Source organism: Rattus norvegicus, chromosome 2 (assembly GCF_036323735.1).
Source record: "Rattus norvegicus strain BN/NHsdMcwi chromosome 2, GRCr8, whole genome shotgun sequence".
Classification (NCBI taxonomy): Eukaryota; Metazoa; Chordata; class Mammalia; order Rodentia; family Muridae; genus Rattus; species Rattus norvegicus.
Window position 1 is genome coordinate 61,045,303 of NC_086020.1, and position 72,089 is coordinate 61,117,391.

The 72,089-nt window shown below is 40.4% G+C and overlaps 2 protein-coding genes across 12 annotated transcripts in view; both read left to right on the plus strand.

Annotated features, from left to right (window-relative positions):
• Positions 1-6,581, plus strand: part of Prlr (prolactin receptor) — a 190,493-nt gene extending 183,912 nt beyond the window's left edge. For 10 of the 11 annotated variants that reach the window (XM_039101746.2, XM_063281314.1, XM_063281310.1 and 7 more), the window contains one exon: positions 5,988-6,581. In XM_039101746.2, coding sequence (XP_038957674.2) covers positions 5,988-6,073 — 86 coding nt within the window. In that variant the 3' untranslated portion in view covers positions 6,074-6,581. 11 annotated transcript variants of the gene reach the window in all.
• An 11,532-nt stretch (positions 6,582-18,113) lies between these two features.
• On the plus strand, positions 18,114-59,526 carry Agxt2 (alanine-glyoxylate aminotransferase 2). The gene is made up of 14 exons (NM_031835.2): positions 18,114-18,235; positions 24,972-25,057; positions 27,508-27,692; positions 31,478-31,601; positions 32,850-32,944; positions 34,895-34,988; positions 35,378-35,471; positions 41,918-42,018; positions 42,716-42,808; positions 45,603-45,735; positions 47,375-47,466; positions 53,315-53,464; positions 54,754-54,852; positions 59,077-59,526. Exons 1-14 carry the CDS (start codon positions 18,151-18,153, stop codon positions 59,182-59,184), a joined length of 1,539 nt encoding a protein of 512 aa, NP_114023.1. The 5' UTR covers positions 18,114-18,150; the 3' UTR covers positions 59,185-59,526.
• The last annotated feature ends 12,563 nt before the right edge of the window (positions 59,527-72,089 follow it).

Below are 72,089 nucleotides of genomic sequence, written 5' to 3' on the forward strand. Positions count from 1 at the left end.
CCAGTTCTTTCTCTGATTCCTTCAATGGGGGTCCTATTCTCAGTTCAGTGGTTTGCTGCTGGCATTCGCCTCTGTGTTTGCTGTATTCTGGCTGTGTCTCTCAGGAGCAATCTACATCCGGCTCCTGTCAGTCTGCACTTCTTTGCTTCATCCATCTTGTCTTAGATCTAATTTTCTTTTTAAAATTAAAGATTTTGCACTTATGAGATTGATCATTTTGCTCCTTAAGATAAAGAATTTTCTGAAGTGATCACAGATAAATTAAGAGCATGGTTTAAAGAATTCTTCTTCTTGAGGTTCATTAATTTTTGCTTTAATATCTGTAAGTTATATTATTAGGTGCATATTGCCTTAAATTTTCAGCCCTTATAGTGTAGTAGTTCAAACCTTCCTAATGCTGTGACCCTTTAATACAGTTCTTCATGGTGTGGTGACCCCAACCATAAAATTATTTCATTGATACTTCAGCAGTGGTTTTGTTATGGCTATGAAGTACAACATAAATACCTGATATGCAGGATATCTGATATGCAACAGATTTTTGGGTCATAATCCATAGGTTGAAAACCACTGCATTGTTAATTTTGATCCTTTCAATCTCCAATGGTTCCCTTGGTTAACTATAACACATATTTTTTTTTCTTTTTTTTTTCTTTTATTTTTATTAACTTGAGTATTTCTTATTTACATTTCGAGTGTTATTCCCTTTCCCGGTTTCCGGGCCAACATCCCCCTAACCCCTCCCCCTCCCCTACTTTATGGGTGTTCCCCTCCCCATCCTCCCCCCATTGCCGCCCTCCCCCCAACAATCACATTCACTGGGGGTTCAGTCTTAGCAGTACCCAGGGCTTCCCCTTACACTGAACACCTATTTTTTTATGATACTAACATTGTTACTTTCTTTTGGGTAGTGAGTTTCTCCCCCCTGTTTCTGTTGTTTATCTTATGAATGCATAGTTAGATTTCTGTTTACCACTTCCAATTGAGGTTGGGTTTGGTTTAGTTGGTTGGTTGGTTGGTTGGTTGGTTGGTTTTTCATTTTAAGTTTTTTGTTGTTATTCAGTGTTTGTTGTTGTTGTTGTTGTCATCGTCATTGTCATCCTCCTCCTCCTCCTCTTCCTCCTCCTTCTTGTTCTTTTTGTGTCCTGTCCTTTAGGAGATCAATTTTTTCCTCCTTTAATGTATTTCTCCTTCCTTTTCTCTTTTAAATCCTAAATTATATGGATGGGACCAATTCTGTAATAATCATTATAGGAACAGAGAGTAAGTGAAGATTCTATCAGAGATTTCACTGAATGTGAGGGCTTTAAGTTTAGGGACAGCCCCTACCCCTGCCACACAGGAACAAAAGAGTGAGTGACCACGTTCTTAGAAATCTCATTCTGCTGCGATTGGAAGAAATAATTATGCCTTGATTGGCAGGTTCACAACAAAGAGTAACTCAAAAGTTATGCCTATTAACAGAAAGGCCAATCCTCAGAAAGTTCCCTGCCATACAGCTGATCAAAGGAGAAATTTTAATGCGTCCTTGTGAGTCCAAAACCACCTTCAGTGAAATTACCTATCAGTCATTCTACCACACCCACCTCTGAATAACACTTTAGCAAGCAGTTTGTAGCTTCTCTCTCATATAGGGATGTAGATGAAAAAGCAGAAGCCGGGACCAGAAGAACTGGGAAGAAAGAGAGAGTATGGATGGCCAAATATGCACAAAGCATAGTGTGATATGGATGTCAGAATGGAGCCCGTTGTTTTGCATACCAAGTAGAACTAGTAATAAAAAGGAAGTTTATGAATGAGCATTGTGTGTCAGACACTGTGCTAGGCAGAGTAAGCAAGATGCATGCACCTGTGTGCTCTTGGGTACTGGAGTTCAATAGGAAAACCATGTACTCTCTTTGTCCCAGGCCTCTGCAGAGTGACTTTTTTAAGAAGCAGCAAGACTCAATCATTATGATAGGACTTACCCAATGTCTTTGCACTTAGTGTTACTTTTCAAGAAATCAATATTGTGTGAAACTAGGGGTTAGTGCTGCCAAGGCACACCTCCACTTAGGGACTCCTCCTCACAAGTTTTAATCATAGTCTAGTCATCCTGCACAAACCATTCTTCATGGCCCATCAGTGCAGAAACAGAAGGCATATACAGTTTTATATGACTTTCGTTTTACTAAAACTTTCCCAAAACAGTATTCTCCTGCCATTCTCATTCCACAGGCCCTGGGACCTGGAGCTGTAAAGGATTATTTAGGGAATACTGACATTTACCCTGAGTAACTTTTGCTGGGCCTTGCTCTGATATTTACACTCGGAACTTAACCAGTTGACAAGTGGTAGACCCGCGGGACAATCTTCCTGTACACTCACTGATGATCTTTGCCCTGCTTTTACTTTCAAGAAGAAATTCTCAAATTTCCCAACCTGATAAAACAGACTCTGCAGCCTCGGAGTTCACTACCTTGGAAACAGCTTCAGGTGGCAGTGAAACACAGACTGCTACGCCCACCCCACCCCCCTTACAAGTTGCCTTGCTAGAGAAGTTCTTCTCTGATCTGGGTGTATTGCCAAGGAAGTATACCTACCTCATCCGCTCCGGACGAGGAAGAGGAGAGCAATTTAAAACAGCTGTCTCTTATATCTCTCATAACTCAGAGGCAGCTCTGTTTAGCTGGCGTTCTAGAATAAACCTTGGGCAAGCTTTGGACTTGATATTCCAGGAACTAACTCTTCGGGTGAAGGAGAAGTCTTTCTAGATGGAGTCTCTCTCATCGTCCTCCCAGTTTTCAGAGTCAATGGATATTATTTAATTCTAGGGAAGTCAAATGAGAAATATCTTGAAAAATGGCTTTATAAAATATTAGCTAGACCATAGTTTGATTGTGTCTTCTCGGCATGCCTTGAAAGCGCACACACTCGTTGACCTAGGAACCTTTCTTCAAAGATTTGTTCAAAATATTAAGTACACACAATTTCTGTGTCCACAAGCAGTAGAGAAAGACATATTAAAGAAAACATGTCTCCAGCACAGGTTGTCACTCTGATCCCTGAAGTCATAAGCTGGGCAAACTGGAACTGATCGTGTGCCTTGAACCCAGCAGGGAAGTAAAAGTCTGAAAGTGAATTGTCATTCTGAAACTTAGATAAATCTTAACGGTACAACCAAGACCTTTACCGGAGCAGAAGCCACTGGTCCATAACTAGCAGGAACATTGAGAAAGTGCTGACAGACTACTGGAGGCTGGGTAAGGACCAACATTAAAGGAGAAAGTCTCTGTCAGCCACCACTAGGATGATTCCTAAACGTTCATGTGTCTTGTCTGAAAGAACATCCCTGGATCTCCAGGGTTAAGATCGCCATATTTGCTGTGACTTTTAAAAAAATGCAGAAATATAGAGTCTTCAGTTTAGCAGGGATCTGTTGAGTTGTCAAAGCCTTAGTGTGTGTGTGTGTGTGTGTGTGTGTGTGTGTGTGTTTTATAATTAGAAATTATGCATTCTCCAGCCTTCCCTATTCTTCTGTATCAGTTAAGGAAGAAAACAACAACAACAACAACAACAACAACAACAACAACAAAGAATAGGTAACAAGAACAAAAAAAATGATCTTCGAATAATAGACTGAAGCTGGAAAAGGGAACAGGCAGGAGTGTCTTGTTGTTGTTGTTGTTGTTGTTGTTGTTGTTGTTGTTGTTTCTTAAGTTATTCTATCAGAAAAGTAACTGTGAAGTCAGCCCAGAGCCATGCAGCTACTGAAAGGCAGAAGTACGATCATAAGAGTCTAGGACTACCATGCGCACCTACACCTTTAGAGTCCAAAGAGCTGCCAGGCTGTAGACTTGGCTCAATGAGTGGCAATTGTCTAATGACCTGAATTTGATGCCCTGAAGGGAAGAACGCTGACTCCTGAGAGTTGACCTCTGGCCTCCTCATGAGTAATCTACATGTGCCCACCAAGCCTCTCACACTCACACTAAGATAGTAAATAATTTTTTAAAAGACCTGCTAACTCAGATTCTTGTCAAAGGAAGATTCTGAGGGCAAGTCAATGGCAGCAGAGATCACGGATGCAAAGATATTAATTATCACTGGGAGGTTGAGGCAAAGGGATCATGAATTAAAGGCCAGAGTGCATAGTGGTAACACTTTCAAAGTCAAATCAAAACAAAACACGCTAAAGAAAATTTAATGTTGTAGTTCTCAAACTGCAGTAAACATCCCATAGAGCCCCATTTCTAACTAGGCCACCACAAAATCTCACACTAAACGTTTCTTTGCCTCAGATTCTAGCACCCATCCTGCAAGCTTTCATGAAAAAAGTCTCAAAGGATGCTAAAATGCTAAGATGAAAACTAATATCCAAGGAGACAAAACAAATATAAGTACCAGACTCTGATATTATGTAACTATCAACCGGGCTTAATATGCTAAGGACTCTCATATATATATTTAAAGTAGATTTTGTTAAAGATGAGTGGGTATAGATTCTCCTGCATTTTTTTTTTGCACTTTCTATTGATTGGTGAGATCTTTTCTATACTTTTACTTTTAAGCTTTTTTTTTCTTTGACAATTAAGTACACATCTACCGAGTAGCAGACAATTTAATCATTTTTGCTATATTATTTGGAGAGGAATTGTTTTGGTTATTTAAAAAAAAACAAATACACTAGCCTGGATCTTTTAATTGCAAACTTGATGCCATTAACATCAGTGTTACCACTAGAAGATGAATACTAATTCCTGCCATTTGTTGATTGTTTAGTGATATTTGACTCCTTCCTCTCTTCATTATCTACTCTTCTAATGAGATTCAGTCTTTCTTATATTCTCATGGCTGTGAAAGATTTTGAGAACCACAAATAAAAATGAACAGAAAAAGAAAGAACCACCATGCTGAGTTATAGTTAAAGCACTAAACACACAAGCTGAGGAAAGACTATGGAAGGCCGCAAGAGAAAGCAGTGTTACATATAAACCCATGCATCTAGGGTTCTCGGAGCCTCTCCTACCTAGATGCCCATGTCCTTCCCAATATTTGAGGAACTCTTTTCTATCATTTTATTTATGTTTTCTGCTTCTTTAGTTAGTACCTGCTTGTCTCTTCTCCTTCTTCTCTCTCTATGACCCACACATTTGGACTTTGAATGGTGGCCTGGAACTCTTACAGTCTCTATTTTTGCTTTCTTAATTTTCTTTATCATTATTTGAATGTTCATATTTGTCTGTCTTCAAGCTCTGGTATTCTATTCTCCAGTTGACCCACTCCCCTGGTGAAGATTCAACTAAGTTTTTATTTACTTTATGAATCTTTTCACTGCTGAAATTTCGATTTGTCCTTCCTACTTTTTAGCTCCTCGTTGAATTCTTCCATGTGTATGCTCGCCCTCCTCGTTTTGCTTGGCAGTTTATGCCTATTTAATAACTCATCTGGGTGCTGATTTCTGTCTCCTTTGGATTTGTTGATGATTCTCATCATTCTTTTCCGTTTGGGACTTTGCTAGCCTTAAAATCAGTTACTGTGGAATTTTTTTCCTCTTTCAAGGAGTCATGCTGCCTTGTTTTTTGTTTTGTTTTGTTACTTTAATCTCTTGTGTTTCTGCATTGGCATTTGTAGATCTGGGTGTGGTTTGTGGGCAGAACCAGCTGCAGTTACTCTCAGATATAGTTTCTCAGACACAAGGCTGAGGTGAACCACAAGTCATTGGCCAGTTATTCCTAGATTTCAATTGTCTCCTCTTGGGACATGAAAGCCACACAGATGTGATAACCAGTGCCTACAGAACACTTCCATATCCTGCCCTTTGAGTCTCTGACTTTCAGCTAACTACATTCCCATAGACAATCACTTATTACCCTTTGTGGAGCCCTGATGGTTAGCATCATTGATTAGTGGACTCCAATGAGAAACAGTCTACCCACTGACTCCTACTGACTTCCCACCGAAAGGAGCCCCCCATGGTTCTGACTCAGTCTCTCTCCTATAATTAGACTGGTTCTCCAAGCAAATACAAGGTGGATCTGTACCTGGCCCTTCCTGGAGGATTCCAGAAACTGGACAATGCAGGGGAACTTGACTACTGAAGCTGCAGACTCAAATAGGAGCCTCTCAAAATGGGTTCTACCACCATCGCAACAAATGCTGAGAACAAGACAGAAATTTCCCAGTGCCAATAATCTAGTATCCAGGACGCCTGCCTGGTTAGACTTTAAATTTGCTCAATGACAAACGAGATCAGTGTTAATTGTGTTTCTTGAGCAGCTCTCGTTTGTTTTTCTCTTTTGTCAGCCTCAGCCATCTGCCATCTTGATCCCTCAGTCTCACGTGGTGATATCTATCTTTCTGTGTGTGTGTGTATCTCTGTGTGTCTCTCTGTGTCATCTCTCTGTCTCTATGTGTCTCTGTTCCTCTGTGTCTTCCTTTGTCCTTTGTGTTCTCTCTCTCTCTCTCTCTCTCTCTCTCTCTCTCTCTCTCTCTCTCTCTCCAACTTGCTTCATGCTTTTCTGGGCTTGAGTGTGCTTAAGAAAACACATTTTACGATCATCAGAATAACCCCCCCTTTAAATAAAAAACTGTCATAATCACTTTTGCACAAATTATTCAAAATGTACTATTTTGCTCCCCACTCTGGAAAGCTTCTCATATCAGGTGCTTCACCAAAAGCTCAAATCTTAACAAACCCCCAAAAATCCCAATTGTGAAGACTGTAGCTTCTAGTATGTCAAAGGTAAAACTAATAATGCAGATGAGGATCATAAGCTTGACTTTGTGAAAGTTAAGACCTGATGCCTCCACAGGCCAACAGCATGGCGAGCGCTCTGCTGAAGAGAAAGGCGCATGTCCACTGCCCTCACTGACGTATCATGCTGAAGCACTTGATCATCATCACCTCACATAGGTGCTCCCTACAGCCCAGGAAGCATAATGGGCTGGGGGCTGGGATCCCTGCAAGAGATCACAATTTATATTGAATTTACAGCAATTCAGTCCTTAACTTGTACCATTTCTTCCTTGAGGCATTTTGGGGTAAAAAGCAATTACAAGCATATTATTGAAAGACATACCAGAGCCAATGCCTTTTTTGTTAGGAGCAGTTGGACATGAGAAATGGAGCCTGAGGAAAAAGTGTGGAGGCAGATGGGAGAGGATAGGGAGAGATATATGAGACAGTTTTCACAAATGGTAGCCTGCCTCTTCAACTTGGTAAGAAACTCTGGCAAAGACTCTCATGATAAGATACCCTTCAAAGCTGGAAATATGTCGTGGATTAAGAATGTTTGCTGTTCTTCCAGAGAACCAGAGTTCAATGGCCAGCACCTATACAGGGCAGTTTACAATTGTCTAAAATTCCAGCTTCAAATGATCCAGCACCCTCTTCTGACTTCTATGGGCATCTGCACATACTTGGTACTCTCTCACACATATATACACGAATAAAAGTCATCAACTTTTTAAAAATAAAAATAAAGATACCCTTCAAAATAGTAAACTATCTTAATCGTGGGGCTGTAGGATGATATAACTAACAAACAAAATCCTGAGGAAAGCTCAAGACGGGATCAATAGTGTCTAGTTCAAACCAATGCTGAGAAAACATTTGGGGAAGAGAAAATATTCTTTTTTTTTTTCGGAGCTGGGGACTGAACCCAGGGCCTTGCGCTTGCTAGGCAAGCGCTCTACCACTGAGCTAAATCTCCAACCCCAAGAGAAAACATTCTAATCCTGCAAATGACAGGAGATGGCATAAAGTGGAAAGGATACACAGATAAAGCATTCAGAGCAGTCCCTTCTGTCTTCCATGTTGAAGCTCCCAGACCTTGGTGAAGACATCTCTTTAAATAAAGATTTTCTTGCTGACTACAGTGTTCTTTCTCTGTGTACATATTCCTCACTGAATACTCAACAAGAGCACAAGCACCGAAGAAACTTAGCACAGCACCTTCTTTAAGACTGAGTCTATCCACCCCACTTCTTCATCCTCTCTAACTTTAATTGTGTTTGTCATTGTTTCTCCTGATGGTACTGCTATTAAAAAAAACACATTAATGCCTGATTTTAGATGGCAGAAACCTGAAAGACATGATCTCATAGCCAGCTGGTTGGATTATTATACAATGGTTCTGGATGGGAATAAAATAAAGACAAATATTTCACATCCCATACATGTATATAAATAAAAAAACGCACTTGAGTTGAAGGTGTAGTTAAGTCATATATCTTTTGTCTAGGCTGCTCCAAGGCCCTGGAACTGACTCTGAGCACAAGAAACAATAATAATAAAAATGCTGTTGCTATTATGTGAAACTACATTCATTCCAAACATTATACATACCCACAAAAAGATCTATAAATGTATAAAAGTTGTCTGTAGACTTTAGTGATGGGACTGATAAACAAAAATTTATGAAATTAAGGATATTATAAAATAAATCACACTAGCCCCACAACTGTCAACTCCTTGCTCCATTCGAGTAACTAAAAGGATCTAAGCATCCTTAGGGCTTTCTGTGGCTATTCAGCACCCTCCTCTTCACAATGAATGTCTCTTACCCTTTTGTTTGCATCTTTTTTCTATCACCCCATTTTCTATTTGTCGTAATACTGAGGTTGAACTCAGGTCCACAAATATGCTAGAAAAGCACTCTACCACCTAGCTACACCCCCCAGCCCCTTTTTATTTATATTAGGAGACAAAGTCTCATCAAGTTACATAAACTAGCTTAACTCACCATGTATCCTTACAACTGCTTTTTTTTTTCTTTTCTTTCGGAGCTGGGGACTGAACCCAGGGCCTTGCGCTTGCTAGGCAAGTGCTCTACCACTGAGCTAAATCCCCAACCCTCACCATGTATCCTAGACTTGTATTCTTCCAAACTTAGCCTCCCAGGTAGGTAGGGATGAGCGTTACTTCCAGTTAAATTAATTTTATTGTTTATTTATGCTGATTGTCCTACTATCTTTCTTATTGGCATCCTTAATTTCTCAATCCTTGACCCTTTAACTACATCCTGGTCTTCCTACTTTATTACCTTTCTCAATATTGTGACAGAAAGAATAACTGACGGAACAGTTTAAGAGGGGAAGGGTTTGTTTGGGCACATAGTTTATGAGAGTACAGTCCTTTGTTGTGGGGAAGGCATGCATGAAGTCTGGATTAGCTTGGTTTGTACCAGTAAAAGTATAGAACAAGTGCTACAAACCAGGAAATAAGAGAGCTAGGATGGAAAGTAGAATCAGCCTTTTCTTTCTTGGTCCTAAGTCTGCAAGATAGGTACCATGGATGAAGATTCCATAATCTCCCAAAACAGTGCCAACAGCTAGGGACCGAGCATCCAAATACATGAGCCTGTTAGGGATGGACTTCGTATTGAAATCACAACTTAACATCTTTCGCTGCCAGCTGTGTCACAGAGCAAAAAATCAATCTGGTTTGCACTGTTTAAAAGTTAGCAACTTCTGTAATTCAGACAATCTCATCACGATGTGAGCTGTTGATTAAAAAGAAAAAAAGTTAAAGATGTCTAATATGCAGTGGCATATATTAAGCATTCTTGTTCCCAAAGGGAAGGGTGGAGATAATGGAAAAACACTGGAAAGAAAAGCAGCAAGGAAAGTTCTATGTCTAGCATCTGGATTACAACTGTCTTGGCTAGATCCATGCCACCTGAAGCAACTGGGCTAGCTTCCCTCACATGCCTGCAGATTTCCTTGGTGTCCATGTGTCTCTGAACAACCTGAGGTCTCCACTGCAACCAATGTTTCACCTTTACAACTTCATAAAATGGCATACCATGGCCTTGTTGCAGTGAATATGACAGGCTGTACATCTCTACAGCACATTAGCTTTTCTTCTGGAACATTCTCACAAGCTTCCACCATTCTGTCACTCATTTTGCATGCCTGCATAACAGAATGATATAAATGGCAGCAAATTCTGCTGCCAGTTGTAGATTTAATCTATTCCCCCTTGAAGCTTGACTGCTGAAGTCTCATGGTGCTCACACCCCTATATCAGGAAGAACTTAGTTATTCATGCTGAAGCAGGATACCCCAAGAGCAGCAGTTCTCAACTTATGGCTCACAATTACCACAGGGGTCTCATGTCAAGATATCCTACAGATTGGATATTTATATTACAATTCATAACAGTAGCAAAATCACAGTTAGGAAGTAGCCATGAAATAATTTTATACTTGGGGATCACCACAACATGAGGAATTATATTAAAGGGTTGCAGCATTAGGAATGTTACAAACCACTACCCTGAAGAGAATTCTCACCTTCAAGGCACCGACTCTGTTATCTCAGGCAGATTTCAAAGTATCTCCCTAATTTCATGAAGGTCTATAACAATGAAGACAGCATTGTTCACAGCCATTTTCTCTACAACTATCAAGTCCCAGGTCTTTTATCCCCAAGTTACACATTTTTCACCCCGGTCAGTTCCATTTTCTTCTCAAATTTCTCACTGTAAATTTGGCTAAAACAGTGGGCAGTAACCATGTCACAGCCTGAATATTCAGCTGTATTGAAATTCTCTCTCTCCAAAAATATACCCCATCAACTATTCACTCAGCTTCACTCAGATCTCGACACATGAGTAGAACAAAGGCAGTCTTATTGCTAGAACATAGTGTGAATGGAAATGTTCCAATTTCCAGTTTTTTCCTTGTTTTCTTCCAAGATTTCATGAGTACAGTCTTTGCTCTTCACATCCCTCTCCCAGTCTGAACTTTCACCATAACAACCCATTAGGTTTCATTGACAACATTCTATGGCAGCTATAGACCCCAACTCCAAATTATTCCATATTCTTCCCACAAAGCTATTATAAGGATACTACAAGGTCAAGTTTATTACAACAATGTCCTCCATTTCTCAACCAGTTTGCTATGTCCCTCACGCTTCTTGTTACTCAGACTGAAAACCTGACAAAGAAAGTCAATGGAGAAAAAGCTTACTTTGATGCATTGTTTAAAAGAATATAGTCTGATCCTTCCATTTTCCATCTGAGCCCAGAGCTGACCCTTTGCCAGAACTCTCTGTATGCAAATCCTGCTTGGAAAGAGCTGGTCATCGAGGAGTGTTGACACACAGACTTATAGGAGAGTCAAGCCACTGTCAGAGATAGCAAGAACAGATAACACCAGAGATAACCAGATAGTGAAAGGCAAGTGCAAGAATGTAAGCAACAGAAGCCAAGGCCACGTGGCATCATCAGAACCCAGTTCTCCCACCACAACAAATCCTGGATAACCCGACACACTGGAAAAGCAAGATTCAGATTTAAAGTCACATTTCATGATGATGAAAGAGGACTTTAAGAAGGACATAAATAACTCCCTTAAGGGAATACAGGAGATGGGGTTGGGGATTTAGCTCAGTGGTAGAGCGCTTGCCTAGCAAGCACAAGGCCCTGGGTTCGGTTCCCAGCTCCTAAAAAAAAGAAAAGAAAAAAAAAAAGAAATACAGGAGAACACAGGTAAACAAGTAAAAGTCCTTAAAGAAGAAACACAAAAATCCCTTACAGAGTTAGAGGAAAACAAAACCAAGCAGGTGAAGGAATGGAACAAAACCACCCAGGTTCTAAAAATGGAAATACAAACAATAAAGAAATCACAAGAGGAGACAACCCTGGAGATAGAAAACCTAGGAAAGAGATCAGGAGTCGTAGAAGCAAGCATCACAAACAGAACACAAAGAGATAGAAAAGAGAATCTCAGGGGCAGAAGATACCATAGAAAACATTTGCACAATAGTCAAAGAAAGTGCAAAGTGCAAAAAGATCCTAACCCAAAATATCCAGGAAATCCAGGACACAATAAGAAGATCAAACCTAAGGATAATAAGTATAGAAAAGAGCAAAGGTTCCCAACTTAAAGGGTTAGTAAATATCTTCAACAAAATTATAGAAGAAATCTTACCTAATCTAAAGAAAGAGATGCCCATAAACATGCAAGAAACCTACAGAACTTCAAATAGATTGGACCAGAAAAGAAATTCCTCCTATCATGTAATAGTCAAAACAGCAAACACACAAAACAAAGAAAGAATATTAAAAGTGATAAGGGAAAAGTGTCAAATAACATATAAAGGCAGACTTATCAGAATTATACCAGACATCTCAACAGAGACTATGAAAGCTAGAAGATCCTGGGCAGATGTCATACAGTCCCTAAGAGAACATAAATGTTAGCCCAGAATACTATACTTAGCAAAACTCTTCATTAACATAGATGGAGAAACCAAGATATTCCATGACAAAACCAAATTTACACAATATCTTTCCAAAAATCCAGCCCTACAAAGGATAATAGATAGAAAACTCCAATATGAGGGAAACTACACCCTAGAAAAAGCAAAAAAGGAATCTTCTTTCAACTAACTCAGAAAAAGATGGCCACAAAAACATAATTCCACCTCTAACAACAAAAATAATAGGAATCAACAATCATTAGTCAGAAATGTCTCTTAATATCAATGGACTCAATTTCCCAATAAAAACTGGATCTATAAACAGGACGCAGCATTTTGCTGCATACAGGAAACACACCTCAGTGACAAAGACAGACACTTCCTCAGAGTAAAAGGCTGAGAAAAAAATTTCCAAGCAAATGGTCTCAAGAAACAAGCTGAAGTAGCCATTCTAATATCAAATAAAATAGACTTTTAATCAAAAGTTATCAAAAAAGATAAGAAAGGACATTTCATATTCATCAAAGAAAAAATCCACCAAGATAAGCTCATAATTCTGAATATCTATACTCCAAATGCAAGAGCACCTATATTCATAAAAAACAAACAAACAAACAAACAAACAAAAAACACGTTACTAAAGCTTAAAACACATATTGCACCTCACAAAATAATAGTAGGAGAATTCAACACCCAGCTCTTATCAAGGGACAGATCATGGAAACAGAAACTAAAAAAAAAAAAAAAAAAAAAAAAAAAAAAAAAAAACCCACAGTGAAACTCACCTATTAAACATATCCCAAACATCAAAAGAAAACGTATTGGAATTGCATTGAAAATAGAATTGTATAAAGGGATATGCTCACATGTTGAATACTGAAAGTCCTAATCCATGAATATAGCAGGCTTCATTTTAAAATTTTAAGGCCCATAGGTACAAATGTATGGCTTTCTTGTGTTCATCTAATTAATTGATATAATTTATATTGTATTCGATTTTAGTTTCATTTCAGCTACCATGAATAAGGTTTATTTTTGAACATGATGTAAATATTATTTATGTAAATAAAGCTGAACTTTTCAAGTGTGAAAAAAAAGCACAATGAAACTAACAAGTTATGAACCAAATGGATTTAACAGATATCTATAGAAAATTTCATCCTAAAACAAAAGTATATAGTTCTCAGCACCTCATTGTACCTTCTTTTAAATGTACCATATAATTGATCACAAAACAGGCCTCAACAGATACAAGAAGATTAAAATAATCCCTTGCATCCTATCAGATCACCATAGACTAAGGCTGGTCTTCAATAACAACAAAAATTACAGAAAGCCCACATACACATGGAAGCTTAACAACGCTCTACCCAACGATAATTTGGTCAAGGAGGAAATAAAGAAAGACATTAAAAACTTTTTAGAATTTAATGAAAATGAAGCACAACATACCCAAACTTGCTGGACAAAATGAAGCAATGCTAAGACGAAAACACATAGCTCTGAGAACCTCCAAAAAGAAACTGGAGAGAGCATACACTAGCAGCTTGACAGCACACCTGAAAGCTCTAGAACAAAAAGAAGCAAATATACCCAAGAGGAGTAGAAGGCAGGAAATAATCAAACTCAGGGCTGATATCAGCCTACTAGAAACAAAAAGAACTATGCAAAGAATCAATAGAACTAGGAGCTGGTTCTTTGAGAAAATCAACAAGAGAGATAAACCATTAGCCAGACTAACCAGAGGGCACAGAGAGTGTATCCAAATTAACAAAATCAGAAATGAAAAGGGAGTCATAATAACAGAAACTGGGGAAATTCAAAAAATGATCAGATCCTACTGCCAAAGCCTATACTCAACAAAACTGGAAAGTCTGGATAAAATGGACTTAACAAAGTTAAGTCAGGATCAGATAAACCATCTAAACAGCCCCATAACCCCTAAAGAAATAGAAGCAGTTATTAAAAGTCTCCCAACCAATAAAAGCCCAAGACCAGATGGGTTTAGGGTAGAATTCTATCAGACATTCATAGAAAGCCTAATACCAATACACTCCAAACTATTCTACAAAGTAGAAACAGAAGGAACATTACCCAATGCCTTCTATGAAGCCACAATTACGCTTATGCCTAAAAGACACAAAGACCCAACAAAGAAAGAGAACTTCTGAACAATTTCCCTCATAAATATTGATGCCAAAATACTCAATAAAATTCTCTTGAACAGAATCCAAAACATCAAAATAATCATCCATCATGATCAAGTAGGCTTCACCCATGAGTACAGGGATGGTTAAATATAGATAAATCCATTGATGTACTTCACTATACAAACAAACTCAAGGGAAAAACCACATAATCATCTCCTTAGATGCTGAGAAAGCATTTGACAAAATTCAACACTCCTTGATGGTAAGAGTCTTGGAAAGATCAGAAAGTCAAGGCCCCTACCTAAACACAGTAAAAGCAATATACAGTAAGCTGGTAGCCAACATCAAACTAAATGGAGAGAAACTTGAAGCAAACCCACTAAAATCAGGGGCTAGACAAGGCTGCCCACTCTCTCCCTACTTATTCAATATAGTTCTCAAAGTCCTAGCCAGAGCAATCAGACAGCAAAAGGAGGTAAGAGGGATCCAAATATAAAAAGAAGTCAAAATATCACTATTTGCAGATGATATGATAGTATACTTAAGTGACCCCAAAAATTCCACCAAAGAACTCTTACAGCTGATAAATAACTTCAGCAAATTGGCTGGATATAAAATGAACTCAAACAAACCAGAGTAGCCTTCCTCTACTCAAATGATAAACAGTCTGAGAAAGAAATTTAGGAAATAACACCCTTCACAATAGTCACTAATAATATAAAATACCTTGGTGTGACTCTAACCAAGCTAGTGAAAGATCTGTATGATAAGAACTTCAAGTCTCTGAAGAGAGAAATTGAAGAAGTTCTCAACATGGAAAGATCTCCCATGCATATAGATTAGCAGGATGAATATAGTAAAAATGGCTATCTTGCTGAATGCAATCTATAGATTCAGTGTAATCCCCCATCAAAATTCCAAGTCAATTCTTCATAGAATTAGAAAGAACAATTTGCAAATTCATTTGGAATAACAAGAACCCCAGGGGAGGAAAAACTATTCTCAACAATAAAAGAACTTCTGGGGGTAATCACCATCTCTGACTTTAAGCACTATTACAGAGCAATAGTGATAAAAACTGTATGGTATTGGTACAGCGACAGGTAGATAGACCAGGGGAATAGAATTGAAGACCCAGATATGAACCTACTCACCTTTGGCCACCTGATCTTTGACAAAGGAGATAAAACCATCCAATGGAAAAAAGATAGCATTTTCAACAAATGGTGCTGGTTCACTTGGAGGTCAGCATATTGAAGAATGCAAATTGATCCATTGTACAAAGCTCAAGTCCAAGTGGGTCAAGGGCCCACACAAAAAACCACATACAGTGAAACTAATAGAAGAGAATGTGGGTAAGAGCCTAGAACACATTGGCACAGGGGATAATTTCCTGAACAGAATGCCAATGGCTTGTGCTGTAAAAACAAGAATAAACATATGGGACCTCATAAAATTGCAAAGCTTCTGTAAGGCAAAGAACAATGTCATTAGGACAAAATGGCAGCAAACAGATTAGGAAAAGATCCTACATCTGATAGAGAGCTAATATCCAATATATACAAAGAACTCAAGAAGTTAGACTCTAGAGAATCAAATGACCCTATTAAAATATCGGGTATAGAGCTAAACAAAGAATTCTCAACTGAGGCATATCAAATGGCCCAAGAAGTACCTAAAGAAATGTTTGACATCCTTAATCATCAGGGAAATACAAATCAAAACAACCCTGAGATTCCACCTCACACCAGTCAGAATGGATAAAATCAAAAACTCAGGTAACTGCAGGTGCTGGTAAGAATGTGGAGAAAGAACACTCCTCCATTGTTGGTGGGATTGAAAGCTGGTACAACCACTCTGGAAGTCAATCTGGTGGTTCCTCATAAAATTGGGCATAGTACTACCTGAGGATCCAGCTATACCATTCCTGGGCATATAACCAAAAGATGGCCCAACATACAACAAAGACACATGCTCTACTATGTTCATAGTAGCCTTATTTATAATAGCCAGAAGCTGGAAAGAACCCAGATGTCCTTCAGCAGAGGAATGGATACAGAAAATGTGATGCATTTACACAATGGAATATTACTCAGCTATCAAAAACAATGACTTTATAAAATTCATAGACAAATGGTTGGAACTGGAAAATATCATCCTGAGTGAGGTAACACAGTCACAAAAGAACACACATGGTATGCACTCACTGATAAGTGGATATTAGCCCAAACACTCTGAATACTCAAGATACAATCAACAGACCATATGAAGTTCAAGAAGAAGGATGGCCAAAATCTGAATGCTTCAGTCCTTTTTAAAAGAGGGAACAAAAGTACAAAAATACAGGAGGAATTATGGAGACAAAGTTTGGAGCAGAGACTGAAAGGCCATCCAGAAACTGCCCAACCAGGGGGTCCAGCCCATATACAGCCACAAAACCCAGACCCTATTTCAGATGCCAAGAAGTGCATGCTGAGAGAAGCCTGATGTAGCTGTCTCCTGAGAAGCCCTACCAGAACCTGACAAATACAGAGGTGGATGCTCACAGCCAACAATTGAACTGAGAACAGGGTCCCCCAATGGAGGAGTTAGAGAAAGGAGCTGAAGTGGTTTGTAACCCCATAAGAAGAACAACAATATCAACCAACCACACCCCCTGCCCCAAGCTCCCAGGGACTAAACCAACCACCAAAGACACATGGAGGGACCCATGGCTCTAGCTGCATATGTAGCAGAAGATGGCCTTGTTGGGGATCAATGGGAGGAGAGGCCCTTGGTCCTGTCAAGGCTTGATGCCCCCGTGTAGTGGAGTGTCAGGGCAGGGCGGTGGAAAGTTGTGGGTGTGTGGGTTGGGGAGCACCCTAATAGAAGCAGTGGGGGATAGTGGGTTTCTGGAGGAGAAACCAGGAAACAGGATAACATTTGAAATGTAAATAAAAAATATCCCAAAAATGGGGAAAATGTCAAAAAAAAAGAAGAGAGAAAGAAAGAAGAAAGAAAGAAAAAAGAAAGAAGAAAGAAAGAAAGAAGAAAGGAAGGAAGGAAGGAAGGAAGGAAGGAAGAAAGAAAGAAAGAAAGAAAGAAAGAAAGAAAGAAAGAAAGGAAGAAAGAAAGAGTATAGTCCATCATGTAGGGATACAGATGATGTGGAGGCCGAATCACCTTGGTCCATGGCAGTGCCAACACAGGGGAAGGGTAATTGTCATGTGACACTAACTAAGAAGAACATAGCTGAGGGTGGGAGTATGGTTAGCCAAAAACTCAGAAGGTCTTTTCCAACTGGCTTCCATAGCCAAGAAGTCCCATAACCTCCCATAGTAGTCCCACCAACGAGGAGCCAAGTATACAAACACATGAACATAGGAAGATCATTTTACATCCCACTCAATTTTGTACACAAACATTTATGTCCAAAGTAACTCTGCCCTTCTACAGAAAGACTCATACTGGCGAGCCACAGGTTGGAATAGAATAGGAGGCTCAGCTGAACTCTGTTTTGTCTTTCAGTTTTCAATCCCCTCGTGTCTCTCCCCCTTGCCCTCTCTTCTCTTCCCTCCCAACATCCCTTTGCTGCCCTTCCTTTCTCTGCTTGTCTCCTTTTTCCTTTCTCTGTTTCTTACCTCAATTATTCCTAACAGTGCCAGGCTCTGGGGTTTACCCAAGTCCATTTATAATCACCAGTCTGCAGTTTTCTTTCTAAAGTCAGACCGCCTCCTCTAATATCAAAGTCCAGCTCAGTCAGGGATCATTTGGAGCCCCTCCTCCCACTGACCTGCTTCCACTGGATTTTCTTCCTGCCTGGGAAAAGATGTCTCTAGCCTGGAGAACATTGCAGAAAGCTTTCTACCTGGAGACCTCTCTGAGAATCCTCCAGATGCGTCCATCCCTGAGCTGTGAGTGTAAACTGTTGGATAAGGGTTGGCAGAGGGTTGAGAGAAGGGGAAAGCCTGAACTTTGGAGCCGATTGCCTGGGGTGTGAGACAATCCACGTTGAGTAAGGGCTTGGGGATTTTAAAGACACATTTGTAACAGTCAATGGTCTGAGCCTTCCTAACCCAGAGGTTTCATTTCTGTCAGTATTTAATGGTGGCCCTCATTGGTTCTAAAGTGAAATCAATGGGTAATAAAACCTGATAATAGACAACCTAGAAATTAGAACCAGCTATTTCTACTTTGACATGGAGAAGAAATCCAACGAAAATAAGCCAAAATGAGATATTATGTTCAATAAATAAATCCCTGGGATTCTTATTTTAAAAGACATAGGTTCTCATGTAGGAGGTAACATTCCCAAATACAGAGAGGGAGAGAGAGAGAGAGAGAGAGAGAGAGAGAGAGAGAGAGAGAGAGAGAGAGAGAGAGGTGAGTTGTTTTCCTAAGCTCATCCAAGCCAGGTTGAAACTAGTTAGACTCTCACCTCTCTGCAGCAGGAATAAGAAATTTAAGGAGATGTGGAGTAGCCAGACAGGAATCTTTACAAATTATTTCCATGTTCCAATGATCTTCATGTGGGTTTGTTCTTTCTAACCTCACTCACAACATAAGTATTAATTTCCTTTCTAAACACATACGCTTAAACAGACATATTTACGGGCCATTAGGAAACCCATGCCCATATACCATAAATGGTATATAGGACCCTTTTCCATCCCTCTTCATGATCATTTTTGTCTTATCCATATCTTCCCATTTTCACTCCTTTGGTCTCAGGTCTCCTCTCCATTCTCATCTGGCAATTTTGTAAAAATACATGGCTACCCACAACCATCCTTAAGTCCATTTCCAGGAGATCCAATCACTTCTCCTGATCTTTGTGAGCACCGTGCATGCAAAGGGGGCATGTAAATACACGCAGGAAATACATACACATAAAATAAGCAGGCTTAATAATTAAAATAAAATAAAAATGAATACAATCAAAAGCAGAAACATGTAAATTCCAACAAGATTGAAAGCCAGATGTGTCTGGCTCCAAACTCTGAGGTTATACCACTGTTTCACTGCCCTTTCCAATCCTGTTAACTCCAGTTTCCCAGACAGATGGATTATGCATGAACCCAGGAGGTGGGAGACCACACTGAAATTACTCTATGCTGACAGAGTGAGAGAAAATGCCTTGGAGTCCCTTTCTCTTCAACCAACAACTCCAAGATGGTAGAGCTGTCTTCATGGTGATAGTACAGAAGGCATGGTGCCCAGAGAGGTGTTGTCCTGTTTATTTTCTTTTTTAACTTTTAAACTTTTCATTTTGACACGATAGTTGCACATGTGTATATAGTACAGTGCAGAATGTGGTATATGTGGGTACTGTGCCATCATCACGTCAGGATGATTAGCATCCCCAGCTCCTCAGTTTTCATGTTTGGAGCATGTGACTTCCTATGGTGGTTTAGATGACAATGGCCCCCATTGACTCATAAATTTGAATGCTTGGTCACCAGAGAGTGGAACTGTTTGAGAAGGCCTGGGGGGTGTGACCTCATTGGAGGAGAAGTATCACTGGGAATAAGTTTTAGGGTTTCAAAAAGTCATGCCAGGCCCAGTGTCACTCTCTGCCTGCTGCCTACAGTTCAGAATAGAAAACTACGCCCCTCTGGTTCTTTCCATGATTCATCATGAACTAACTCTCTTAAACAGATTAAGTGCTTTAAAAAAAAGAGTTTCCTTGGTCATGGTGTCTCTTCACACTGATAGAGTAGTAACTAAGACACCTCTTCTTTTTTAGTTCTTTGTAATATATGAATTCCAATAACCCTACTGTGCCACAGAACACTAACATTCTTGTTATGTGACTAGTTCAATTATCTTTTTTTTTTTGGTATCTTTCCAGACTCTAATAATAATCCTTCTACACTCTTCTCCTTTCATACAGTCCATTTTAGTTTTCAGTATATGAAGTTTTTCTTTTTCTTTGATTAATTCATGTTGCTTAGTATAATATTCCCAAGTTCCAATCATCATCTTTCTACAAACGACAGGATTTGATTCTTTTCATGGCTGGATAATAACGATGTTATTGTGCACATTCACTACATTATCTTATTTAATTTTTCTACCTTTCTTCATCCATATAGGGGCCTCTGTTGATTCCACGTCTTGTCTAAAGTGAATAGTGCCACGTTAAACATAAGCATAGAAGTTTCTTTTTAACATGCTGGTTTCTTTTCCTTTGGATATACTACAAAAAATGGGACAGCTGAGTCGTGTGGTAGATACTTTAAGATTTTGAAAATTTGACATGCTGTTTGCCATAACAGCTATACTAATTTATATTCCAAATAACAGCACATAAGAATGATCTTTTCTCAACATTCTCAAGAATATTTTTGTTGTTGTATTTAGCTTGGATTTTTTTATACTAACCATTCTGACTGAAAGGTGATACCTTAAAGTCATCTGCAGTTGTTGCTTGGAATCGTTATATATAGAGTTCTATCAATAAACCTAGGGAAAAGTAATCTTACAGATGTGTGCCATGTAGCCTTTAATTCCTAGTCTTCCAAACACTCTTCAAGTCCCTATATGTATTTGTTTACCGTTACTGTGTACATTTGTACTCACCAGACCCCAAATTACGTCAAAGTTTCACAGCTGAACAAGCAACAACCACCACTTCTGATTTACTTCAGAAAAAAGCTGTAGTAAAAAGTATTGGAAAAAAAAACGCAGCCTGGGATTTCTACCCCACTTTTGGTTATTGAATTCCAGGATAAAAAACATGCACAGTCTTTATATTTTTAATATGCTTAATGTGCCTAATAAGAAACACAGTAGCTAGGCAACGGCCTACCTTCCATGTTATTGGAATCCACCTACCTGTTGATAACCCTGAGTAACTATGTTTTATCTGGGTTGCTTCTAGCTCTAATTGGCCAGCCCTCAGGGCCACGCTTTTGTGGCTCAGCTAAGCCATGGTAGCTTCTCCTTTCCTGCACATTCTTCCTTTATTCTACGGCAGCTTCTTTCTTCTCCTTCCCTCCTCATGGTCTTATCTCTCCAAGTCTTAGAAACATCAACCCCACCTATATCTCTTCTTCCCAGCTATTGGCTGTTGGCATCTTTATTTACCAATCACAATTAACTGGGGGCAGAGCCACTCAGTCTCTTATGTGTAGATTTTCTCATCTTTGGTGTAACCAGTTTTGGGGGCCCCAAATTAGCATTAGAATACAAGTAGTATTAAGCTGACCCACTACAAAAGGCTAGGTTGGAAAGCCATGGAGGAAGGAAGGGAGTCTGAAATGATCCCCAAAACATAATAAATAGATTTGGACATACAGAGAGGGCACAGAAAGTGGGCCAGCAGGAACCATAAATTCTAGAAGGAATCTTCTCATCATGGCCTTGCTGGTGAGGGGTACACATCCAGCATTAGCTACCCTTTCACCCAGCACATATAATAAGGCAGAGAAACAGAGTGTGGTAGTCTCGTGGGGGACTGGGTAGTACAGAACAAGCAACAGACAGATCTTCCCATGTAAAACAGTGGAAGAAGAACAAGGGAACCCCCCAGACAATTAGAAACTCCAATAGAGGGATAGATGGAGGGAGGGAGGGAAGGAGGGAGAGAGGGAAGGAGGGAAGGAGGGGAGGAGGGAGAGAGGGAGGGAGGGAGAGAGGGAGAGAGGGAGAGAGGGAGAGAGGGAGAGAGGGAGAGAGAGAGAGAGAGAGAGAGAGAGAGAGAGAGAGAGAGAGAGAGAGACTAAAACACTTGCTCCTCAAACCAGTCTGTCCTTGCCCCTCCAGATCCCAATGTGGCTTCAGTAGGCTTCCTTGGCAGATGTCATTCTGTCACTACCTCAGTGCCAAGGTAGATGGATGATAAAAAAGACTCCCTTTGCTAATGGTCTGTTCTAAATATCAGATAAGATAGAAAATAGGATGCATATATTTATAGTTACCTAAAAGATGCTCTGCAAAAATAAGATACAACTCGCATTTGAATAAGTCACAACACACCGACTTGTGTACTATGTCTTGTTGTTCTTTTAATATCTAGGATAAGGACTCCTGACACATACCTTCTTAGTTGAAAACTGATTGTTGTGGTTAGAAAACCCTTTACACAAATCCATTACCAAAAACAAACAAGGATTTCATGATGACTCCCAAACTCCCACAAAAGATTATTTCTCTTCCTATTTTGTCCTCTAGGTTTTTTTTTTCATTTTAATATTTTGATTTTGAGGAAAGAAAACAAAAGCAAGAAAGCAATTTGTCTGCTGTGGAATTCTGAAAATTGGATAGCTGGAAAGTTAAATGTAATTGCCCACTTGGTATTTATTATAGGAGTCATATTGTTCTCCACATTTAATTCTATTTTAATGTTTTGAGTTGTCTCTGTGAGATGAGGTAGGTGAGAATTAGAGCTGCCACCTCTGTTTAGTCTAAGAAGATAATTTCAGATCAGTAAAAACAACAGATACAGAGTAATATATATTCATAAAAATGCCAATTCACAGAAGACTTGGACTTTGGTGCCTTTAGCACATCCTCCTCTACCTAATCCTTATATACCCACAATTCATACACACAATCCTTCTATACATGTTCATATATGCATACAGATATACTAGATCCAAAGAAAAACTTTATCGATGCCCCACTCACAAAGAACCCTCAAAGCACAGGCTGTTTAATACAAAGAACACAGGCGATTAATTCTGGAGACATTTTGATTTTCATTTTCCTGTCCTGTAAAAATTTATTTTTATCCATTGACTTTTACTATGATTTGTGAAGTTTGTTTATTGTGAGGGATAGTATGACAAGAAAAATCGTCCAAGTATTGAATAGCTGTATTTCATTTATGGAATAATTCTTTTTCTGCTATTGTTGCTGTTTATCTTCATTTCCTACCTTCCTTTTGTCTGTTTTTCCCTTTCTCTTCAATGTATTTATAAATTTTGTTTAGAATCTTTGCCTCACCATTTTTATGCATATGTATTTGTTGAATGAATGAATGAATGAATGAGTGAGTGAATGAGTGAATGAGTGAATGAGTGAGTGAGTGAGTGAGTGAGTGAATGAGTGAATGAGTGAGTGAGTGAATGAATGAATGAATGAGTGAGTGAGTGAATGAGTGAGTGAATGAATGAATGAGTGAATGAGTGAATGAGTGAGTGAAGGAATGAGTGAGTCTGCCTTGATTATGTAAAATCTCACTTTTCCTTTGTCGAGTCTTTTCATCAGTTCTCTTTCCTTGCCAGCACATTCCCATTAATTCTTAGAGCTTCATAGTGAATGAGCTTATAGCCTACTCATTGAGCAAATCCAATTTTACAGATAGGAACACATGAATGGGGGAATAAAAGGGTTTTGAATTCTCAGAAACATTCCTTTTTTTCCATTTCAGGAGAGGGACTAGCACAGAGCCCCACCATAAAAAGCTTTCAGAAGGTTAAATTCTCAGAAAACTTAAGCTATCTTTTTCCTGTCATTCTTTTTCATGGATAACCAAAAGCCACTTACCTTGACAGTAAGAGCATATTCATGACATCCATGGTTATTTGGATAAAATGGATGGGATTTTTGAAAAACAATATGTCTGCAGTTATTACATCCCTGCTTCACTTAAAAACACATTGTTCATCAATTTTCTCAAGACAGTGACTTCACAGTCACACAGCACAGCATTTCCTCCACACACTCGAAGTGTTCAGGTGGTATCTATGTCTTGCTCAGTTCTTTCCACCTGTAAAATTACCACAAACCTGACCTCAGATCTTCTAAATTGGGATCATTCTCTCCCAAAACTACTTATAAGGACTCTAGATATCTCCTCTGATAGTTTCTAACTGCATTGTACCTGCCCACTTATATGAGAGGTCAGAGTCTGTGCTGTCAGGAAAAGGTGAGCAGAAAAGGAATCCTAGACTTGGAGTACATGACTCAAGTTTTCATTCTTGGTCTTTCTAACAAGCATGATGAACTTGAACAAATTAATATAACATCTTCAGCTTAAGCATACATAAAAATTTCAATACCTCTCCCCAGCCTAAATGTTTCTCCCAGCTCTAGACATATAATGACTCTTCTTTCTCAACTTCTCTCCCTTTCCCACAGTCCTAAGTAGGTGGCCCTTTCCTAAGGATGGGGTGGTGTCTTCTAGACCTGTTTTCAGATATTAATACAGCCTGATACCTAAACCCATTTGTGTGTACTCCCTACTAGAATAACCAACATCAATGAATTTCATGTATAGAGAGCCAGCCAGGTATCACGCACTGGACCACACAACAGAGTTCAGGCACTGAGTAACTCATAGCTTAGAAACCATATTGATTTAACAAAGAGACTAGGCATCCCCTGGGTACTGCATTGCAACCTGACTATAAATAGTCAACAGAAAGTAAGGCCTGCTTGAACTGAGTTCTCTAAGCTGTGAGAGGGGTCTGTATGGGAAAAACCCTGCTACTTCCTTATCATCCTTATCTTTTTGCACTAGATTCAGTCATTTTTCCTCCAGAAGATCCACTATTAAGATAACTCAATATTAAAATCAAAACTAACGTGATTTTATTAAAGTAAGAAAGAAGATAGCCAAGTTGGTTCAGGTAACCACATGCGTGACACAAGTGCATGTCTATCACGTTCCGCTGAAGGTCCTAATTCACTTTGTTTCGGCAGGTGCTTCTCGGATATATGTACCCAAGCTCACTCTTCATACAAAGCACAACATGCCACCATGTGACTTCTCACCTGAGAAATACCAGGTAAGATGTGATTCTGGCTTGAGAAAGGAAAAAAAGGCCACCCTTGGGAGATCTCAGACTTCCAAAACTGTTCCCCAGGAAGAACCTACAAATAACCCTGCTATGTCAGTCAACAGTCTTATGATATCCTATCCTTCACATGTTAGGGGATCTGAAGCCTCCATACACTCTTTACTAGCTATATATGAACTGATAAGCATATGTGAGACTAACAGAAAACACAAGAAAGGACGATTATAAGATCATAAACACACATATACTCATACATATGTACATACACACATGCACACACATACTCAGACACATACAGACATATACACATTCTCATATACACACAGACACACACATGCACACACATACTCATACACACACATACACATACAGACCATACATACATACTCATACACACAGAGATACACATACATGTTCATACACACACAGAGACATATGCATAGTCATATACATACAGACACATATACACATACAACAGGGGCACACTTAAGTCAGTGTTAAATCCCTTATTTCTTTGTACAATGTTGTTATCTTAATTTACACATGGCAATACATCACATCACATGATCATTCTCCCTCTAGAAAGAATATTTTCCTGTTATCAAATTGATAATGATTTCTTACTCTTTCTCTGTCTCCTCCCTGCCTCTCTCCCTCTCTTCTTCTTCTTCTTCCTCTTCTCCTCCTCCTCTCCCTCCTCCTCCTCCTCTTCCTCCCCCTCTCCTCTTCTGTCAGTCTCACATATTCTCTCTCTCTCTCTCTCTTTCACACACACACACACACACACATACACACACACATACACACACACATAAAAACACACATACACACATACAGACATGAGAGAGAGAGAGAGAGAGAGAGAACAATTTTTATTCTATATCATGTTCATTGAACCTAATTTTGAAAATCAGTATAATCCAAAGCTCTATAAAAAGAAACCATGGGTGTGGTGTCAGCTTGAAAGAATCAAAACTCGACTGAGAAATGATCCCTTTGTATGCCTGTGGGGAAATATTTTGATAGCATGAATTGATGTTGAAAAACCCTTCTTAATCGTGAGTGAGAGCACTCCCTAAGCTTAGAGTCCTGGACTGAATAAACAGGAGGCAGCTTCCTGGGCACATGTGTTTGTTCTTCTGTCTCTTGGCTGTGGATATGATTTGACCAGTTCTGTCAATTTGGCTCTGACTTTCCCACATGGTAGACCGTGAGCCATGAATAAACTCTGCCTTTCCGTTGCTCTTGTTTGTGTTTTTTGTTTTTGTTTTTCTGGGATTTGTGTTTGAGACAATGTCTCTCTATGTAGCCCTGGCTGTCCAGGAACTTCCTGTGTAGACTGGGTTAGCCTTAAACCCACAGATATCCACTTGCCTCTGCCTTCTGAGTGATGGGATTAAAGCAACTTTAGGATGTTGGGAGGGTTTGTTATTTAAAACAAGTCAGGGTAGGGAGATTAGCTCCGTGTCTTGAGTGTTGGCTAGGAAGCATGAGTTGACATTCTGGGGCACACATGAAATGCTCGGCATGGCAACACATGCCTGTGATCCTCATGACCCAGGGAAACCAGAGACTAGGGCTTTCTGTCTAGTCCTCTTAACAGAATCAGTGAGCTCCAGGTTCTGTGGGAGATCCGGCTCCAAAAAAATAAAGAAGAGAACAATTGAAGAAGATACTCAATATTGACCATTGGTCTATACACACACACACACACACACACACACACACACACACACACACAGAGTCACAGAAGCACACTATCATGCACACACACGTACACATGTACACATACATACAAATATGCTCAGAGAAAGAAAGAAAAGTAGGGTGTGAAGCTCGCTGATAAAGCACAGGCCTAGCACGCACATGACCCTGGATTCAATGGCCAACATCGCCTTGATTATTTTTTGTTTGCTTCTTGGCTTGATTGGTTTTGTTTGAGGCAAGGTCTCTCTCTCTCTCTCTGTAGCCCAGGCTGTCCTGGAACTCAGAGATTCACCTGCCTCTGCCCCTCAAGTGTGAGAATTAAAGGTGAGTGCCACTATGGCCAGCCATTGATTTAGTTTAGGGTGTTTGTTTGTTTGTTCGTTTGTTTGTTTAATTTTCAAAATCCCATAGCAGCAAACATGACATTAATTTGAGCACTCATTTCCAAGCTGTTTTATTTTCCTGGTAAAGCCAACTTGAAAGGAAGGCTTTCGGTCGAGAGGTGAGAATTCCAACCCTCTTCACAAGTACTCTAACAAGGAATCCTAAATGAGAAGAAACACTGAATAAACAGGAGCTAAATACAGAGGACCTCACTTTTCCCAGAGCACACTGGGTAATGTACCCATCTGAGAGCCCACACTAAGGCGATTAGGTCCTGGTAAACTGACTTGCTCTTGATCTTATAGAACGCAGGATTAAGAAAACAAATTTTAATTTGTCTATCCTAGTCTCTGGCCTACAACCATGTCCTGGAGATTCATAAGCAGCACCTTTCTCCTGTGAATACAGCCTATTTCCAGAAGCCTTTGCTGCTCCACCAGGGACACATGGAATGGCTCTTTGATTCGGAAGGAAACAGATACCTGGACTTCTTCTCTGGGATTGTAACTGTTGGTGTTGGTCACTGCCACCCGTGAGTATCCTTAAAAGAAAAGAAGAGTATCCTTAAATGCATAAAACATGGAAAACAACCATTTGTGTAACTCAGAACCCTTGATTTCTATATCCTGGCCTTAAATTCTATCTGTTGTACTGACATGCACCTACTTGCTTTCCTCTGTAAAGAAACAGACAGACTTGATTCTGTACTTTTTTCTTTGTCATGGAAGCTTTGATCATTCCTGGTACACATGCAACATGTGAGTCAACGTCTCTGTGTGTTTCTTGATGAAGGAAGCTTTCCAAAGGCAGGGATGCACCAAGAGAAAAGACAAGTGGTAATCCTATAAGGCAAACACAAAGACAAGAGAATTCCGTGAAGGATGGCCCGTGAGAACTGCTAGATCCATGAGGGAGTATCTCTGCCAGCACTGAGAGATTGTTGAGGAATGAAATTATAATACAGAAATGCATCTGTGGCTGAAAATTTACTTAGAAATGTATGAATTAAAGTTGAGATTGTCTGAAGCTATGACCAGCTCCCCCACTCACAGACTCTCAGGACACTCCTCCCTGACCCTCTGGGTTTCTAGGTGGCCTTTTCATTCTTTTAGAATTTTATATATAGGGGGCTAGAGAGATGGCTCAGTGGTTAAGAGCACTGACTGCTCTTCCATAGGTCCTGAGTTCAATTCCCACTGATAGCTCACAATCCTCTGTAATAGCATCCAATGCACAGCTACAGTGTCCTCATATACATAAAATAAATAATTCTTTTAAAATGTTTCTATATAATGTGCTATTTTATCAGAGTTATGATGAAGCTCTTTTAAAGTGTTCTTAACCAAATGAGGACTATACCACTTCCCCCTCCCTTGTCACTTCCAGCCCCTCCCAACTACTCTCCCTTAAACCCTTCTCACATTTCACTCACTCTCAAGTTGATAGATTCTTTTTCTTGATTATATTTGTTATGTAGATATGTATACCCACAAATATGTATTGTGTGTATATATATGTATATATTATATATATGTAATACATATATATGAATACAACCTGCTGGGTTTGTTTTTGTTTATGTGCATGCATTATCAGAGATAACCACTCCCCATTGGACAATCGGTAAGTAGGCTCCTCCCTGGAATAGGGTAACTCTCCTTCTCTCAGGAGTCAATGGCTGCCTATAGGTTTTTTTGTTTTGTTTTGTTTTCTTTTCTTTTCTTTTCTTTTTTCTAGGAGGAGAATCCTGTGAAATTTTCCCCCTTCCATGTGAACATATTATTGCCACTGTTCTGGTCTTGTGTTTGCAGCTATTTCTAGGAGAGGTCCTTTTACAGCTAACTGCTGTTTTTCTTCCTCTGTCCCCATCCCCCACACCCACAACCCCACACCCTTCTGCACTGCGCACTGAGCTGTGAAATGCTCTGTTCTCTCTTGCCCTAACAAATTTGGTGAGTGAAGTTAATGTTTGATGGATACTGGAAAAACAGCATAGACAAAGTAAATTATATTTCCCATCAATACAAGGGGCAAGGGATCTCTCCTGCAACTGCTAACAGAAGAGAAATAACTTGGTCCTCCACACACAGACAACTTTGACATTTTTGCCTAGAATGCTTCTCCTTCTCTACTTCCTATGCACTCTTCTGTTTTCAGAATGTACAAGTCCCAGTGAGCATGCAAACTATTCAGAAGTGCTTTAAGGCAAAGTACACACATTCAACGAAAGCAGAACAGTATCGGCTGAGTCCTCCCAGCACTGACAATGTCCCAGGCAGTGGGACTCACTTTCATGACTTCATAAAACTTCTAATCTCCACCTGATCCTGACTCCAGGGATCCTGGTCTGTATTCTTTCTTTTTTTTTTTTCCTCTCACCATCTCACCACATTCTCTACCACCCTTCCTGCCCTGTTTATTTAGCTACATTTTCAACTGCTTTATGCAATGTGCTATCTTCAGCCATGGGTCCTCACCAAAAGACAAGAACAGGTTGAATACCCTCAGTGAGGGCACCAGGATGGCCCGCACACTCCCCAATGCCACACAGGATATCTCTCACCCCAATATATTCTAAGACTAAACCCATGATTTCCACAAAACTGATTTTATTCACTCAGCCACTTATTCAAGAGACACATGTGAAACATCTGCCTGAGAGACAGCTGTACCCCTGAGTTACTTCTGGAATTTGTCCAGCGTCCTAGGCGAGAATGTCAAAGTCGTCTTTGAGTTTTCTTCCTTCTCAGTTCCTACAGCCAACCTGATGCCATCTGAGGTATGAGACCTCTGCTGACAACTCCCTAGTCTCAGAGTTCCTCTTCCCACTTATCTCATCAACACAAGTATTTTCAGAGTGTTTCTGCTCTCCAAAGGAAGACCACCTTAGCCACCTAGCTGGCCACCACATTCCCAGTAGTAACCCATGTCCCCTCCATTCAACATGTGGCTCACAGATTTACTTCTGTCATCCGGGATGTTGTCAAGGATCTTATCTCTTTAAAGATCTACTGACACTTTATAATTTTCTTAAGTGAGGTCTGTGTATTAATAATTGCAGGAGGCATTCCTTGGGAAAGAGTTCCAGGAAAGGATAAGAAGAGAAATAATAATAAAAAAGTAACCATAAAAGCATACTAAAAATAAAAATAATAAAAATAAGTAATAAAAAATAATGCATAAAATATATAATATAATATAATATAATATAATATAATATAATATAATATGTAATTATATATTACCCAACCAGAGCTTCCAGGGACTGAACCACCATCCAAAGAGTACACATGGACAGACTTATGGCTCCAGCTGCATATATAGCAGAGGATGGCCTTGTTGGGCACCAATGGGAGGAGAAGCCCTTGGTCTTGCCAAGGCTCGAACAGGCCCCCAAGTGTAGGGGAATGTCGGGTCCAGGAGATGGGAAGGGGTAGGTGAATGGGTAGGGGAACACCCTCAGAGAAGAGGGAGGAGAGATGGGATAGGGAGTTTATGGACAGGAAACCGGGAAAGGGGATAACATTTGAAATGTAAATAAAAAATCCAATAAAAAATAAAATAAATTTAAAAATAATATATTGCATAATTATAATTATGTTATATTATATATAATGTATTGTATATTTTATATGTTTATATTATATATTATATATCATGTGTTAGATATTATGTTATATATTGTGTATTATGTTGTATGTTATAATAAGGTAATTATATAATAAATAAAATATAGTATATGTGAATGAAATATAATAAAAATAATAATAATGAAAAATAGTAAAAGTAATATAAAAAATAAACAAGAGAACTAATAATAAAAGAACTATGAACTCTCCCTCTCTCCTTCTTAGAAGTATACCAAGCAAAGGTACCAGCAAGTCCCACAGCCAAGGAATTTGTTTAGCCTGGCATTTCCCAAAATCATTCAGTAGTCGAACTAATTTTTAGATGTGTCAGATATTAATAGCAAAGATTAGGGTGTGGATCAAACACCGACCACTGCTCCCCTTTCCCCACCTTCCCAAGACCTTTCTATTTGGACCCACATGTTTATCTGCCTTCAGTTGCTACTTGCTCTCGTGTGAGCTTTCTAATCAGTAAGGTTAAACTGATTCTCTAAAGAATGAGACTTCAACATTTTTATTTGAACATAAAATATTTGTTACCACTGATCACTGTTCCAACAAGAGTAGTAGAGTGTACATTTGAAACCTGAAGCTCTTGAAGAAGCAGCCAAGGGCCCGGATTCGGTGGCCCTGGAGAGAGGCCATGGCTGCTGGTGGTATGTGCTTAACTGGTTCTTTGTTTCTCCAGGAAGGTAACTGCTGTGGCAAAAAAGCAGATGGACCGCCTGTGGCATACAAGTTCTGTCTTCTTCCACTCTCCGATGCATGAATATGCAGAGAGGCTGTCAGCACTCCTTCCTGAGCCTCTTAAGGTACAGTGCTCCCAGCTCACAAGGATGGTGATCTGTGAGTCCAAAGAATTTAGTCTGGGCACTGAATGTCTGCCATGGTGAGGAGAGAGCCACACCTAAGAGCACTTCAGCTGAAGAAAGTGGTGTAGGAATCCGGGTGAAAAGAGTCAACATATACCTGTCCCCTCTGAGTTCCCTCTCTCTCCTTGGTCACTTCCTCACATCATTCCAGAAACCTCTCTTTGAGAATCCCAGTCCATCAGATGCCTCCCAGTGAAGAGATTTTCTTCTTTTTGCCCCACATTACTTCTGCAAAGTCATCTTTCGTTTCCTTTCATAAAAACGGCAGTCATTTCTTATAAATAACATTTGTCTAAAATGCACTTAGAGGTTTTAACTGAATGAGATATTTTCTACATCTGAAATGAATTATAGTTGACTCTGAACTGACATCTAAAGATGTCTGCCAACGTTTAAATGCAGGTGTTAAACGAGTACATAAGTGTGTGTGTGTGTGTGTGTGTGTGTGTGTGTGTGTGTGTGTGTGTGTGTGTAAAAGAGAGACAGACAGACAGACATAAATTAGTGCTCAATACATGCTTTAATTATTACTTTATTATCTCATCTTGAGATTCCATTTACTATGTTATCCAAAATAGAAAAAGGAGTTTGGAATGGCCACCACCTGTGTTCAGATCCAGATTTCATGAAGAGTAGAAGGGTAGTTGGAAAGGCCACAAATGTGTGTCTCCTTGTACCTGTCTGGAGGAGCTGGACCTCTTCAGTTCTTCCCACTGTTTTGTTCAGACTGAGCTGCACTTCTTTGCTGTAGTCACACAGCAACATCATACCTCCTTAGGGTGTCTAGGTTGGGGTCCTGCCTCCTTCCATGCCTTCATAAGTGAAGATGGATTAGATTCAGGAACCAAAAGACCTCGTCCGTGCATATTCTCTGCTGCTGACCTCCGTGAGCCTCTCATAAAGTCATCCCATCTTCCCATTTTGCAGCTCATCCGTTAAAGCTAATAAAAGAGCAGGATTTCACAAATGAGTCAACCTCTCAGCCATTTTTGTAGCACTTAACAGATGTTCAAGGGAGGGCTGTTGCATTTATGTAGTAGTTAAAAGGAAGGGGGTGATTGGGAACAGAAGCTGACCTAAGGGAACTCTCTTTAATGGAAGCCAGAATGTCTGGTCTTCAGCAATGTTGCGTGAACTGAGCAACAGGGAACTAAAAGTCCTATGTCATGCGTCTTGCCTTTCTACCAGGTCATTTTCTTGGTAAACAGTGGATCAGAAGCCAATGACCTGGCCATGGTGATGGCCAGGGCATACTCGAACCACACAGACATCATTTCTTTCAGGTAACCATACTTTATGACATTCAGCTTGGCAACAGACAGTGAATTAGCCCAACACTAAATCTAGCAATTCCCCAGCATCCTTCCAACGTCCAGTTGAGAGCAGGATCAATCTGGTGAATTTGATGAGATAATTCCATCCAAATTGGCTTTATAAACTCTTTTCTTGTTTTGTTTTGTTTTCCCTTTTTTGCAATTTTATACTTATTGAGATTTCTTATAAAATACAGATCTGTATTTTACAGGACATACTCTAGATTTATATTTTTAATTTACATTTATTTATTGATTTATTTATTTATTTATTTACATCCTAAACACTGAGGAAAGGATGTGCCTAATCTGGCAGACACTTGATATACCAAGGTAGAAGAATATCTAAGGAGGTGCCACCCTCTCAGAAAAGAGGGGAAAGAGGGAATGGGGGAGAGTTTCTTTTTTTTTTTGGTTATTGTTGGGGGAAGGGGGCTTTGGAGGGGAGGGCTAGTTTTTGTTAGTTTTTTGTTTGGTTGGTTTGGTTTCTGTTTTCTTTTCTATTTTTGAAACAAAGTTTCTCTGTGTAACAGTTCCGGCTGTCCTGGAACTCTCCTTGTAGACCAGGCTGACCTTGAAATCTCGGAGATCCACCTGCCTCTGCTGGGACTAAAGGCAAGAGGCACTACACCCAGCTGGCCTTATACACTCTTGATAAATATATTAGCATTTAAAATAACAGAAAAATGTGATCCTACTTTGCAGCCTTGGCACATTTACAGAGTTTACAAGATTTATATAAAAGACATGAATAACAGTAATCAACAAAAACAAAATTATGAAATGAAGAAGTTAGCCCTTGGAGGGCAAAGGCAGTCCAGTGTCTGTGAGTTCAAGGCCAACCTGGTGTACAGAGTTCCAGGATAGCCAAGACTACACAGTAAAACTCTATCTCAAAAACAAACAAATGATCAAACAAACAAACAAAAAAAGGAGATGAGGAGGAGGAAGAGGGGGAGGAAGTTAGTCCTATGTAAAATTCATCTCAGGGTGATTTCTGTCTACTTTCGAAAATTTGTGTCATAGAACAACACAACAGATTCCATATACAGTCTGTGTGCGTTTTTTCACAAGCCTAAAGAAACATTTGCTATCAAGTAAATATGGTAATAATTCATTGTGACTGTGTTTTACCAAAATAACCTCCCAGAACACAAGCCTCCAGATACGGATTGATCTATTTGAAGCAGTCACGGTATTGCTGACCAGAATTCGCTGTATGCTCTGGCCCCTTTTTCTTTTTTTTGGGGGGGGGTTCTTTTTTTTTCGGAGCTGGGGACCGAACCCAGGGCCTTGAGCTTCCTAGGCAAGCGCTCTACCACTGAGCTAAATCCCCAACCCCTGGCCCCTTTTTCATGATCATTCTTTCAATTAAAATTTGGAGCCCATTGAAGGATGAGATTAATTTGGAAAGTTCATGAATTGATGATGATGACTTATATACTAAGAATGACTGCTTAGGGTTAGAAACTGTCTCTTCTATGCTAAATTGGGTCACATGAGTCACACAAAAAGGACAGCACTCCCCAGTGACATTGAGCAGCAATTTCATCACAGGAGCAAATATTTGTCTTCCTAAGGTGACCACTTTGAAGATTAGCACTTGTTGAGCACGTACTCTCTGGGATGCTGCTTTAAAAAAAAATAAATCAGTCTCCTTATTTTAGAGTGAAAGATTCAAAATTAAGAGAAGTCAGTCAACTGATCTCCAAAATTCAATATATTCACAATTTCAAGTCTATGAGACCAGTGGAAAATATAAATGAATATGCTCATATGCTATAAGCTTAGAGGAACTCTTCACAAAGATGTCAGTCAGATTTAAATGTCCGTGTTGTTCTAGTTCATCTGTGTCTTTCATACTTTTTTTCTGGGGGGGGGGGAAGCAAGTGAGCCTCATCCTCTCATTTTTTCCCCCAGAGGAGCCTATCATGGATGTAGTCCCTACACACTTGGTCTGACGAATGTAGGAATTTACAAGATGAAAGTCCCCAGTACGATAGCCTGCCAATCGGTGAGTTCTGAGAAACTCGGATGCACAAGGTTTCTATCAAGTGCCGCCGGCTGCTGCTTCCTGTCCTTGCATGCCATATCTATCTTTTCAACATCAGATCCAGATACCTATCTTTATTCTTTATGAAGCCCTCCCTCATCCACTAAACCTTGAGAATGGTGCTTCTGGGCAAACATCAAAATTAGTGTTCTTTAAAGAGTGGTCACAGAAGTAATTTCTAAGAAAAAAAATCTCTTTAAAAAAAGATTGCATTTTTATCATTAAGGAGGAATGAAGGAGTTTCAGTATAAATGAAGAAGCCCACTTGTCTTAATTGTCACCACATGCGTCCCCAAATTGGCTTTCTCGTGTTATTGTTTTGCTGCAATCCTTCTTTTTGTCATTTGCAGACAATGTGCCCAGATGTTTTCCGTGGGCCTTGGGGAGGAAGCCACTGTCGGGATTCTCCGGTGCAAACAGTCAGGAAATGCAGCTGTGCTCCAGGTCCAACTGGGCAGAGAGGAATGGGAGAGTTGAAGGTTGGGTAGGGTGAGGAATTCTAAGATGGGAAAAACTATCAAATTGGGGAAATTGGGGAAGGGAAAGGTCAAAGGAAACAGAGCTAGAAGTTACTAAGTGACCCCCTCGTTGACTCAACATTTTCCATACATGATCTTGTTTAACTGACTCAACTGCCATCTGGCCCTGTAAGGAAAGCTTCTCATTCTGTCAGATGTATGCCTATAAGCAGTGTGTCTCCTGACAAGTAAGTAAGTCTGTGAAATGAGTGTGATTGGTCTCCAGTTCCCAAGGGGACAGGGGATGGGGGCAGGGAAAGGATGCATCTGAAAATCTCAAAACACCAGCCAAGGAATTCTCCAGGGATCTCAAAAGCCAGCCAAACAACATCTGTAGGATATGGGGCTGTTTGTGGATGCCACTGCCACTGATGTCTCTTGCACAAGTTTTAGTCACTCTTTCCCGTAGGAGTTCTAGTTATCAATCCCTTATTTTATTTGAATTCATCACACGGCAGTGGAGGGGAATGGAAATACCATCAGCTCTCTTCTACTCGGATTTGTCATCAGAGTACAGAACCTTTTGAACAGTTGTTCCTCAGTAGTTCTAGAGGAAAGAACGAGTGCTCCAGCCAAAAGATACTTAATAGAATAGCGTGAGTCACTAGGTGAATGAAAGACGGGAACCTTAAAAACTCAGCTTTGAACAGAAAAAAAAAATCACAATCGCCTTAAAATTCATACAAGATAATAACAAAATGGAGAATGAAAGATTGAACTTTGGAACAAAACAAAATGTCATGGTCACAAAACTTAAAAGCACACCGGAGGCTTTAGCTACGACTAAAACTCTCTGGTTTAACAAAGACAAGCCACATTCAGGAAGCAGAAAAACTAGGATTTGACTTCAAGTCTTCAGGCCCCAAACTTAGTGATTCCAACCCCCGTTGCTACCCTCAGTCACACTAGTGAGCCAGGAGGTGAATCCAAGATGGAGATAATCCCTTCCTTCTGCTCCATGTCTGAGGACATGAGTAGAATCAAGAGATCTAGACTGCACTCCATCTTGGCCTTCAGCTTTTCTCATTTGTAAAAACAATATTAATGATATGATTATAGCATCAAGAAGGGGGAGCAAGGCCTGTGCTTCATTCCCATCATGCCACTTCATGAGATCAGACATGGGCAAACCAGTGTAGAGGAAAGCGTTTAGTAACAGCTTCAAAGCCTTGGGCATATGTTTGTATATCACATATATGTGACATCAAGGACCAAAGTCAGCCAGGCGCATCTCGCAGTTCTCAGGCCATCTGCACAGTCACTGGCAAAGTCTAGGAGATGAAAGAACTTCAGAGCTGGTCAATCCCTTCTTTATCATGCATCCTTCCTGTCCATCTTCTCGTATTCTCCCTCTTGGAGGTCTTCCCCTAGACCATCTCAAGAACATAAGAACACCATGATAACCATAAGATCACCACGTCTGTGATCTGAAGGATACGACAGAGTGGAAGATAAATGTTCTCCTTCGTGTATCTCTAGGCCCCTGTTTTCTTAACTCTTACCTTATAGACGCGAGAATCATACCACGTTATTATTTATTTTTCCCCTTTTATTGAAAATAACTTCTTTTCTCTTATGTCCTCATTACACTTTCCCCTCCCTCTGGTCGTCCCAGGTCTTCCCCACATCTCCTCCCGTCTAGGTCCACTCCCCTTCTGTCTCTCATTAGAAAAGAACAGGCTTCTAAAAGATAATAAAACACAGCAAAATAAAATAGAAGATAAAATAAAAACCATCATGTTGGACAAGGAAAATAGATCAAGAGAAAGCACAATAATCACAGACCCACTCATTCCCACACTCAGGAGTCCCATAAAAAGCATTAAACTGGGGGCTGGGGATTTAGCTCAGTGGTAGAGCGCTTGCCTAGCAAGCACAAGGCCCTGGGTTCAGTCCCCAGCTCCGGGAAAAACAAAAACCATTAAACTGAAAGCTGTATAATATACATACAGAGACCTGGTGAAGACAAGCGCAGGCCCTGTGCTTGCTGATTCAGTCTCTGTGAGTTCATATGAGCTTTGCTCATGGTGACTTAAAGGGCCGTGTTTTCCCAGTGTCCTCTATCCTCTCTGGCTACTACATCCTTTATGCCTCCTCTTACTTGGGGTTCCCTGAACTGTGAAGAGAGGAATTTGATGGAGATTTCCCACTTAGAGCTAGGACACCACATTTATAAATAAGATACAAAAGTGGACTGCAGACTCCACTTTCTTATTTTATCTTGTTCATATATTTTATTTTGTTATGTTTTGTTGTTACCTCTTAGGAGCCTCATATTATACAAGAAAAGGACCTATTTGGGTGTCTTCATATTCAGACTTCATATTCCCTCCAACATGTCAAGTAATTTTAATGCAGATGGTTCAAATTTGCAGTTGCTCATAAAGATTTTTTCCCTGGATGTGTACAAGCACCAACCATAATAGGGATATTTTCATTTTAGAATTACATCATCAAATCTTAGCTTAAACAGGAGCCAGATTGATATTTTTGTGCACTAGATTTCATTACCTTCTTCTATCTACTTTCCAGAGTATTTATTCTCCGAGATGCATTCTAAGCCCCAATTTCCAGGCATACCTGATAGAATTTATCTATTATCACCCTCTGCCCTTATACTCTCCCAAAGCTGGTATTGATTGTGCCATTCTCTCCTCTTTGAAAGAACTCTTCCTTTTCCTTAATAATATTCATCTTCCATAGTTTCTCACTCTGCTTACCTCTTCATGTAGCACCAACATAGTCCCTAGAGTAAATACTCTGCTATGATATCCAACAGAGCATGCTCCTGATGTTGCCATAGAGACATCAATGCATCCTATCTCTGTTCATGGGAGGCCTGACCTGGTTACAGGAATAAGCCAATGCAACACATATGGAGTGGAGAAAACACAATACATGGTCCTTCTTCCCAGCAAACACATGGATAAATGAGTGTGGAAAAATATGAAGTGTGTAGGATAAATGTGAGCAAAATCTTTCTATGATATGATTTTACCCTAACTTAAGCAGTTCAAGCTGACTTTGCTCTGTAATCATTTCCATAGTTACAGAAGAGCTTGCTAAACCCATAAATCAGGCCTTTTCTTCATGCTTGATAAATCTTTTAGAGACATCCAATGCTCTTGTCTCTTCCTTTCCTAATTAAAATAGAGAATTTGGCTCCAAGGATATCAGGTATCTATGTCAACAAAGCTTTTCTAAATGTCACGTACATCTTTACAACTTGATGCTTTCCTAGCTCTTTAGTGAAGCTGGAGTAGAAATGCACTTGTGACTCATTTTCTGCTATAATTGCTGAGGATTCGTCTTCCCTAGTTTTTTTAAGATATAGGCTGCATGTATGTGTCTAAGGAAATGGTAGGATGGCAGTTGTCTCCACAGACCCCTGAGGCACTTCCCATGAGATGGCCTAGGGCCTCCCACCCCATCCACAATTTCCTCTCCATCCCCTCTTTAAGCATAGATTCGAGTTGAAGTTTAGAGGTGCTGTGGCACTCTTGAGAGCTAAACTATGAGTGTTAATAAACATTCTTAAAGTTTGCTTAAATCTCACTTTTGTTCTTCCTGGATAGTTTCTCTGTTCAAAGATGGCACACCTAGATGGTGGCTCGTGGAGCTTTAGTAAACTCCCTGAGCAATGTTGTACCTCTTTGTGTTCTCTCCCACTCAGAGGAGCTTATGCTTCCTCCTCTGTGGATTAAGGCTTACGGCTTGAATGCATCCATCACCTCCATCACGGATTTTTCCAGCATTTTGAAGCAGGGAGGGGACACAAGCGTGAACTTCCGAGACATTTAGAAGGGATGAGCAGCTGCTGCCGAGCTTAACATGACAAACAGATACTCTGGGTTATTCCCATCTGAGAACGACTAAAAATCATGCATAAAATGTTAAACACATCCTCTCTGAGACAAACAGTGCTACAAGAGAATTAATAAGAAACCCCGAAAATCTTGTAATAGTTGATTGATGCTGGTAAAAAGTTTTCAAGTGTTCTTTCAAACTTTACCACAATAGTCTAAGTTCATGTCTGAAATTAAATTTCATAGGGCTAAACTCAAGTTTGTCACTTTTAAATGTTGCCAAACATAAACCAAGAATTCTTCTACTATCCAAAGTATACCTAGAATTAAACTAACAGTGTGACTGGAAAAACAGAGCAAATTTGGATTATTCTTTCCTATATTGCACAAAGAAAGAAACTCAGAACACATAGACAACAAGTTGAAATCACTATGTGGAGAAAGAAAACCCATGTGCTCAGAAGACTGGTTTTCTCCGCAATGGAAATTTTCACTGTGAAAACTAGTGACGCATGAAATGGTTCACTGCAAAGAATAAATGTTGCCACTCGAATAACACTGGTCATAGACACTATTAGGCAAAAGTATATACTGCAAGTCACAATTTTGGAAAGGGAGTTGTAGGGGGCTGAAGAGATGGCTTGTTAGTTAAGTGCACTGGCTGCTCTTCCAGGAGACTTGGGTTCAATTGTTCACACATGGTGCCTCAGAGCCCTCAGGAACTCCCACCTGATGCCCACTTCTAACCTTTTGACCTCTGTGGGAAACAGTTGTCAATGTGGTATACAAACACGCAGACAAAGTACTGAGAGAGAGAGAGAGAGAGAGAGAGAGAGATTTTAAGCCAGGCGCTGGTAGTGCAGGCCTTTAATTCCCAGTGAATCTATGTGAGTTCGAGGCTAGCCTGCTCTGAGCCAGGAACCCTGTTCTAAACAGAGAAACCCACATTGAATTACTGAGTTAAAAATGACAGATGTCAATTTTTCTTACCAATACTACAACTTCTAAAATCTTACAGATGTTTTAAATGTTCACATTATGGCTTCCTTTAACAAAATTTAAAAAAATAGGGGAGGCTTTCTTAGAAATACAAGTAGGTCATGAGCCACTATAATCAGTTTTGCCCTGAGGGTACCTGGCAAACCGGGAGACCTTTAGCTTAAGGTTCTACAGAAAAGGAGGGTGACAAGTTCTGGGGCACATCCATAAAACAGGATATAATGTGGAAGCCTCTCTGGAGTCCCAAGAGGTCATACTCCATCCATGCGTCGATGAGACATAAAGACAATGGAAGTTTGTGGAGGTGAGAAGCAGAGTGAGGTCCTCCCACTGAAAGGAGACTCAGTGTAGGAATCATATCTGAAGCTCTGAGGTCTGAACTCTACTACCCATGGCTGAATTTGAGGCAAAAATGCCCCGTGCTCCCGAAAGCTGCAAATAGAGATGTACTCCAATGAACTTACGTCATTCCAGGCTTCACAGAACACTCACAAATGCCAAGGACAATAAGCCATCCATAGTCAAAACTAATACACAAAGAAACAAAACTCTACGTTCTAGGAAAGGACCACAAAATGTTCATGAAATAGTATGGTCAGGCAATGAAATGTGGATGTTCCATGATCTTGAACAAAATTAAAAAGTAAATACAAATTTGAAAATATGTGCAGTACTTAAGAAACTCTACAAAATGACAAAGCAGTTTTTTTAAAAAAAAATCAGTATGTTTTCTAGTAGTAATAAATAGTCATTGACATTTCAAACTCTAAGTTTATCACCAGTTAACCCAGCCAAAGAGGGGGTTAGCCTATTAAAGACATTCCCTGAACAGCAGTTGGTTCCCTATCCAGAAAAGAATGTCAAATAAAATTGCTCAGTATATCACAGACCTGTCACAGAACCTACCATTTATTTCCCTCTAACTCTTCAGGAACTTGTTGAGCACCTACATTATACTGGACACTTGGCATAGTCATATATTCCAAAAATGAATGTGCCTTCAGTTAAGGTCTATAAAGAAGAGACACAGAACCAAGAGTCGATAGCTACCATGCAGAAACTTATCTGCTTCTAACACATCTTCTTTAGACTGAAATCTGAATCTGAATCTTATATAATGATCAGAATCTGAATTCTGATCATTATATAACCATATTTACTTCCTGATGCAAAAGCACTTTACAGCTTCAAAGCTTATATCAGACTAAGTGGCAGTAAACAGTAGAGTTCTATTTGAATACCTTCAGTCACCCAATAACATTTGAGTCTGATCTATCCATTTAAAAGGATAGTCCTTAGATGAAATGACTGTCTATACTAGACTTGATGATACTTCAATGTGTTCCTTCCACAAATGGAATTACTGAAGTAGTTTGTTTATGCTTTTATGGCTGTCCTCATAAAGTCATTCTTGCGTAATGACTTTCAGAGGCTTCCAGCTCATTGTAGTCTGAAGACCACCAGATAGTTGACTGTTTTCAGTTCTCTGTGCTTTCCCCCCCTTCTCCCGATGCCATTCTCTAATCAAATGCTGTGACTTGTGTATGTGTGTATGTGTTTGCTGCAGATGGCTGCCAAGCTAAAGAACGGTACATTGAACAGTTCAAAGACACACTGAACACTTCTGTGGCCACGTCAATTGCTGGATTTTTTGCAGAGCCAATTCAAGTGGGTACACCAACTTAGCATCTCTCTGAATTTTCCATGATCACAGTTTTGACTCCAAATTAATTAAGTGCCCATTTCTACGTTCTCTCCAAGTTCAGTGCATTCCCTTGGTTCCTTTTTTTTTTAAATTGGTTTTCAGTTGACCTTCAAAAACACACCCCCTTCACCCCTTCATTCCCACATGGAACAGATGAACAGGTAAGTGAAGCCATTGGATTCCTAAAATACTCAAGAAAAGAAACCATTTGATTTATTTTTTAGATTTATTTATTTATGTACACTGTAGCTGTCTTCAGACACACCAGAAGAGTGTATCAGATCCTATTACAGATGTTGTGAGCCACAATGTGGTTAGTGGGAATTGAACTCAGGATCTCTGGAAGAGCAATCAGTGCTCTTAACCGCTGAGCCATCTTTCCAGCCCAAAACCATTTGATTTTTTAACTGTTTAACACACACTGTCAAGCCTTTAACTTGTCAAGCTTCCTTGTTTCTAACCTCAGAGAAGAATAGTCACATCCCCCACCACCACCCCTGCCCAGGTCTGGTACAAAAGTCCTGGTGGGAAGAGTTCTTCATGCTATTTATTCAGTTGATAACATTGATGTCATAGCGATAAGGATAACAATCTATTCTCGTTAGTGCTAAGCTGGGGCTCCTGCCAACTCTGAAGTCTTCCTGATTTGGTCTTTTGCAGGGTGTGAATGGTGTTGTCCAGTACCCAAAGGAGTTTCTGAAGGAAGCCTTTGCACTGGTTCGAGAGAGGGGAGGTGTATGCATTGCAGATGAAGTGAGTGTTGACATCCGTGAGCGACTTAGTGCGGTAGGAGCAGGCCAGATACAGAAAACGACATTGTCAAGCCCTCTTCGGTATTTCAAGCAGAAAGCAAGTGCTTGAACTCTGCTGTGTGGCTATAAGCTAAAGAAGCCTCTGCTCCTTTGTTACAAAGTTAGTTAGGTTAACAAACATAAGAGAATTTAAGTATCCAAGATGTTTTTATTTTAAAAGTTGCTAGAAAGTATAGGTGATGCCTCTCTTACACAGCATTCTTTCATTCTTGTCGTTATTATTATTCCTCATTCTGAGAATTGTTGCCAGACCCCTGACAATCAATAGAAGAAATTTAATATAATAGTCGAGTGTTCAATCCAATTTTTGCCAAAATGCCAGACAGATTGTTTTTAATGAACAAGTAAATATTCAGCCTCTGAATTAAAAGATTGCTGGCACTGCAGACATTCTGACTTAGCTTGCGTAAACTAATAAAGCATCAGAGTGGAGGCAGCCCAGATGTAGTAAGCCCTCAGTAGCCCAAGGGGAACTACTTTGGAGGAAGTACCGCTCACCAGCCTTTGTGGGCTCCAGCTGGTATATTCAGAATTATCAAATATTAGGCTAGTTCTAGAGATGTTGTCTAAAGACCAGAGGATGGTACCCAAGCCACAAAGTTCTCCCACCTCACCTCAGCCCATCACAATCGCACAGACTGGTGGTTTAACCCACCAATGACAAGTGGGAAACCTGTGTGTCTCTTATTTTGCCGTCTCACTTGCCTTTATTGACTGTTCTCCTCGACTAAAATTCCCTCACAGTTCATGCTGGGCTACCCTATTGGCCAAAATCGGGAAGACCAGCACTATGTGGCCAGGTCTCTGTCAGGCTCAGAGTATGCCAATACCAGGGCTGTACAGTAGCATCTTGAACGAGTTCTTCCTGTTCTGTTCCTCCCTCCTACCTCATACTGGTGAACTCAACTCAAGGTCCCAGTGGAAGGGAGGGAACCTGCTATTAGGGGGGAAAAAGGAAAAGGGAAAAGCACATTCAATCAGTGTGAAATTAGCTACCTCACAAAAGAAGATAAACTTTGGCCTTGGAATCCACACACAGCAAAGCTTGCACAATCAGACTAATTAGAAGGAAAGTAGGCTGAATTCAAAGAAAATCAGAACTTTAGAGTTTTTCAAGAGTGTGGTCTCAAAACCTTCTCTTGTTTTTCCTTCACTGCCCCCAATTTCATGGCTCTCAAGAACTTAACATGGTGCAAGTTTAAGAGAGACTGCTGTTAGCCAGTAACAGGAGAATAATGGGCCAAGCAGGAACCCACTGCCCCACTGCCCCAGCCTTTCAGTGCAACAGCCCCAGCTGTTGCACTCCCTATTGTGAGCTCCACATCCCTGTTGGCACTAGGATGGATGGACTACAGAGTGATCCATCTGTCCTACTATGCACCCGCCCATATGAAACTCATGGTTCTCTAGCAACTGATCATGTTTTTTCCTGCACGGTTCTGTGTAGTGTCCAGGAAATGTTTGTTGTCCCAGTTGTATGCTACTTAGATGAAGAGGAGATAGAACACAGGATGAAAGACAAACTATATGAAATCCATACATTATTTCATTTGGGCCAGTTAATCAGCTCGTCTACTGGCCTATTGCTAGGAAGTAAAGACATGGGCATTCAGGCCAGGTCTGTCAGACTCGCACATCTCAGATCTTATGCTATATTGGTCTCCGTCACCTAAGAATAACTCCTGGAATCAGCCCCTCTCCTATACCCGTCATAATCACCTAATAACAACCAAAGAACCTGGTTGCAGCAACCTGGAATAAGGGTAAAAGAGAAGAAAGTCTTTCAAAGGAACTTGGTCTGATGTCCATCTAAGGCTGGGCTTCAGGTCGCCACCGCACCCTTCCGTGTGGGTATGTGTAGAGAGAGACAGGCAGGCACAGAGACAGAGATCAGGAAAGGCTCTTGTCTGGAAACGCCCGTGACATCTTTCTGTCACGGTTTCTTTCTTCACCGCTAAGAATCTAACTCAGGTAAGGGTGTAATAAAATGGGCTCCTGCCTGTAGACTTGTGCATTGGTAATAAGGGTCTATTGAGACAGTCTGGCGGCCATATGCATAGAATGCTTTGAACAGAGGTAGATTTGAAATGTACGTAAGTCCGTGAGAGTAGAGATGGTGTCAACAAAACTATGGTCAGCTTTCAATGTATGGCCGGTTCTAGATTAAAGCACTTATAACCTGAACTCACTGGCTCAGCTAGGCCCTTATAATGCAGGAAGATAGGAAGACACTGTTCTCTTATTAGAAGGTAAGCATTCAGCCCTACTGGATAGAGAGTTACTTTTGCTTCCTCCAGGGTGAGCCTGAGCCAGTTTCTCCACTTTTCTCTCTGGCTGTCCTCTGCACAGGAGAGACTTAGTAAGGAGAGTTAATCATCCAGATGTCTTTTGCATCTGTTGTTTATGTGCCTCTCACGCAACCCTGTGCTGTACTATGATGGTAGGATTATTTCTCTGTGATAGGTTAGTTAACAGAGATTCCAAAGACATAAAGAATATTTCCAGAGTCCCACAAAGCTAGGAAATGGCTTTTGGTACCTCCAACCTCAGACACAGATCTAGGTTTTTGTCCATGAGAATGCAAAAATACAGAAGGAGCAAGGAGAGGCAAGAGGAAAATAAAAGAAAGAGAATAGAGCAAAGGCTGGAAGGTTTCTTGGTTTTGTTTTTGGAGGTTGTTTGTTGTTTGTTTGTTTGTTTGTTTGTTTGTTTGTTTGTTTTCCATCTCTTTCCAGGTGCAGACAGGCTTTGGAAGGCTGGGCTCTCACTTCTGGGGTTTCCAAACACATGATACAATGCCTGACATTGTCACCATGGCTAAAGGGATTGGAAATGGCTTCCCCATGGCAGCAGTTGTGACCACTCCAGGTAGAACATCCAGCATGCTCATGCTCCGGACCCTTTGCACCATGCAGTGGTATAAAGAATGGGTTTCAGTGTGTGGAGGATAGAAGCAGTGGTAGGGACCACATGATATATTGTGTAAGTGAATGAAAAAATGTTATCTGCCGGGCCATGGGGCAGAGGGAAGAGAGGCAGCCATTCCTATCTTGCTAGAGAGAAGACAGCATCCTCAATTATTGTAATCATAGTCAGAGTTCTACTATACAGAAGGTTAGAGAAATGTGTTACAAAACAAATCCCTGAAACTTCCAAAAGAATCATTTCTTGAAAGAGATTCTTCTGTGGTTATTTGGTCTTTCCATTAACTACACATTCAAGGTCCAGATTTCTGTCACCCAATCAACTACAATAAAATCTCATTTATCCAAAACACTCTATGTGAGTGATTTTCAACCTGTGGGTTTGATCCCACTGGGGGATACATATCAGATATTTCGCATATCTAATATTTACATTACAATTTATAACAGTAGAAAAATTACAGTTATGAAGTAGTGAAGAAATATTTCTATGGTTGGTGGTCACCATGAGGAACTGTATTAAAGGGTCACAGCATTAGGAAGGTTGAAAACAACTGATCTATGAAATAAAGGCTAAATTAATTTTTTTTATTGTAGTGAGCCTTTGATGGGTATTATTTCTTTTAAACCATTGATTGTGGACATTTATATTTCCCCCAATAATCAGCACATTTCCAAGCCATTAAATAATTAAAATCTTTGTGATATCTGTTATCATTGAACAAGCAAAGGTACAAAAAACAGCTAATTATGGACATGTAACTATGGAATCCATTACATTGTATAATCATTACATTTATTTAAAAGCAAAGCTGTGTGATTATAGAAAGTGAAATGTAATGAAGCATCCTTGACAGAATCCAGAACTGTTCTGCTGAAGAGGTCTTATGAGGTCTTTCCTCCATGTTTCCCTCTTAATCTCAAGAGTAGAAATAAAAGATGTGGTTAATTGAATAGATTATATAAAGCCCTTCGTGTCAAGTTTAAGGTGCTTTCTAATTCACATAAAACATTAAAGATTGTATTGTCACCTTCTCATTAAGTAAGTAAGCTCTCTTCCTTATCTGCTGTAGTAGTCAGCTCAGACTGACAAGCACTGTTCCATGAACCAATGGCTGGAACAATAGAAATTTCTCTCCCTACCTGTGAGGAGGCTGTCGATTTCAAAGCGCCAGCAGGGCAGAGTTCTGCCTGGGATTCCCTTCTGCCTCTGCAGATGGCCATCTTCTCATTGCATTTCCAGATGGCCTTCCCTATGTGTGCCCACCAAAGAGAGATGGAGAACACGCTAGGATCTCTCACTGTGGCAGACATTGACCTGTGGGATACAGGCCTCAGTTTTGTAGTCCATTTCATTTTAATGACCCACTTAAAGACTCGGTCTCTAAATATAGTCGTTCTTGGCTCTAGCATTTAAACATACAGATTTTAAGGGGACACAATTCAGGCCATCACTGTTAGATGAATGAAGAAGGAAAATAATGGATGTCACTATAAGATGACAGTGATTTAACCCCAATGTAATGGTGAGATACACTGGGTAAGAACGTGTCACTTAAACCAGCTTTATTTTTCAACCTTAGAAATTGCGAGCTCTTTGGCTAAACACTTACATCACTTCAGCACATTTGGAGGAAGTCCCCTGGCCTGCGCCATTGGATCTGCTGTGCTTGAGGTCTGTCCTATTCCTCACATGGACGTCATTGATTGTAGTATTTCTAAGCCACACACTTTATCAGAGCTCTATCACATTGCAATGGTAAAGAGGACATTTAATTGGTAATTCGCCAGTTTAAATTTTGTCTCCAGTTAATATCTTTTTAAAGGCCACTTTGGGTTCTTGAAGTTCCGAGTGAGAGGTAATATATAATCAACCTCACATGCAGGGAAATGTCAGAATCGCCCTATGCAGATGATAACACTGCATTTTTCTTGTTTTCTGGGTAGTATTTGATGTATTGGCTTAACAGTTATTCACCATTTTACTTCTTGTCACATGCTGTTTTTCTTCCTTCTGTTGTCATAAATGAAAGAACTGTAGATAAACTAGGTTTTAGCAGATTATCTCTGGAAAATTCAGCTATTCTGAGAAAACAACTTTATCTATCATGTTCCTTTAGCTTAATATTAGCCAAGATTATAATAATTTTTATTGTTTGAAAATTTTATATATGCATATAATGTGTTTTAACCAAACCCACCCCCATTTTTCTCCATTTTAATTACTTCCCTATAACCTCCCACCACTTTTTCTTCCCCACCCGAGGGGCTACTGCTCTGAGTCTACTTAGTGGTGCCTATATGTACATGGCTGTGGGACCATGCATTGGATCGTGCGTAGTCTCTCATGGCCCACTGTTCTGAAGAAAACTGGTTCTCCCTCCTCAGACAGCCAGCAGTTGTCTCTAGCTCCTCACATAGGAGTGGTACTTACTTGTTGAGCGTCTCCTCCATCCATTCAAGGATGTTTACTGCCTCTGTCACGTGCTTGTCTTGTGCATACAGTCTCAGCCAGTGTGAGTCCGCATGTGTAATGGCATTGTTGTGACCAGCAAGTTGTGACTGCTTCATTGCAAACACATGTTCCTTCCGGTCTTACAGTCTTCTCATTCCCTGTTCCATGATGATCCCTGAATCTTCAAGGGAAGGGATGTGATACAGGCATCCCATTTAGAACTGAATATTTCCAGAGAGAAGACACCCACTTCTATTACTGTTATCAAAGTCAGAGTTCTACTATACAGAGGAAGGTTAGAGAAATGTGTTACAAAACTAATCCCTGAGACTTCCAAAAGAATCATTTCTTGAAAGAGATTCTTCTGTGGTAATTTGGTCTTCCTCCATCTGCCCTCTTAATCTCAAGAGCAGAAATAAAAGATGTGGTTAATTGAATAGCCCTTCAAGTCAAGTTTAAGGTGCCTTCTAATTCACATAATACATTAAAGATTGTATTGTCACCTTCTCATTAAATAAGTAAGCTCTCTTCCTTACCCGCTGTAGTTGTCAGCTCAGACTGACGAAGCACTGTTCCATGAACCAATGGCTGGAACAATAGAACTTTCTCTCCCTACCTACGAGGAGGCTGTCAATTTCAAAGACTCCATAGTCTTATTCTCAAAGTGTGAACCAATTATGGAAAGCAAAAAAGAAGCTTCTTTGATGAGGGTTAAGAGCTGCGCTTCACAGTGCCCAGGGGAGAACCAATTACCATTATTGCAATGAGTCATCCTAGTAATAAAGGATCCCACATCCTTATCTTTAGTTGATTGAAAACGGGAATTTTTTTAAATGTCCTTACCAAAATATATAGTGCCTTTTGCTTAAATAAGTACAGCATGTTTCCAAAAGAGAATCCAAAGAGTTTTTTAAGGTTCAGTTTCTGGGCAGAGAAACTTGGCTAAGGTCAGGTGTCAGTACAAATCAATCAACTGTTTACACCTTTGTGCTTCTTATTTTGAACTATGAGTATGACTCGCCTACTAAGAAATGTAAAAGCATTTTAGATATAAAGAACTTAAAGCCACTATTGCTGATTAAATACTTATTTTAAAGTATGATTAACTCAGTATGCAAAAAAGTGGGAAGAAATGCAACTTTATTTTTTGTTGTTGATAATGACAGCTTTTCCCCCTTTTACTGAAAATAGATTTTCCCCTCAGGGAATAACACTCTGATTATGTTTTCCCCTCCTTCCACTCCTCTCAGTTTCTCCCCTTTCCTGTCTCTCATTAGAAAACACAAAGACTTCTAAGGAATAATAATAAAATAAAATGTAATAAGATAAAATGAAAGTTAACATATTGGTATAAGACAAAACATAAGGAAAAGAGCCTGTGAAAAGGCACAAGGAATAAATGTAGACACAGAGACCCATTCACTTGTATTTATGGTGAAAATATATATTTGGGGGGAGAGAGAGAGAGAGAGAGAGAGAGAGAGAGAGAGAGAGAGAGAGAGAGATCATCTTCACTTCTGCAGGGTTCCCTGAGCCTTGAGAGGAGGAATATCTCACTTTTTGCATAATGACTGGCTATATGTCCCTGTATTTGATCCCCTCTGCTGCAGGAGGAAGCTGCTTCTGGGATGATGGCTGAGCAAAGCCCTGATCTATGAGTATAGAAAGTGGCATTCCATTTCACAGAGTGGGCCTTAAGTCAAATCAAACTGGTTGATTATTCCCAAGTGTTGTACCACCATTGCATAGCTTGCAGGCAGGACACCACTGTATATCAAAGGGTTTGTGATTTGGTATTTCCATTACTCCATTGGTAGCATACAGAGTATCTTTCTGTATCAAAGACACTAGAATATAGGGGTGAAGGTTCTAAGTAGGCATCAGCTCAACTTCTCCATGTTTAATGAGTTGTGTGGGTGTTGTCTTCAGTAATGAGGCCTTGCTGTCAGGTTGTCGAGAGCAACCCATAGTCTTAGAATCAGCCTGGGTGTTGGGAGGATTTCTGTCTGTTTTTATGCCACTACCACATGGTTTTTAATACTGTTGTTCTGTATTACAATGTGAAATCAGGAATGGTGATACTCCTGCAGTTCTTTTATTGTTCAAGATTTCAAGATTGTTTTAGCTATGCTAGGTGTATGTATATACATACATACATACATACATACATACATACATACACATACATACATATACATACATATACCCATACATATATATGATATATATCAAATATATGTATTTGAGAATTGCCAACAACTCAATTACATGTAAGCCAATCCTGGTACTGGAAGCACCATTTGGTGACAAGAGGTAACCACTTGGGACTATTTCCCCATTATTTTGGCAATTTCACTAAGATTGCCTAAAATTTGTATATATTTTAGGAAGCTTCAAATGTTTTAGGTTCCATATTGCCCAACGCATGGCCCTTAATTTTAGCTGTCTGTCCTGTATTCCCTCCCTCATCCTCCTCTTCCCGGTCCTCGCCACTTCATTCTCCCATTCCAGTCCATCACCACCACCACCATCTACAGTTATCTAATTTTCTCCATTTCCTAGGAAGATCTCTGTTCCCTTTCTCCTGGTCCCTTACTATAAACCTACCTTCCATGCTTTATGGATTATAGTTGGGTTATCATTGACTTAATAGCTATTATCCACACATAAATGAATACATATCATATTTGTCTTTCTGGGTCTGGGCTACCCCACTCAGGGTCATTTTTATCAAGATCCACTCATTTGCCTGCAATTTTTATGATATCATTATTTTAACCACTAATAGTCAGTTAAGTAAATGTACCACATTTTCTTAATCCATTCATCTCTTGAGGAACATCTAGATTGTTTCCAAATTTCTGGATGTTGTGAATAGAGTAACACATGAACATGTTTGAGCAAGTGTCTCTGTGGTAGATTGAAACCTTCTTTGGGTATATGCCTAAGAGGGCTATGGCTAGTTCTTCAGGAAGATTGGTTCCCATCTTCCCAAGGAACCACTGCGTTGATTGACATGGTGGCTGTACAAGTTTGCACTCCCACCAGCAGTGGAGGAGTGTACCCCTTGCTCCATGTCCAACATAAGCTATCACTTGTGTTTTTCTCTTAGTCGTTCTGACAGGTGTAAGAATCTCAAAGTCGTTTTTATTTGCATTCCCCTGATGTCTCAGGATGTTGAACATTTCTTTAAATGTTTCTCAGCTTTTTGAGTTTTCTCTATTGATAATTCTGTTTAGGTCTGTGCCCCATCTTTAATTGGATTGTTTGGGTTTTTTGATATTTAGTTCTTGAGTTCTTTATGTATTTTAGATATTAGTTCTCTATGAGATGTAGAGGCAGTAAAATTCTTTTCCCATTCTATAGGCTGCTGCTTTATCTGGTTGACATATCCTTTGCCTTATAGAAGCTTTTCCGTTTCATGAGGTTCCATTTATTAATTGTCGATCTTAGAGCCTCCACTAGTGATGTTCTGTTCAGAAAGTTGTCTCCTGTGCCAATGCATTCAAAGAGATCCCCCACTTCCTCTTTTGTCAAACACAGTGTATCTAGTTTGAGGTCTTTGATCCACTTGGAATTGAGTCGTTTGCAGTATGAAAGGTTTGTATCTGTTTGTATTCTTCTGCATGAAGTCGTCTGATTAGACCAACAGCATTTGTTGAAGGTATTTTCTTTTTTTCACTGTGTATTTCCAGCTTCTTTATCAAAAACTAGGTGTCCATATGTGTGTGGACTAGGTCTTCAATTTGATTCCATGGATCAATCTGCCTGTTTTTATGCCACTAAACCATGGTTTTTATTACAATAGTTCTGTATTACAATGTGAAATCAGGAATGGTGATACCTCCAGCAGTTCTGTTATTGTTCAAGATTGTTTATGCTATGACACACACACACACACACACACACACACACACGCACACACGCGCACACACGCGCACACACACACAGTTGAGAATCATCCTTTCAACCTTCAGTTGTCTTGCTGCTCTAGCTAAGACAAATAGCACATTAAATGGGTAAGAAGAGAGATGACAGCCTTGTCTTGGAATTGCTTTGAATTTTCTCCATTGAACGCTAACTATATAGGCTTGCTGTAACCCTGCTTATTATGTTGAGATATGGTCCCTGTATCCCTAATCTCTCCAGGACTTTCACCATAAAGGATTATTAGATTTTGTCAAATACCTTTTCTGCATAAAAGTAGATGATCATGTTTAGTCCATTGATGTTGAGAAATATCAATGAGCATTATTATGTTGATTCTATTGTGTTTGTGGTGTGAGGTGTGTGTGTGTGTGTCTGTGTGTGTGTGTGTGTGTGTGTGTGCGCGCGCGCGCGCGCGCGTGCCTCTCTTTTGATTTCTTGGACAGGAATTATTTGTTCCTTATATTTTCATGAGTGTGGTTAACCTCTTTAGGAATGAGAAAGGGCTAGGAGAGGCAGTGGGGTCTACAGGGGCTGAGAAAGCAGAGTGTCCTATTAGGATCTTCTTAGACCACTGGAAATGGGGCCAAAGAGTGGGAAGACAGTCTGCTACAGACGTGGAGATGAGACTGGAGGATTGGATTTGAAGGCGAGGAGGGAGAGTAAAGATCTGCAGTTAGCTTACTTGCTTTGCTGAAGGGTGCAGGCCCCCCACACTGAAGTGTTTGGACTATGAAAACCTATGTGTTGTCTAGAGAGGTCACTGTATCCCATGGGGAAAGCACCTGAAGGATTCCTTTCCACCGTTCATTCACTGTATTCCTCACTGTATGCCAACACTCGGCGAAACCTGGAAAAAATGAACTTCCACATTATAGAGTACATGTTCCTGACAGTTCTTAAATTCTTGCTTGCCTCTACAGAAAGCAAGTTCAGGGAAACTCCCCTTTACCAAGATCGTTTCATTCCTTGCAGTAGATTTTTATTCGGTACAGGATATGCCCACCCCAGACTGTGTTTTAGGTCCTGTTTGTGGAGTTAAGTTACTGTAAAGAGGACCATAAGCATTTATCTCTCTGGGCTTCTCTGTCAAACCTCCAATTTTTGCCTTGTAAGATTATTTAGGGCTGTCTCTCAACAGGTGATTGAAGAAGAAAATCTCCAGAGAAACAGTCAAGAAGTTGGCACCTACATGCTGCTAAAGTTTGCTAAGCTTCGGGATGAATTTGACATCGTTGGGGATGTGCGAGGCAAAGGCCTTATGGTGGGGATAGAGATGGTTCAAGACAAGGTAAAGATCCGCTGTTGGTTGGGTGGCTGCCTGGGGCCAATAGCAGCTAATGTAGAAAGCTAACAGGGTCTAGCTTATTCAAACTACGAATAGCTGTTAGTTACTATACATAATAGATTACTGAGGTCCACAGAGAAGGTAGAAAGCCCTGAGGGAAAGCAAGCTGAATACACCGAAAAGAGCTCTCATGAGCAGGATTGAGGTTTATTCATCTACATCAAGGAAGCCAGACCTAGTGATGATGTTCCCTATCTGAAGGGTAATGGGGGAGCAAAGGCATCTAAGACTAAAGAAGATTGGCAGGGTTCCTAAGACAGCTACCTAGGGATCATTTTAGAAATATACATTTAAAGCCTTTTCCAAATATTCGAGTTTGTCCTACTATCGTAGGCCCATATTTTTGTGGTATGAAAGGCCCCAGGGTATGCAGGCTTGCACTACACTCAGGCTTGAAATGAATAAACTAGGAGGAAACTTTTGTGTTCATAGACTGGGAAAGAAGTGGCCCACAGAAAGGATGCAAGCTCCAGCCCAATGTCACCAGAGTCAAAATAGCAATGTCTGAGCCTTGAGGAAAGGACCAACCTCAGGTCCCAGCAATCTGACATGGCCTCTTGGCTCCCAAGCCTTGGACAACTTCTGAGCCACTGTCTTGACTTTGGAATGGACTCATTAGTCTCTGCAGAGTTGAAGAGGATTTCAACACAAACAAAACAGATCTCAAACTAGCTATTAAAAGATCAAGCCCGGGGGCTGGAGAGATGGCCCAGTGGTTAAGAGCACTAACTGCTCTTCCAGAGGTCTTGTGTTCAAATCCCAGCAAACACATGGTGGCTCACAACCATCTGTAATGGGATCTGATGCCCTCTTCTGGTGTGTCTGAAGACAGCTACAGTGTACTTGTATAAAATAAATAAATAAATAAATAAATCTTTAAAAAAAAAAAAAAAGATCAAACCCACCCCCACCCAGAGTAGCCATTGGGAGAGCCAAGATTCACTTGCCAGTGCATGCAGAATGCATAGAATTTTACTGTCTTTGGGGAATTTTAGATGAGGTAGAATAAAATGAAATAAGCAAATGCTTTCAATGCTCGCCCCATCCCCACCCCCACCCCCCAAAACCCTCTGGTTCAGCAATTAACAGTTTTGTTTCATTAGGGAGATATTGGTTGATTGAATTTTGTTGTGGTTTTCCTTGGCTCCTCTGGCTTGGTAAATAATTCTTCTCACCATTCAAACACAAAATAGAAAACATTCTTCTTCTTCTATTTTTTAATGTATTCACAGATAAGCCGCCAGCCTCTTCCTAAAACAGAAGTCAATCAAATCCATGAGGACTGCAAAGACATGGGGCTCCTAGTGGGTAGAGGTGGTAATTTTTCTCAGGTAAGAGAGTGGCCGCCTGGGAGGTAGAGTCTCCCTGACAGGGCACCTAGTTGAGCTTCTTCCTCTGCGTTATGATAATGCTTGCATGTAGTAAAAAGAGACAGAAAGGGACAAAAGACAGCTTGTAGCCACTAGAGGGGGGTGTGGTAAAGTGATTTCATTATCCATGTTTTTGTAGGCAAAAGAGAGGCATAGAAAGGCCACACAAACTAATCAGACAATTCACAGCATGGGTGATAACAGAACCATGACACTGATGTAACATACACATATTACACATATATGTATTGCATTGTGCATGAATTAGTTCTAACCCCTGAAAAAACAATGATAGTCATTCTTCACTCAGCCCTGAAGTCTGACTTTATAAGCCTGCTGTTTTAGTGGCCATTACAGCACACAGCAATCTAAGATCCATAGCTACCCTGTATGATCCCAGAAAAGAGATCAAGGACAATCCTTAAACATAGTCCCTGATGCAGAACTCAAGATCAGCCCTTCAGTGTCCTTCACCCTCCCCTGGAATAATCCAGGACAGGGCTCACCCTACCCCTTCCTGGAAGTTATACTCACTCTATCAGGAGCCTGGCTTGACCCTGTGCTACAACAATAGGATGCTGTCCCTTGCTGGTGTTGCTGCTACTGCTACTGCTGCTGTCACTGTTGTCACTGCTGTGGATGCTGCTATTGTTGTTGCTGCTGCTGCTGCTGATGACGATGTTGCCACTGCTGCTACACAACATGATCTTCCTCTAAATCTCACATCATCAAGTCTTTCACCAGGGTGGGCTCCACAATAGAGATTCAAGTGCGGGAGTGACTTCTGCTCCCTGCAAATACTTTTTTCCCCCTCTTAATTTTTTCCACTTCAAAACCTTTTCTTTTACGAAACATGGTCACTGCACATATTTAGGGAGTGCTCTGTGATGCTTTGATGTGTGTACGTTAGAATGTTCAAGAGATGATGCGTATCTGTCGGTCTCCTCACATACCATGTGGTTTGTGATGAAAACGTTCCAAATGCTTTCTTCTGGACTTTTAAAATAGGTGGTGCATTGCTGCTATGTTTAGTCACTCCAGTGTTGACTAGAACACCAGGCTCCTTCTTATGAAATGTGATTTGATATTTCTACCTCATTCAAACACTCCTTGTTCTGCCCATGGTCCTGCACCCTTCCTGACTGACACATGGATACTGAAAGAACCATTTCCTGTCTTATGCTTGTCAGAGGAAACTGAAGCAAGTCAGACAAGATCCCTAAGGAAACACTAGGAAAGGTTGTCTGTTCATATCAGATAGTGTGGCTTAATTATTAAAATCTTCAATTATAGAGAGCTGAAATAATTGTTTACTTGTTCAACTTTTCCTTCAAATTCGTATTAAGCAGCCAATGGTATGCCAGGAATGATAACTTGTTTTGATCCCATTCTTCACTGTACTTATGGGAGAAAGAAACAAAACACAAAACTACAATACAACACATTAATCTCTTCTGCGTATATAAAATGTGATGCTGTGGGAGGAAGGAGAACAGGTGCCTAGGCCAGTCATTCTGGCTAGCACAGCCTTAATTCACTATGCAAATAGCCCAAGCTTGAAGGAAAACTCTGTAGAGCTGTCATACATTAGTGTGGCTGGAGCATCAGCTTGAAGTGATGGGTAAGGACAGGTAGACAGCCTATCACCTTGTCAGCCACTCTTCTTAATATGTTGTACGTCTCCAACATGCCAAAGTACTATTATCACCCTAACTTTATGAATAAATAAAAGGAGGTACCTAGATGTTAAATAAGTTGCCCAGGTCATATAACTAGTGAGTGCACTGCTGAGTCTGTTCTCTGAGATGGGACTGGAGTTAGGGAGTCTGGCAGGGACTGAGGGTGCTCTCTGTGCTTCAGCAGCAGCTGTAGGGATAGGGGGTCCATTCTGGTGATATTTTGGAAGTGAATGCATACGATTTGGGTCCAAACAATGAGCAGGAGTCAAGGATGAACTCCTCATGTCTGGTTGGGCTTAATGTGGGCAAGAAAGCATTCGTCTTTGAATGTGCTCCATTTAAGGCATTTTGGGGCACCAGGTTTGGTATTTGAGTATGTGGTTAACTTGGAAAGACTGGAGTAAAGATTATAGTTTAGGGTCATCAGCATGCAAATGATAAAAGGAGAAAACTGGGAAAGTGTAGTGTCCCAGTGAAATGTTCAGAACAGAAGATTAAGGAAGAACTCCCTCCAGTAGACATAAGGGAAGTGTGGAAGGTGGAGACACAAAGGGGTCCATGCTATGCCAAGAGTTCAGAAGAGTATGGGATTAAGGAAGCAGAAGCAAGGTGGGTTGAGAAAGAGGATGCCCAAATGTGAAGTATAACAGAGATAATCAGGAAGAATATGGCCTGAGAAATTCCCAGTGGGTCTCATGCCTTGCAGATAACTTTCGTATAGTGATATCTGCAAGTTAATAGGACAGAAACCATGCTGTAGATGGAAGGAATGTGAATAGAGAATGATGGAGTGAAGACCCAAAGCCGGTGAGTACCAGCAAGTCTTATAAATAAGGCTGAGTAAGAGCAGGGAAGAAAGCATATGTATTACACCTACGAGACACTGAGAGTCAACTCAGGTTTTGCTTGGTGTATCTGAATCAGGATTACATAAGATTCAAGCATCTTACAGATACTGCCTGATTGGAAGTTGAAGGAAGGTCAAATATTTGAGAGAACATGGGGACGTTTCCTGGCACGGAAATGACGAGCCAGGGTCAAGAGCAGAGGTGAACCATTTAGAACCGAAGAGTAAAGACATCGTTCTCTGAGCCTTTGGGAAAGAGATAAGAGCGTATGGGGGAACAAACTGGTTTAAAGAAAGACTATGTCAGAGAGGCTCGATTTTCTTCAAGGAAATAGGAACCACGATTGCCTGCGAAATAGAATGGGAAGCATAGAAGTTGGTTTAAAGAAAAACTAAGAAGAAAACTCACGGTTTAGAAGGGAAGCTAAAGGATGATCAGAGAGGAAGAGAATGGTCTCGGGAACCAGCAGAAGTTGAAGGCTGTGACTGTGGTAATGCCACTCAGGTCTCCTGCGCGGTTTTCATATATTCCTCAGCCCCTGCACATAGGAACAAAGCAGTTTATTTACTTCAGTCAGCACTGAGATTCGGCATGAGACTGGCTGGAAGTGTGTGCTGTGTGATGGGTAAGAGAGAAGGCAGTCCAGTTAGCTTTGTTTGCCAAGCTTTGAGGCAACAGAAGGGAGAGATCAAAATAGAGTGACGGACATATCAGAAGACAATAAAGGAACGGGGGGCCTAAAATATTTATAAAAAATAGTGGGCACAACGGGAAACAGCAATGGGAAACAGGCATTGACCCTGGACGTGAGTAGATACAGAAGAGTGGAGATGAAGGCGGTAATTAGGAAAGTTGATGTTTTGTGTTGGCAGAAACTGAGTGTGAGGGAGGTGGTGAAGTAAGATCTCAGGGACGGTGGTGGAAGGACGAGCAGGTAAACAGATGGAAAAAACAGATGCAGAGACTCACACCCAAACGGTAGATGGAGGTGGAGGAGTCTTGCGGAAGAGTTAGGAGAAAGATTGAGGGACCCAAAGAGGACAGGGACTCCACAGGAAGGCCAACAGAATCAACTAACCTGAACCCTTGGGAAGGTCCCAGAGATTGAACGACCAACCAAAGAGCAAGCTCAAGCTGGCACTAGGTCCCCTGCACATGTGTAGGAGATGAGCAGTTTGGTCTTCATGCAGGTCTCCCAAACAACTGGTGCAGGGGCTGTCCCTGAGCCTGCCTGCCTGCCGGTGGAGCCCCTACCCATAAAGTGTTAGCCTTGTCTGGTTTCAGTGGGAGAGGGTGTGCCTAGTCCTGCAGCAACTTGATGGGGAGGGGGGCTGAGGGGTGGGGCTTGACACCCAGAGGGGGGCTTCCCATTCTAAGGAGAATGGGGGAGGACTTACGTGAAGAAGTACTGGGAAGAGAAGAAGGGCTGATACTGGGTTGTAAAGGGAATAAAAAATTCAAAGCAAGATGATGGGAGGATTTTTGTAGAGAAGGTGGAAGATTCCAGGAGGGACGAACAACCCTAGTTGCCCAACCTAGTGAGAGACATGTCAGCAATGTGGTGAAAATAAGGTTTGGGATTCGTGGTTTAGCCCATTTCCCGGAAGTCACATCTGATTCTCTGATGATTCGAGCTCTGTTTTCCTCTGTCCCCTTAGACTTTCCGCATTGCGCCCCCGATGCGTGTCACAAAGCTGGAAGTGGATTTTGCATTTGAAGTATTTCGTTCTGCCTTAACTCAACACATGGAGAGAAGAGCTAAGTAAGAAGAGCCCCAAGCCTCAAGAACTTCTCAACTATGCTCAGAGTTGGATTGGAGAGATGCTGAAACCACAAGTATTAGATAGAAAAAAACCCTGCAGCCCTCTGAAGTAATTGTAAAAGACTCGATGGACTATCTACTGGCTACATTTGTCAACTGAGTCCCCATTCTCCTGATAATTCCATCCTTCAGGAGAAGTATCTGTCACTGGCTCACAGAATAAGTCTTAGTTTGTGTAGATTAGTCTGGGCTAATGTTATTTCCCGTTGCATTAACTGGTTTGTAAATGAATACACAGTATATGTGTCGCCGATGAGTCCTGAAGTAAATCCTTTCCGTGACACTACCTCTGGGCAAACATTTTTTCATGCTTCAGCTCAGATGCCTCTCGTCACACTGGAAACTTCGGCCTCTCATGATGCGGTTTCTCAATTCACACCAGGCACCTGGAAGCCCTGTAGGGATAAAGCCTGGTCACTGTACTACGCTGGGAATGTGGTTGGAAGCTAAGAGGTTGGTAATGTCAATGAATCACTGACCATGAATCCTGGAACCACCCTATCTCAGGGTTTCTTGATTTATGAAACAATAAATTCGTGGTGCTGCTTAAGACTTTTAATATTTAATATTTATTTAATATTTAAGACTTTTAATATTTTCCATTATTGCAGCCCAAGGCATCTTGGGAAACAATGCAGAAAATACCTTAGGAATGCAGCTGTACCCCAAACCTTCAGCTCCCTAAAAATATCTATTTTTTTTCTCGTGTGGTCAGCATCATCTCACCTTCATCTAAACCCTTCCTTCTGCTGTGGCAGATGCATACATAATTTCCAAAATTCTGGTCATTAGTATGTACAACTGTAAATATTCTTTGATATAGGTGTTACCTGGCTGTGTCTTAGAACTGGCAATATTCTTTAATTTGACATACTACTCACTTAAATGTATTTAACAATAACATTCATATAATTACCATAAATTGCAAAATATACTACTTACAGAGAATCCATGAAAACAGAGGAAAGGCACCTAGACATAGTCCATGACGCGTTTGTCTCACAAGTACAGAGACTTCTGCTGGATCACAACACAAACAATAGTGGGCCACTGGAGAGGCTGAGACAGGGGAATTCCTGGGACTCACTTTCCACAGCCTAGCTCAATTACCAAATCCCAGAACAGTGAGAGGGCCTATCCCAAAAAATCCAAGATGGTGGCTATCCCTGAGGAATAACAGTCCAGGTTGACCCCTGGCCTCCTCACTCACTTTTACACACCCAACCAAATGAATAATTTTAAAATCCTGTTCTCAGAGTACATTAGAGTTTACAAATGTGTTCAGCCTAAAAAAAATTTTTTTAATTAGAGTATTTGAAGCCTAGTAAAAATAATACTGGCAAACTGACCAAGACCCTCTCTGGAATAAAAGCCAAAAAGCAACCGAAGAGCTAACTTAATCATGTGATTGGATATATATTTAAAATATGTTCCAGCTTGAAGCTGTGCCCTGATTGTCTTATCCTTCTTGTGATGTCTCTTTTAACACATCCTACAGCTTGCTACCAGATTTGTTTCCATCCGGCATTGACTTAAACATAGCATTCCCTAGTGCAAAGCCTCCCACCTTCTCCCCAGTGTCCCTCAGACAAATCAGATTCCTTCAGTGTGGAACACCATGTTCACCAGGATGCTAGAAGAGTGACTACCAGAAGTGTTCGGTTTGGCACCATGGAAAGACCATGCTAGAAGAGTGACTACCAGAAGTGTTCGGTTTGGCACCATGGAAAGACCATTGAATTAAGAGAGCATTCTCTACTTGGTTCTCCAGCTTAATTTGCTATAATTGACCCTGAACAAGTCTTTTAGCCTTTCTTAGCCCCAGTTTCTTGAGAGCTAAATGTATTAACTTGCCTGGGCTCATCTTAGGAGTGGATTTGGTTTTAAAACTCAGAAAACTAACGAGCCCTGCAAAAGATAGAGTCCTTTCGAACTATGTCTTCCTTCTTTCCTTCATAACCACTGTTTCCCCAAGAAGAGTTTTTGTGTTCCATTTGTTTCCTTTCCCCCCCAGCCCAGCCCAGCCACCAGGGTCTGAGTCCTGCCACTCGCCATACAGGCTGGGTGTTGGTGGCACACACCTTTAATGCCAGCACTCAGGAGGCAGAGACTGTTTACAGTCTCTCTTGTAATAAGTGGTGTATACAGAGGGAAAAAGAGATAAGGCAAACTTGCTCTACCGCAAATGGCTGAGGCAATCTTTATTCCAGACTGGCAGGACAATGGACTTACAAGAGAAAAGAAGTTATCTATTTATGTGGGTCTCACCTTCATGACCCAACACCTGTCACTGGGCCTCCCAACACTGCTGCACTGGAGATGAAACATGAAAATCCTGACAAAAAGCCAACAATACAATTCCAAAAGATAGCCAGATGCCGGGCTCTATTTCTGGGCTTTAAAAGGTGCATGGCTCTACCCAACTCCCAGATGACCAAGGGAAACGGCAACTCTTGGAAAGAGATGAAATTGAACATGCATCACAGTCCTGAAGGCAGGAAGGGTATGACTTGGTGCATTGGGACACCGGATAGCCTTTCATTCTTCTTCCTGGTATTTAAACAGGAAGGCATCCTTCTTTGTTCCATTTGGAGTCGTGGGCAGGCACTTAACACCACCATCTTTCTCCCTTCCATTTTCTGCTCTACCCACAGGAGGTGGGCTATAAGCCAGCTTGCATAAGACAAGGAGCCTACATTCTTGCCAACTTTTTTTTCCCTTTCCTATTAAAACAGTCTCAAGTGAAGACAATGAATACTTAGCTCAAGTAAACTTCTTTGCACACCTGGAACATATTGATAGTTAATCATGTAATTAAATACAATGGCAAAATGTTAGCAACTGCTTTAAAATATTTTGAATACCAATCCACTAAAAAAGGCATGTGTTTTTTATTTTTTTTAAATCAGACCAAACTTGGGTTATAAGATTAATATTCAGAATTATTGTCAAAAAGCACTACAAACAAGTGATAGAATAATAAACTACACTCTTATTTGGATCTTAAAAATTCCATTCATATATCAGTGTAGCATTTAACTTTCCAGAACCTTTGTCTCTCGATATTCTTAAGGGATTGATACCAAACATGAGGGTGCTTGTTTTACTACTCACATAGCAAGCAAAAGTGAAAAAAGCAAATAACAAGTATCAGACAGCTAGACGCAGCAAACAGTAAGATACACACATAACATCCAGCAAATGTGAATGGAATAGCCTGATTCAGAGAGCAGACAAAGCAGAGCATTGGAGCATGATCTAAACTGAGTGGGGATGGGCCAGACAACTGAAGCTGCTGGCTGAACTTTCTCTACACGGACCAATTTCCAACTTCTCTTTCCCATCTCAGCAATTTTTATACCCAAAGGATAAAGAATAGTAACCTATGTTGGAAATAACCCACCTTTTAGTTGTTCTTATGGACACAGTGTTTTTAACACTCTTTGTTACTGGCTTTGTTTTTTTAGCACTCACCATTACAGAGCTAGGGGCCAGCCTGAACCAGAGCAGGACATTTACAGAGGACGTTTGTTAAACATGTTTGAGTCTGCCACAAAAAAAGGCCTCCTTGCTGCCAAAAGAGTCTTTCAATGAGCTTAAGCAACAACTTAAGCAGTATATTATGATGCTCAAATCTTTTATCTTAACAGGCACCCATAGAATTTGCATATGACTTTCAAACATACACCTTAAATCACAATTAGATTATTCATAATATATAATACAGTACAAATTTTAATATTTAGTTTATGGAATAAACACATAAAACAGTCTGTACACATGTCTATGATGTCTATTTTTGATTGTCAACTTGACAACATCTGGAATTAACTAAAACCCAAAAATGGCTGGGCACAACTGTAAGGGATTTTTGCTTAGTTGGATCATTTGAAGTAGGAAGACCCATTTCTAATCTGGATCTTTGAGGTGGAAAGACACACCTTTAATCCAGGTCTTTTGAGGTAATCTAAGTCAGGGATATCCCTTTCTGCTGGAAGCCAATATAAAGAACATGGAACAAGGAATACTCTTTTTGCTTCCTTGTTCCTGACCTCACTAGCATTTCTTCACTGGAATAAGAGCCTACCTCTTCAGGATTCCAGCATAGCCTGGGAGAGCTGAGACACCAAGATTTGTGGACTGAACAACTAACTACTGGGTCCTTGACCTTCCATTTATAGGCAGCCATTGTTGGGTTAGCAAAACCACTGCCTATAAATCATTTTAATAAATCTCCTTTAGATAGAGATAGATAGGTAGATAGATAGATAGATAGATAGATAGATAGATAGATAGATAGAGGCAGATTTAATCTATAAGTTCTGTTACTATAGAGAACCTTGACTAATACAATGGCAATTTCAGGTACAAGTTTTGCTGATGTTTTTTGTCCACAGTTGACTGAATCCTTGAATGAGAATCCTAGGACCCAGAAAGCCAATCTTCTAAGAGTCACATTAATCTTAGAAGGTATCTGTGAACTTTAATAGGGTTCAACTCCTCAGGCATCCTGAAATAACACTCAGACTTCACCTTTTCTACAAAGAGTAACAGAAGATAACAGAAAGCATTTGCCTCTTCGTCATCAGCATGCTACCAGAGAAGCATCATAATAACCCTCATTTGCAAGGAGCACTGAAGGACTGCTGGGTCCTACACAAGAAGTTTACTCTTAGATAGTTAAACTGAAGCCTCAATCAGTAAACATGGCAGCAGTTGTCCCATTAAAGACAGTGGTAGCTACCAATAAGGGTTGGGAAATGAAATTTACAAAAGCAGATGGATGGGACTTGTGCCAAGATCTAGCAGCTGTTTTGTCCTGCTACCAGTTGCCCCCGTCACATGCCGTAATTTAGTCTTTCATACTGGATGACTTAACAGTATGCAGAACTCTGCCCTCCAAGGAACACAGAAATTCTTGTTAACCAGAAAGAAAACATTTCCGTTTTCATCATCCCACAAGTTAAAGTTCTGAAACACAAAAATGTTCAAGGAGTTTAATGTGCTCCCATGAGATTCGAGTAGAAACCTTGAGACTTCAGCCGACAGGAACTCTGCCCTGTAGAGAAACAAATAACAATATGATTGTCTCTGGCATCAAGTTGCCAGGGGAAACATGAGGTTATTACTGATGCCTTAAGACTCATCTCCAGGGCACTAGAGTTCAACAATGAGGAGAAGGATGCATGTCTTATACAACTTGAAAATGAATGATGGTAGAATGTTAACAAATGGAAAAGCCCTCTGAATTTAGCTGAGTGGAGGCAAAGAAACAAAGGCATAACGATTATAGTTCATTTGGGTTTAGTGAAGATAGAAGACATTGTTCTAGACCAGGTCGGTGGCAGAAGCAGAGTGTTGAGTAGCTTTGAATGAACTGGGAAAATGATCCAGAATGAGATCTATAACAGAGATCTCAGAACCCAGTGTAATTACAAACAGGGTAGGGCACTGCAGACAGCCAAGACTGAAAACATAATTTAATTCAATAGAACAGCATGACACAGACATGGGAGCTATACAAGTCCTCCATGTGATTGCTTTGAGCAGTTCAACATCTCTTAGCTGTAACTTTCTCATGTCCAAAAAGGAGGTTACGATGACTTCATGAAAGCTTGGGAGAAGTTGGTTGAGGAAATACAGGCATGGATGATGGGCAGTAGTAACTCTCTCCACAGGGTTTGCTGCCTCCTGTGTTTGCTTTCAGTCCTATTATTTATCTCTCAGCACTTAAGACCCTACAACCGGGGATATTACAACACTCAAGCCCAGAGTCCCTGCCTTTTGACAGGACTTCCCTGGTAAGCCCTTGGCTTATGGTGCTTCAAGTTGCTCACCTGCGTATACTTCTTAACCGGACTCTAGGTTATTGGCAGGATATTCATCTTAGCCTCAAGTGTTTAGTGGATGGCACATGGGGTAACAATGGACACATTGTTTCAATTAGTATACAAAGTTTTAGGTTTCATTGGGGCATTTTCGTACATCCCCTTCACTCACTTTTCTCACCACTTCCCATCTCCTCACAAGTACCCACCCTAGCCACTCTGTCTGGCACATGTGTCCCATTACCTCCCATTCATCTTCAAATCTGTTTTTCTTATCTCATGGTCTTCTTTCTAATTTCAAAGTCTATAAATAATTGCACTCACATATATGTAAACATTAAAAGCTAAGATGTGTATATGAGAGAGGGCATACAATATTGATATTTCTGATTCTGGGTGACTTCACTTAGTATAATAATGTCCATATCCCTTTCACTGAGGTTGAATAAAATTCCACTGTGTAAATAGACCACATTTTTATAGTGTAGGGCCAGATTCAGCCCTTGCATGCTCTTTGGCTGGTGGTTTAGTCTCTGTGTGAACGGGGGCTCACAGAGCCTGAACCATATGTTAGTTCTATTTTGAGTTTCTGAGAAGCCTCCACCTTGACTTCCATGGTCACAACACCAATCTACATTTGCACAAATAAAGGTTTCTTTTTACCCACATCCTCAGCAACATCTGCTGTCATTCTTTTTCTGACTGGGTTGGGATACAAGTTATTTTAATTTGCATTGCCCTGATGACCACAGATTTTGGACACTTTATAAATATTTACTGGCCATTTCTGTGTCTTGAGACCTGTATGTTCAGTTGCTTGGCTCTCTTACTCACTAGCCATTTTGTCTTTATAATGTACAGGTCTTTCAGTTCTTTGCTCTACACATTAGCCCCTGGTCTAAAGTCGAGCTGTTAAAGATCTTTTCCATTCATTCAGAGGAGTCAAGAAACTTTACCCCACTCATCTCTGTGGCCTTTGAGACTGTTGGTCACAGGTTTAAGAAATTCTCTTTCCCTTCAGTTATGCCTTTATTTTCTTTTTTTTTTTAATTTTTGACACAAGATCTCATGTTGTAGCCCAGGCTATTCTAGACTTCACCATGTATCCCAGGCTAGTCTCAAATTCTTGAAAGTTCTCCTTCCTCAGCCTCTACTATGCTGGGGTTACTGGTATGCCCCACCACAGAAAGCCTGTACCCTCCACTTGAAAACCATTATTGTAATAGCCAGAAATTAGAAACAACCTAGATGTCCTTCAATGGAAAAAATGGATAAAGAAAACATGATACATGATTCAATCATCATCAAAGAAGCTTCCTTCCTCCTGCAGCAGATGGGACTGAGTATAGAGACCCACAGCCAGACACTGCACAGGGAGTGAGTCGCCTCCATCCTCCCTCCTGTCAGGGCTCAGGGAATATTGAACACGAAAGAGTGTAAGAACCAGAGGAGATCGAGGATACCAAGCAAACAAGACTCTCTAAATCAACATGAGCAAAGCTTGGATGAACACACAGATACTGAGGCAACATGAACAGGGCCTGCATTGGGTCTACACCAGGTCCTCTGTACATATATTATGGATTCCCCTTTGGTTATCATTCTTATGGGATTCCTGAGTAGGTGGGTGAGCGGGTCTCTGATACTTGTTCCTTCTCTTGGGTTGTTTTCCTTCTGTTGGTTTGCCACGTCCAATTTTGATGTCATAGCTTTTATTTTATTTTATATTTTTGTTGTATTTTTATTATCTCTTAGAAGCCTGTTCTTTTCTGAGAGACAGAAACAGAGTGGGTCTGGATGGGAGGAGGGATTGAGAGGAACTGGGAGGAGTGGAGGGAGGGAAAACTGTAGTCAGGATACATTATGTGAGAAAAGAATCAATGAAAAGGAAATTGTTATTGCACGCTCTTCCTGGCTTTTTTGTTTGTTTGCTTAGTTTTGTTCCTACCTCTCAAGTCCTTTTCAGTCTCGCATGTTGGTTTTTTGCTTCACTTACTTCTTATTGCTGGTGTGCACAGGGACTTTTCCCTTACCTGTTCTTTAACTGGATGATTTCATCCATTATCCAGGGTAGCTTTTCCATCCAGATTCTGAGAATGCTGAGCACATCTCCAGGGCAACCTCACCTTGAGCTCATGGGTTCACGTTGTCAACAGTCATCTACTTGGGCGCCTTTCACTGTTTGTTCCATTATCTCAAAGCCTCCCCTGAAGGACGCTTTCAGTGCTGGTTGAGGAGGACATTATTAACTGATCCACTGCCTTCTCACCGCGCATGTGCCTGTCACTGCCAGTCTCAGCTGAATGTCTGGTTCTAAATCCCTGCCTTGCCATCGCGCTTGCTGCCCTGTTTACCTGGTGATCATAGGTCAACGGCTTTGGCAGACTCTTCCAGACACCATGCCTGTTGTGGCTGATTAAGAAGTTCACAGCTACCCCTTGGCACACTCCGGAAGGTTCTTATTCTACTCACGGCCCTATCTGTCGCCTTCCTTGTCACACTATCCCGACTGACAATCAGCGGTCCTTTAGCCATGCAAGAGCTGAACACTAGCTGATTCTTTCTCTAACTCTCCCTTTGTTTCAGGGAAAATTCAACTGGCAGCACAATTGATTACTACTTAGGGTGAAATTTTTAAAAAGAATGGAGGCGGGTTGGGGATTTGGCTCAGTGGTAGAGCGCTTGTCTAGCGAGCGCAAGGCCCTGGGTTCGGTCCCCAGCCCCGGAAAAAAAGAAAAAAAAGAAAAAAAAAAGAATGGAGGCCAAAGAATAGTGGAAATTATGCCAGAAATAAAACATATTTTGGGATTTCTCTTTTCTTTATAAGATGGCCCGAGAAGAGGGCCAAATATAAATTAATATAAATATAATTAATTTGTCATATAATCATATGAAAAATATAAATTAATTAATCACAGTAGGGATGTTGTTGGGCATCTTTGTCCCACCTGTGGAGCTCCAGCTACCACCGAGAGGCACCCCGCCCATGAGTATATAGCAAGGAGGGCCAGAACAATGCTTCTTGACTGTTCAGTGCCAATCACAAAGCAAAACAGGGCCTTCTTTACCCTTGTCACCATCCCTTGAGTCAACTCCTAGATCCAAAAGCCTTGTACAACAGCTGTGTCTTTTTTTAATCAATTCTCCATGATCCATCTCACTTTCAGCAGGCGGCTCCTCTGCGCAGTAACATTACCTTCCTCTACCCTCTGCCTCCTCTCATATTTCTCCCAATGGAATCTTAACACCCAGAATCAATTCCTCCGGGCAGGTCTCAGAAGAAAAAAGCAGGCTGAGTCATCATCTCATCTTTTTAGTGCAATAAGTAAAGAAAGAGAAGAGCACAGTTTTCTGTATTAAAATTTAAAGATTCAGATCTTGCCCTCTTGAAAATTATCTTCCAGGAATGTATGCTGTCTGGATGCACAATTATTTTTTTAATGTATTTTTAAAGGAACCACCATTGGCAGACTCATATCCCTGATTTCAAAACCTGCTGCAAAGTCTACAGTGAGCAAAATAATATAATGTGGGGATAGGAAGGGACGGAGGAAGAAAGGAAGATAAGAATAAGGAGGGAAGGGAGAAGGAGGGAAGGAAGGAAGGACAAATAATAACAGAAATGATGTAAATCAGATATTTAATAATGGCTATTTCCAGGATATATAAAAAAGCTTCTCAACTCAACAACAACAACAATACAACCTTTGAAATAATGGAAAAGGGAAACTGAGCACAAGCTTTTAATCCCAGTTCTCAGGAGGTGGGGACAGGTAGATCTCTGAAATCGAGGTCAATCTGGTCCACAGAGTAAGTTCCAGAACAGCCAGGGCTACACAGAGAAACTTTATCTCAAAATGATGACAACAACAGCAACAATAATAATAATGGAAGAGGGAAATGAGGTAATTATATTATAATCTCAAAAATAATAGAAATAATAAACAATGGTCAACAGAAGTATGCATGTGTCTAATAAGCATGAGGAAACAATCTCAACACTGCTTAACATTAGAAAAATGAAAATTAAAATAGTAACGTGGGTAGGAAGATAATTCCATAGATAATGCGCTTGTCATATAAGTGCACACACGCAGTGACACACACACTTATAAGAAATAGCAAAACAATAATTATGTGCTACTACCTCACACCCATTAAAATGGCTATTACTTGCTTCTTAAAAGCAGAAAATAACACTTGCTAAATGAAGCACAGAGAAGTCAGAGAACTTGCATATATCTAATAATAACATTTTTTGCTATGGAAAATAATACTGGAGTTTCTCAGAGAGCTAAACGTAGAGTTTAGCCCAACAACTCCACTTCTGAACATATGTCCAAAAGAATTAGAAGCTGGACTCAGATGTCTACACACTCATATTCCCAAAACTACAATTCACAGTAACTAAAGGGCTGACCAATCCAAATGGTTGTCAACAGACAAATTGTTAAATAAAATGTGGCTTGTAAAATAATGAATATATTATTATTAAATATATACAATAATATATTGGATATATTATTGTATATTATTCGGTTTTTTTTTTCATTTCACTAATTTTCTTTTTTTTTTTGATTTTTTTTTTGTGGGTTTATTTCTTTTTTTTTTTTTTAACTTGAGTATTTCTTATATACATTTCGAGTGTTATTCCCTTTCCCGGTTTCCAGCAAACATCCCCCTCCCCCCTCCCCTTCCTTATGGGTGTTCCCCTCCCAACCCTCCCCCCATTGCCACCCTCCCCCCACCAGTCTAGTTCACTGGGGGTTCAGTCTTAGCAGGACCCAGGGCTTCCCCTTCCACTGGTGCTCTTACTAGGATATTCATTGCTACCTATGGGGTCAGAGTCCAGGGTCAGTCCATGTATAGTCTTTAGGTAGTGGCTTAGTCCCTGGAAGCTCTGGTTGCTTGGCATTGTTGTACTTTTGGGGTCTCGAGCCCCTTCAAGCTCTTCCAGTTCTTTCTCTGATTCCTTCAATAGGGGACCTATTCTCAGTTCAGTGGTTTGCTGCTGGCATTCGCCTCTACATTTGCTGTATTCTGGCTGTGTCTCTCAGGAGCGATCTACATCCGGCTCCTGTCGGTCTGCACTTCTTTGCTTCATCCATCTTGTCTAATTGGGTGGCTGTATATGTATGGGCCACATGTGGGGCAGGCTCTGAATGGGTGTTCCTTCAGTCTCTGTTTTAATCTTTGCCTCTCCCTTCCCTGCCAAGGGTATTCTTTTTCCTCATTTAAAGAAGGAGTGAAGCATTCACATTTTGATCATCCGTCTTGAGTTTCGTTTGTTCTAGGGATCTAGGGTAATTCAAGCATTTGGGCTAATAGCCACTTATCAATGAGTGCATACCATGTATGTCTTTCTGTGATTGGGTTAGCTCACTCAGGATGATATTTTCCAGTTCCAACCATTTGCCTACGAATTTCATAAAGTCGTTGTTTTTGATAGCTGAGTAATATTCCATTGTGTAGATGTACCACATTTTCTGTATCCATTCCTCTGTTGAAGGGCATCTGGGTTCTTTCCATTTTCTGGCTATTATAAATAAGGCTGCGATGAACATAGTGGAGCACGTGTCTCTTTTATATGTTGAGGCATCTTTTGGGTATATGCCCAAGAGAGGTATAGCTGGATCCTCAGGCAGTTCAATGTCCAATTTTCTGAGGAACCTCCAGACTGATTTCCAGAATGGTTTTACCAGTCTGCAATCCCACCAACAATGGAGGAGTGTTCCTCTTTCTCCACATCCTCGCCAGCATCTGCTGTCACCTGAGTTTTTGATCTTAGCCAATCGCACTGGTGTGAGGTGAAATCTCAGGGTTGTTTTGATTTGCATTTCCCTTATGACTAAAGATGTTGAACATTTCTTTAGGTGTTTCTCAGCCATTCGGCATTCCTCAGCTGTGAATTCTTTGTTTAGCTCTGAACCCCATTTTTAATAGGGTTATTTGTTTCCCTGCGGTCTAACTTCTTGAGTTCTTTGTATATTTTGGATATAAGGCCTCTATCTGTTGTACGATTGATAAAGATCTTTTCCCAATCTGTTGGTTGCCGTTTTATCCTAACCACAGTGTCCTTTGCCTTACAGAAGCTTTGCAGTTTTATGAGATCCCATTTGTCGATTCTTGATCTTAGAGCATAAGCCATTGGTGTTTTGTTCAGGAAATTTTTTCCAGTGCCCATGTGTTCCAGATGCTTCCCTAGTTTTTCTTCTATTAGTTTGAGTGTGTCTGGTTTGATGTGGAGGTCCTTGATCCACTTGGACTTAAGTTTTGTACAGGGTGATAAGCATGGATCGATCTGCATTCTTCTACATGTTGCCCTCCAGTTGAACCAGCACCATTTGCTGAAAATGCTATCTTTTTTCCATTGGATGGTTTTGGCTCCTTTGTCAAAAATCAAGTGACCATAGGTGTGTGGGTTCATTTCTGGTTCTTCAATTCTATTCCATTGGTCTATCTGTCTGTCTCTGTACCAATACCATGCAGTTTTTATCACTATTGCTCTGTAATACTGCTTGAGTTCAGGGATAGTGATTCCCCCTGAAGTCCTTTTATTGTTGAGGATAGCTTTAGCTATCCTGGGTTTTTTGCTATTCCAGATGAATTTGCAAATTGTTCTGTCTAACTCTTTGAAGAATTGGATTGGTATTTTGATGGGGATTGCATTGAATCTGTAGATTGCTTTTGGTAAAATGGCCATTTTTACTATATTAATCCTGCCAATCCATGAGCATGGGAGATCTTTCCATCTTCTGAGGTCTTCTTCAATTTCTTTCCTCAGTGTCTTGAAGTTCTTATTGTACAGATCTTTTACTTGCTTGGTTAAAGTCACACCGAGGTACTTTATATTATTTGGGTCTATTATGAAGGGTGTCGTTTCCCTAATTTCTTTCTCGGCTTGTTTCTCTTTTGTATAGAGGAAGGCAACTGATTTATTTGAGTTAATTTTATACCCAGCCACTTTGCTGAAGTTGTTTATCAGCTTTAGTAGTTCTCTGGTGGAACTTTTGGGATCACT

Coding starts and splice junctions, on each gene's coding strand:
- Agxt2 (NM_031835.2), top strand. CDS start 18,151: ATGTCTCTAGCCTGGAGAACATTGCAGAAAGCTTTCTACCTGGAGACC. Junction 45,736..47,374: donor AGCAGTTGTGACCACTCCAG/GTAGAACATCCA, acceptor TTTCAACCTTAG/AAATTGCGAGCTCTTTGGCT. Junction 47,467..53,314: donor TTGGATCTGCTGTGCTTGAG/GTCTGTCCTATT, acceptor GTCTCTCAACAG/GTGATTGAAGAAGAAAATCT.